Consider the following 72,089-nt stretch of genomic DNA (forward strand, 5'->3'; position numbering starts at 1 on the left):
CAAAAGTTTTCAAAAAGTTTATTAGCTCAGGTACTACTAAGCCATTTTGTTACTGTAAAATTTTGTTAAATAACATTCTACAGGGTTGTTTAACTTATTAAACATATTTAAACCAGACATAGGTTGACTAATACAATCATTGTTTGCATTATAAATAGGCATTATAGGCAAAGTGGGGGGTATCTGGCAGTAGGGCTGTGGATATTGTTGGTGGTCGTACAGAAATAGGACCTATTTGTTCTTTCACTGCCTGTTCCATAGCCTCATCTTGTTCTAATGATTCATTTAAATTGGCTTCTAACACTTTAAGCTGTTCTAGGTTCACTGTAGGTAGCAAGTTTTTAGCTAAACTGTTGTTCAACATTTCTACTAGCCTACACTTTAAAGCTGATAAAGTTTCCACTATGTACAGAAACTTAGTTCTAGCTGGTTGTCTAAAAAATAAACGGTTTTATTAAATGTTTACACTTTTCTTGGAATTTGGTGATTTCTAAAGGTGAACTAGCCACTGTTCAATTCACTGCACCCATGTTCTAATAATATCACTTTTTCACTGAGAAGTTTTACTTCCTGATTGTAGTCCTATTTTTAATAGGCTACTAGCAGTAGGTAAAATATTGTTTTCTCAAAACACTGTCTTAAGGACTTTCTGAGTTTCATTTACTGTACTGTCACTATTTAATTTAATACCTCTAGATATCAGTTCAAATACCAACTCATCTTTAGACAAAATATTCTATTTTAATGGCAGGCATTGTGGCGTTTTCACTCAGTTTCACCCAGTTGATGGCAGAGTAGGTACATCAATAGCAGGAGTGGCGCAATAAAAATTGTGTACCGTATGACGATTACCACATGGGGGTGGTGACTTCTGAGGTCGTAGTAAATAAATACTACAAATACAAAGTTTACTTATAAGTTCAGTTTTAATTACGAAAACTTAAAAGCACCACTTTTAGATGGTAAAGGAAAAGTTATGTAATGCCAAGTTGCTGCCAATTATAATATAATAACTAAAAAGTATATCTTCTAGGTGGGCCTAAAATATCCAATGTTCTAATTGAAATTATGCGTACGACGTTTTACTTTACAAAACAATAATATTTCACTTCCCTTCGCAATAGGTAGACTCACAACCCGGGGTGTCGGCGTCTTGGCACGAGACATTGAAAGCTGTATCTAAGAAAACGGTTATTTCTAGAAGAAGAGTAGAAGTTGGGAAGTGGTAGCCATCTATTCAAACAACACGTGAGATACATCAGCTACGTAAACTCGCCTAAAACAAATTCGCGACGGTATTAGCCATTTAATGATACAAATTACTATTTATAAACAAACGTGCTCGTCGCCATAAGGACGACGCCACAACCTTTATCTATCTCAATCAAGCAAATAAAAGATCTTCAAGGGTAAGTTACTTTACTATTCACATCTTTACTTTACGTTACATTCATTTTATACGTTTGGCATCAAAGGGCTAATTTAATAATACGAAAAGATAAATTTTACTTACGGACAAAGCGCGCGAGGTCTTATCGGTTACGTAGTTGGGCTGCTACAAAGGGTTAGAAGAAAAAAAATTCATACGCGTGCCAATTAGGTAGTTACTCCGCCCAATAATTTAGTTCCGGAACATTGGATGTAAAAATAATATTATATTATACTGGCTGATTTGGTTGCGAAATTTACATTGTATGAAAATTTAATTAACTAATTTACGGTACACTGTTTTAACATCCCTTTCTGACATCTTGACTCTCAGTTTTATCATCCTTATCTGACATTGATTCTCAGTTTTACCATCCCTTAATCTGACATTGATTCTCAGTTTTACCATCCTTATCTAACATTGATTCTCAGTTTTACCATCCTTATCTAACATTGATTCTTAGGTTTACCATCCTTATCTGATACATTGATTCTCAGTTTTACCGCCCCTATCAAACTTCTAGACTAAGGTCTGTCCCTATCTGACTCTATCTCAACCCTCAGATCTTCTCTAAACACATAATTTACATCTTCTAAACACCTCAGATTACTGCTGCTCAGAGCCATAAAAATAACTTGTAAAGGTAAAAAGCAGTTTTTGTCATAAGTGTATCAGATATATATATATATATATAAATATATATATATATATATATATATATATATACAGTATATATATATATATATATATATATATATATATATATATATATATATATATATATATATATATATACTGAAATTGAGAATTTTATATTATATTAAATGATTATGTGCCGCAGTCATTATATTAGTGTCATTTGATCAATCTGTTGGCAACTCTGATTCTGTAGAATTAAACAGCTGATTCAATGTTTTTATTTTCAGCTGTTTTTTTATATTTGTTTAAATAATTTTAATTTATTTTTTATTGGTACTACAATGCTGTTACAAATGTAGATTTTTAACTAAAAGATTTTATATAGAGACATTATTAATAAATAGTATTGGTGCTATGATGAATAATGTTATGTATTAAACATGAACATTTAGTTTTTGCCTCTAGAAGTAGATGTCTATAGGAACAGTTAGTGACTCATTCTAGAGTTTTACTTTTTAAATAGCAGCTCATGCGTTATTATCATCGAAATTAGAGGTTGTGCTCAATAGAATAGTAACAAGTTCACGTATTGACCCTTTTAAAACCCCGATGTCTGAATTATACGGACATTGTAAAAATGGCATCAACTCTTGACGCTCGTATGTGATTGTCAGTTAGTGATCGAGAAATCATTAAGGGAGGCTATCTGGACATGAGAGACATCGTCAGGATGGCTGTGTTGGTCTAAGGCACTACTCTTGGACGCTGGAGTTAGCCTTGAGTTCGATCCACGCGCCTGCCATAAAAATAGATTTTTGTGGTCTGGTGTACACTTGTGAGAGTCACCGATCTGTAGTAAAGCCGGTGGGAAAGCCCAGCTTAAATTAACGGTGGGTGGAAGTCAACGGGATCAGTGATTTTCTTATATAAGTTTGCCAGACCTAAAACACCCCTTTTTCATTTTTTGTCCTCACTATTAACACAAAACCACTTGATTTATGTTTATTTTTTGCTCTAAGATAAATTTATTATTGAATCATGACCATAATAAAAGCTTTTAAGAGTCAAAACTGTACATACATATTGTCGAAAATGACTTGGAATTTTCAGCACATTACTTTTTATAATGGCTGGGGTTAAAAGGGTAATGCAAAATTTAATTATGTGACGGAAGAGGTATTAACTCTGAGCCTTTGTATCTTATGCCTTTAGTATAAAAAATTATTGTGTGGTGCTTACAACTTAATCCTTTCAGTGTCAAGATCAATTCTCATGTTACAATTAATCTCTAAATGGCAGCCAGCCACTTTTGATTAAGATTTTGAGCTAGGAAAAAGTATAAAAATTGTTATTATTGAACATTTTTGGAGAAGAGCCTTTATCAAATCATTAAGAAAGAGAAGTTTGATTGCATGAGGTACAGCTGTGAGTATTGCAGTTCAGTTCTCTCAAGAGCAACAAAGAATTTTCCAACGCTGATACACATTCAGTTTTTTGACCATCTAAAATTTTAATGAAAGAGACCTTTCAGAATTACCAATTGTGGTAAAAACATGAATTGTAACATCAAGCTCATGAACGTTTGAACAGTTAATATTGTTGTTTACTTATAGTAGTAGAACGCGGTTTTAATTTGTTCCATATTAAGTTATGTGCTTTATGAAATACAAAACGTTACGTAAAGCGACTGGCATTTTAATCACAAGTCTCACATAATGGCACTAAAAGGGTTAAATCGTAAGACGTGATGTCACGCAAATTCTTATCATGGTGGAGTAAAACGAGAATTACTCCATCTTCCTTACTACTCTGATTGGCACAACCTCTACTGGTTAACATAAAACTATGTTTATAGTAAAATAGGTAATTGCTCAAATAGTCTATGTATTTGGTCATTGCTGTGCAATATTATTTTCCTTTCTGCCTTACTGGCATTATTGTGATGTAAAATGTTAAGACTGTTTTAATACAATATTTATACACTATACACTATAGCAGCTGAATGGGATGCCTTACACTAATGTGTTATATACATGTAACAATCAAGTGTATTTTGTATATAAAAATCACGGTTAAATTGTTCGAATGCATTTTTTTCAGTATAGTTTAAAGCAGTGCTGAATGAGTTATTTAAGTTTACCGTATAGAATATAAAAAATAGGCATATTTTGGGTGTGGTACATATAACCGCACTTACTACTATAGTCTGCAGACTGAAACTTTGTTCCTTTTATAATATGGAACTACCAGAATTGTGATTATTTTATTTTATTCAAACTTTCAATTCGACATCAACTATTTCATTTTTCAAGTTTTGTGAAGTTTAACACGTTCACGACGACGTGTACCCGATAGGGTACACACCAGGCTTTCATAAAGCGCTTCGTGTGGCCGGTAGGCTACACTTTGCTATGCATTTACTTATTGTGTTTTTATTGTTTGCGTCTTAGGCGTTTGTTACATTTGATCCCGCGTTTAAATAAATACCTCAGACTATATTGTGTACCCCGTCGGGCACACGATTACTTAATTTTTTAGGTACCCCTTGGGCTACCCGGAAAAGCATTGAAAAAGAAACATATTGAAATAATTTGTTTGAACGAAATTGCGAAACCTACATACTTTTCTTGTTAAACTTAGACGTTTAACGTAAAATACTGATTACAGTTTTTAGCCATTATTATTGAAAACTTTGACAGCGTATAAAGAAGTGCAGAGATTAGTCGTCATCGTGAATGTGTTAATACCCTTTTGGGGTTTTTAACCTCATAATTTTTTTAATTACCAAACTATTGTAACATTCAATAAACTATTTCCCGATTCCACAAATTCAGTTCTCTAAAATCGTATTCCAGTTTGAACTTGAACATTATTTCTCGTTACCTTTCAGTTAGGATTATGTGTAGGAATAATTTACCTAAAATAAGTTCAATAAGTAGTTTGCATCATTTCTGACAAACATGCAACGAACCGCTTGACTCATTTGACATCTCAAAAGGTCAAATAATGTCACATTAACTTCGCACCTACTCACAAATGTTCTCTGTCATTTTTAAATGTTTGAATTGACTGTTTCCTTAGTGCACTTAGTATTGTCTTGATTAGCATTTACATCAATATTTTTTCTCCATTTTTTTCACAAATTTGATTTAAAATTTGATATCGGTCAGCGATGATATCAATTTGTTCATCAATGAACAGAAACAATAAGCAGAATAAAAACAATTACGATTCAACATTCCACACGACTTATGCGCTTAAGGTTACCTGGGATCCAAAGAGCATGTTATACAATGAGTGGATATCCAATGTTGTATAATTAGTGTCGTTATTGGACATATCTTGTAACTTTATTTTGAACAACAAATAACAAAACTATTGTTATGATATGAGTTCCAATTTGGTGTTGTAATGTAGAAATTAATTATATTACAAAGAAGTAAAATTAAAAGAATAGCAACACTTTAAAATTAATCGATGGAAGATTTTGTTGAGTCTTATTACACTCAATCAATGTTATAACAGTTTTCGTGTTTAAAGCATTCCAGATTTTCCAGTAGTTCCTCTCTCTCCAATCCAATCATAACTTACAAATGTTCTTTGGAGATTTTTAAGTGTACCACTTATAGTTGTTATGGTGGTTTTCAAAAATACACCTTCCTTCTCCCTAAAGAAGTGGGAACAACTTAAATTGGAAATAGCATTGCATAACACAACAATATATAAAGTCTTGATAAGTTAAAACTACGCAGTACCAAAAAAAACCCATTTTCCTTAATCTGTCCAGTATGAAAGTGATTACATTTTCTTAAGTAATCAAATTGTTTGCTACTGGATGGACATATGGTTGCCATTTTCGTAGAATGATTGAAAAATAAGGATTTTTATAGTTTTGTATCTATATAATCGTTTTCCATCAGGACCCTTTTTTTACACCAGTAATTTCGTGTCTTTAACCCAAAATTTTTCTCTGGAAAAGAACATAGCTACCATTTTTTATAAATTGGTAGAAATTCATGCTGTTTAACACTTTGGGTAACAGACCAAAATTGTGTCTTAAGAATGCCAGTAACTTTACTCAGGGATTACTATAAAGTAGCAGACTTTTTATATTATCTTACATTTTTGTTTTTAACTTCCTTAGTTTTTTGTAAAAATTTGTGATTTTTCGGAAAACTTGTACATAAATAAATTCTATAACGGGAAGTATGGCCTTTTTTATAAAACAAATGTAAACATCAAAATTGATATTAAGATGAAATGGGTTTTTTTGCACTATATACTATAGATAAAACTGTTCACTATCACAAATTTTTATTGGTGTCATATTTTTTTATTACACTTTGCAAAAAAATGTGGGTGTTTGAATTTTTTACACATTTTGAAGTTGATAATTTTTAGTGTATTTACAATAACAAAATGTCAGTGGAAACCCATATTTCAAAGTTAGAGTACATATCTATAGTAGATATATAGTAAATACAATTAATTTAATTGAAAAGTAAAAAAATACTAAAATAAAATTCTGATCGTCCTGGTATTCAAACATTTGTAGTTTTCAAAAGTTAAAGACATGTCCCTATGTTAGTATTTTCCTACGTCTTCACACGTCTGAATATCTGGACATTTGTACCCAAAGGGGTAATTAAATCTATTCATCACTTTTGAAGTGAAACCCAATTAGTCAATTTTTTAGTTGGTCCCCATACCCTCCCCCATTTTGGCAAAGATTAGATAAATTTCAAATCCAATAATAATAAATTAAAGAAGCTTGGAACACATTTGATAAAAATACGTATATTATGTACGTGTTTGGGAAGAGAGGAGGAATCTTTTGTATAGGTCAACTTCTATCAGTAATCAATATTCTTCTACCACAGAAAAATGTTTAAAATATGTATTTACCATGATTACTAATTTTTATAACTTGAATGGAATTCAATTCCATCAATTTCTGTGATAAATGCACCAAATGTGATTTTTCTATACCATACTGTTCTAATGAATATTATCATAAAATGATAAAAAGCATGATAAACAATCTTTTTGGTCTTGAAATTGTATACCCGTACTTGTATGTTTTATACACATATTATGAAATGTACATTTTTGTCATGTAGAAACCAATAAAGGAATTAAAATTAACTTTGTTATTGTTATTGTGACTATTACCTTACCCCAATCTGAGCTGTTTGAGTATTTATAATAGCCTCGTTTAGCTGTAACAGAGGTATGTATTTATATGTCAAAAGAAACTCTTATATAATTGTTGTCTTGCAAGCATGAGATTACTTGAAAATGTATGCATGATTACGTAGAATTTGTTTCAGTATTTTAAGTAATTTGAGGAGTTTTTAGCTTTAAAATCCAATATGGGGGGGGGGGAAAGGTTTCAAAATGAATTAATACACATATTTGTAAAATTTTGTTGTATTTGTTTTTGTATTGAGTGTGAAATTTCAATAGTTTGTGTAACCTTATGACCAGTAGTATGACACGGTGAAGTCAACGAGTACTCCTGTGGAGTTTCTTGGTAAGCAATTATTACGTTAAATAAACTATGTAGAATTCTTTTGTTTTTCGTATAATAGTTTGTTAGATTCCATAAAAAAACTTGAACATTTTCAGAGCAGATCCTTACAGAATGGCCCAACTCCCAAAGAATGTGGCTCCTGTAGTTTTACGTGATGGACGTTTTCGCCTGAATTATACGATGGTCATTGTTTAAGTAAGAACAAGGTAATTGTTATGTAATGGAACTAGGGAAACTTTATGTATCAACTTAAATTGTATCACAAACTAAATTATGAACATTTATTCACTTCTCTACGTAACCACCATGAACATTTTAACATTTTCCAAGTCGTGCCAAGTCGTGGCACCAGCTTTTGGATCCCATCATCAAAGAACTCTTCAGCCTGACCATTAAACCAGTAAGTAACTATTTCTTTCATCACTTTTGAAACAGCAAAACAGGATTTTTAGGTTAGGTCTTATTATATAATATATTTATATTATCTTTTTTAATTTTTGTATTGACAAAACGTTTCAGGGTGGATTGAAATATCAAAGAGGTTTAAAAAAGGGCCATCCCTGGAAAATTTAAACATTTTACTGCTTGAATAAATCATACAGCCAAAGATGTGAAAGAAAAACTACCAAGTTGTGAACATTTTTATGATTTTTTTTCTAATTTTACAAAAATTATTCTTAGGATCTCTAAAATGAGTAAAAACAACATCAACGAATTTACTTAAAGAATATCTTTTGTATTTTAAATATCAATTAATATAATTGGTATTAATGTAACTTTTTAGATTCAGTTAATTGCTGTTAACACCAAGTTTGATCAAATGTAGGCAGTTAAAAATAACTGAATCATTTGGAATGACTGGTAGCCTGTTGAATTTATTCAATAGTTTCCATATACTACAGAAAAAATTGGCCAGTCGCAGTCGATCAATTTAAGCCGATTCTTGAAATGTCGACTCCTAAGCAAAAATCATAGCATATGACCACGTTTTTTTAATTCTATCATGTAAATTTAGGCAATTACCACATACCTTTTTAGGTGTCTAATTTACTTTAATAGATTTACCCTTGAACACCCTAGAAACAAAGTCAGGATGATGTGCTGGGAATTCATTTCATGTTAGAGATGAAATTATTTCTGGCTAGTTTGGGTTACAGGTCATTGTTAAATAAATAACTCACGATTATCCTAAACTTTTCGACAATTTCCTAGACATTTTGATATTTTTGAACCATGTTCCGTTACAAATGAAGATGGTAGCACAACAATTCTACCTACCATGGTATTATCTAGTTCAACTTCTGTGGCCCCTTGTGATGGTTAACACGTAGTTTTGTTTGATTGATGTTCTCTTGATTTCCGTATAGTTTCTTATGCAATTTAACTGCTTACCTTCGATTCGAATGTATATGTCTACAATAAACCACTGAGACAGTTTTTTGAGTGATGAACCGAGAGATGCAAATTGAACCACTGTGAGCCATTTTCGTTTCCTTGTCTTCTTTGGTCATTGTGAGTTAATTTTGGATCCCATCCAAGTTCTCCATGAGGAAGCGGAAGAGGATATACCATTGTGTCGCAGTTAGGGCCTATATATAGGTGATGAAAGTTTGTCATCTTTTCTATGGTAAACCACCTATGTGACGGTTTTGTAGCAGCTTCCAGCCGTGGAATTAAAACCGCAACGATTTTATCAGAGTTTTATATTTATAGAAATGTTTTCGATAACACAAATTTGTAAGTTGTAGTTTTGCTCCTTGTGCTCAATTACATTGCTGATTTTTTGTAAGATTGTGCATATTATTTAGTAGGTCTGTTAACTTGATCTGTTGTAGTGCCATATTATTTGCAACCGAAATATAACTGCCTATATAAGGGTAACTCGCCATTTAGGGGTAATAAATCAGATATATACTGATGAACTTGTACTTCAACTTGAGGTCCATTTTCTGAAATCTCTTTCTGTGTAATAGAAAGTTACATGTAATCCATTGCACTGTTGTATTGCCTTATATTCTTCAAATTTTAATTATACATAATTAGTACTTTTTGTTTACTGTTTAAAAAACGGTACAAAACTCTGGATGAGTAAACATCATTAGGTACTAACAACACGGTCTAGTGGTGAGCATTGCCAGAAGGGCTTTCCTCATTTAGTATTATTTATTTAATAAAATATCGTTTAATGTGTGTTAAGCAATGGCTTAACTTTACAACAGTAGAACAAAAATGGCAATGTAGGTCACATAATAATAGCTTGTTAAGACAAATCTTAGAATCAAGTCTTAAGAAATAGTGAATATTAGGTATTTTAATAATGAAAACTATTTTTTTATCTAACGGTTTGGAATTTTGATTTTACTAGTTAATACTATCAACGAGCGTATTAAGTCACAAATGCGCTATTGCGCACAATGCTTCAGAAATGCTTCTTTAGTTAAAAGTTGTGTAGTAGAGCATGCAATGAACAAGAGTTATAACTATTGTATCAGAATCAAGAACTGTTATTGTCATTAAACACAGAATGCAATAGACAAAGTCAAATTATCCTTCATAATAATATTTGAAGATAATTTTCATATCCAGTTTTAGATATAATAATAAAATAACTGCCATTAGTTAAATAAATATGAATAAATAATGAGACAGTTAAAACAACCTCAGTTTAGACATGATGATTTAAAAGTTACCAAATAAATTAAAATACAAATAATTAACAAATATAACAAGATAAGCATAACAACAAATATAGGTATTGTAATTTTTTAAACTTAATGAGCTAATACCATAGGCTAAGTTATCTGTAATAGAACAAAAAGCTTTGTCTTAAAACCATTTTTCTAAAACTAACTTAAATTAATTAAATCTCACTTTCCATGCTTCTTCTGAAAGCTTATTACAAAATTTAACTTTAAAATACGGGTATTTTTTAATTTAATAGGCATTAAGTCAAGTAAGTGTGTTTTTTCGAGTAAAATTATGACAAATTTTTTACTTATACCGTATTAAATCTTTACAACATTTCTTTAATATCAATTAAACAATAGTACACATATAGACAAAGCATACTTATAACTTTAAGCTCTTTACATATTGCCTAACAAGGCTCTCTTTCAGGTACATATTTAACGATTCCTATGTTTTTTCTCAAATAAAAATATTTTCAGCATTGGCACTATATTCCACAGTCACGCAATACCCCAAATAAGATTGGAAAAATGTGTAATGCGTAATATGCAGTAATCAACATATCATTTGAGACAATCCCTTAACTTCCTAAGACGATACAAAACTCTATAGTTTTGTACATAGATGTTGTATATGGTTATTCCAACTTAATTTAGTGTTTTGATGTATTCCTAACAATTTTACTGATTCATTGTCGAAGCGAATGTCTTGGCTTTAATGAAAAGTTACTTATTCTGTCGTACTATTATTTATCTTTAAACCATTAACCTCAAACCACTCCATAGCTACTTTCAGAGCTTGCTCTGTGTCTTCCCTAATATGACTTATGTCTTTATAACAACTTAGAAGGGTAGTGTCGTCTGCATTTAGAACAGATGTACAGGGAGTATTACAAGTTACGTCGTTAACAGCAACAAGAAATAAGAAAGGTACTAGAATCAACCCTTGTGGAATTCCTACTTGTGTTCTTTTTTTAATCTGATTTGTCCTGCCCTTGAATAATTATTTGTTTTCAGTTATATAAATAAGAAAATAATATTTTAGCTCAGTATTTTTTACCTCATAACAACTTAATTTATTCAGCATTTATGATTAATGCAGTCAAATGCTTTACTAACACCAATTAAAATTGCTGATGATGTTAAATTGCTTCTAAAACTCGGATTATATTTTCTACTATTGTTTTAATTGTATTCGTACCGGGCAAGAAACCAAACTGTTCTTTACACAAGTAATTATTTTGAGCAAAGTAAATGTAAAGCTGGTCTTGTAATCAACTTCATAGCCAGCTTGGTATGAAAAGATCAACAAAATCAATGGCAGGATAAATACTTCATTGATTATGCAATCATTCATATCACACGCCAGATCAACAAAATTCTGTTCTGATACTGTGAATCTGGAGTATGATTAAGTTTTTATTATATTCCAGGCTGCTTTACTTTCTTTATTATGTACAAATGGCTGATACATTGACTTTCATATGAACTCTTGACAACTTTAATTGATCAGGAGTGGACTTGATGTTCCACAAATTTTTATGTATGTAAATTTACACTGTATTGTCATTAAAAGAGTGTTACTTGTGAAAAATAGTTTTTATTGCCTATAAATTCATAGCTACTGTTTGGAATATACTCCAAGACTACAAACCATCAGCATGTCTGATGAAGGTGTGCAGGGATGTTCTGAAATCTTCTTTTGTTGAATGAGGCAAAACTTCAGCAACCAATCAGTTTCTCGATGACTTGTAGTTCTTAAATCTTACATTCTTGGAACTGGTTGCACTGTAGATGTACACTGACAAAGGACACTGTTGCAGATTCCTGGATGATCAGTTCAAGAGGGAAAGGTCCAGGATCTGGTCGACCTCTTGATGACTTTTAGTTTTACAATTGTAGTCTTGGAGCTGGTTGCACTGTAAATATACATTGACAAAGGACACTGTTGCAGATTCTTGGGTTCCTGGATGATCGGTTCAAGAGGGAAAAGTCCACGAACCTGTCGGTCTCTTGATGACTTGTAGTTCTTGAATTTTACAGTCTTGGGACTGGTTGCACTGTAGATGTACACTGACAAAGGACACTGTTGCAGATTCCTGGAAGATCGGTTCAAGAGGGAAAAGTCTATGAACTGGTCGACATATTTATCACTTTTAGTTCTAGAATTGCAGTCTTGTAGCTGGTTGCACTGACAAAGGACACTGTTGCAGATTCCTGGAAGATCGGTTTAAGAGGGAAAGGTCCAGGATCTGGTCGACCTCTTGATGACTTTTATTTTTAGAACTGTAATCTTGGAACTGGTTCCACTGTAGATATACACTGACAAAGGACACTGTTGCAGATTCCTGGGTTCCTGGAAGATCGGTTCAAGAGGGAAAAGTCGAGCAATCGGTCGGCCTCTTGATGACTCTTATAGTTCCCGTATCTTACATAGATTATCTGAGCCAGTGAGAGCCAACTGTACCAGTGATATACGGATTCTCGTCCATCGTTGTGATTGGTCCAAGGACTTTAAACTGACTTTCTTGTCTGCAAGTTGGTACATATTATTTATATGAGAGCGTTAGGTTTTATTCATGTTTTGTAGATTTGTTTTTTTGAAAATTGTTTGATCATATCAATTTTGTACGATTTTATTCTTGTGAACATTTAGATTCAAGTTTTATTGTTTTTATGAACTCAATAAAGTATTTCAAATTACACTGAATCTCTGAATACCAAAAAATCGTGCATTGACAATTTTTTTATGTTTTATTAGTTTTGACGTGATGAATTATAAAAATATTTTAATGAAGTCTTTTTGAACATTTAGTACTGAATCATAATCAAGAAAAGGTTTTAGCGTTTTTTTTTTTTCGGTTTTCTTTCTCCGAGAATTGAAAAATAGATTTGACTGAAATACACGTTTATCATGTAATGCAGAAAATATTGTTGTATCATTTAAATTTCACCAAATAACTTTTGCAATGAAATAAAATATCGGATAAATTCAAGGACTGAATTTAAATTTACAAATTTGTGAACAATATCAGTATAATTATTTGCTAGTTATTACATTTACTTAATTCTTCTAGATTTTAGTTTTCATTACATTCCTCAAGATTTTGAGACATGGAATTCCTTGTGTTTTGATATGTTAATTCTAACAGATATTCAATACATTTATATGGAACTAAAACACACATTGTGTGAATTGCTAAATAATCCGATTTCATCATTTATTTTTAAATACAATAAAAAAACTTTCGGTATAACCGAATAATTTGTACCTTACATATGACTAAGCACACTAAAAATATTTTTGTCAAAATTCAAGATTCAAGCCAGTGTTCGTTGCAATATTTTAAATGAATTTAAATCATTTGACTGAATAGCTATTGAACCTTTCTAACCTTGTTACAAGAGGAAAAGTTTCTTATAATTTTGTAATGTCAAAAAAGTCAATGCACGATGATATTTACCACTCGTAAAAGCAATTATTTGTTCTTAGAGTATGAATTCATAGTCACCGATGTGACATGATGCAGTGTGACGCAAAATTATCAAATACAGTTTATATGGAATAAAGTATACATCGTATTCTGTGTATTTTATTCCATATGTTAACTCTCTCCCGTACGCAGGAAGTAGTGCCAATGCGCTTGTACCAAGACCTATTTATCCAGCCGCTCAAACAAAAAACTTAGTGGTTAACATTTACTTCATAAAAAAGTTGTCTTTTAAGCTAAAATTATGATTGTAGTGCTGTTTTTAAAGCTTAGAAATGTGCCTTTAAAACTAACACTGAATAAAGTAACACAATGCAATTTAAAGGTATTTAATAAGATGATAAATAAAATATTTTTAGTTTATTCGTCTCCATTTGTGAAACTGTATTATTTTTAATGTTTAAGTTGCAAAAATAATTTTAAAACAGAATACTTATAACATTGGCTTGTGTCGAAGCTGTCTATAATTCATGATCTATTTTCGCTGTTACTAATGTTACAACTAACTCAACATCTTCACTGTGATACTAAAATGTAACGGCAAATGACATGCAGAAACGTAAACAAGCAAGGAAAAATTGTTTTTAACAGACCAACATTCAGCAACTACCAACTACTCAAAATAGTTTCCAGTATCTCATCTAGAGTGCAGCACGTGTCAAGGAATTAACATATTGCGTATTGATGAATTGTACCACTACGCATACCAATATGGACCACTTGTACGGGAGGCGGCGTTTGGCCAGTGAGTCAACTTAGGCCTCTTGTATGGTAGGATTAACATCTGTTTGATAATTGTACGCCATTTTGCATCACATCGTATTGCGTCACGTCACTGTCTGTGCATTCATAACCTTACATGGTAATTTTATTTGAATGTGATATTAGATTTGAATGTATTAAAGGTACTTCTTGGTTAGATTAATGTGCAATTTAGTTTGTTAGGTTATGCATAGTTTAATCTTGTTGGTGAATAGTATTTAATACACAATTCCTCTTCTTTTCTCTGATTCGGTGAGATTAAAGTGTTAGTTTGTTATAGTTTGTAATTCTACTAATGTTGTTGTTTTACTTGATTAATGGTTCTAGGAAAAGAACACATTTAAATTTTCAAATTATACTAAAATTGTTTTTATTTTTTATTATTTTATTGTCTGTACTTGAATGACTTTGTTCTGTACACTTAGGAATATTACTAATCATAAATGTCTAACGTAATGTGATCATATGAATCTTTCACACCAATGGCTTTCACCCTCCAATACCACGGACTGAATCCCAGTGCGGCTGTCTCTAGTTACAAGGATGATCAATAATCCTCTAAGCGGATGATCAAAATTCTCAAAGCATATTGTCCACAATCCTCATAGCAGGTGATCAACAATCATCAAAGCGAATGATCATAAATTTTCAAAGCAGGTGATCAACAATCCTCAAAGCTGATTATCCACAATCCTCAAAGCTGATTATCCACAATCCTCAAAGCTGATTATTTACAATCCACAAAGCACGTGATCAACAATCCTCAAATTATGAATATATATAATACAAAGAAATACATTTACCACCCACACACATCTGTATAAGGGAACAGGTCATTTTTGGCCAAGGTCATCAGGAGGAAGCTTTCATGCTATTTTTTTTCTGACATTTCTACACATAAGAAAATTAGCAATTTTCACTAATGGCAGACGTGTACTTGAGACAGCCATTGTTCTAATTAAATAACAGTCCTGGCTAAAGCTTGTATTACCTTTTGTGAAATATTTTGGTTCAGGAATTCTTTTACATCTCTTCTGCTGTCAATAATTAATTTGTAAAGGAAGCGTATAATTTTCTATTATTTGTATCTCAGCAACTAAATTAGTGCAAATTTTAAACTTGAAACAAGTTTTATATAAAATCTAAATCGCTCATTCAAACGTTTTGTAGTGTAATATTTGTTACAAACTGATATTTGCAAACTAAAATTTTAGAACTATTTTTTACTGTGACTTACGTTTGAAATCATATTTTAAAACAGTAATGAACAAAAGAATTGCATCGTAAAAGCAGGGATGTCGTTTAAGTAAAGCAAAATCAGTTTTTGTACCAAACAACATCAGTTTTTGTGTCAAGCAATCTCAGATTTAATCAGACAAATAGTTAGCATTACTAGATCCAAGTTTATGAAAAAAATGTATTTCAATACTAAATTTAAATCAACATGCAGAAAAAAATTGTATTTGTGTATAGCTTTATGAGTGATTTACGATAAAGTAATATTTAAAAATCATATTTGTTAAATATATAATATCGCTACATGTTAGGGAGGAAATTTGATAAACTATTTGCAATAGTGAAATAATTACTTACTAAAATCAGGCAAAGTGCTAAAAAAGCCCAAATATATTAAAACGAGCTTAGATATTGAGGCCCTCGAATGAAAAACTTATTTTATTTTTTCACAACCATTTTATTATTATGTTTTTACAGCTGTTAACACAGATTTATCTGTTCTTCATTTAATTAATTTTTGAAGTAAACACCAACAGGTTTAGAGAAGTATTGATTTACAATAATGCAACCAATTAAGGTATTGAATAAGAAAACCTGACCCTAGTTCTTTCATCCATTGCCTTGTACATTATATTGATACAGATTGTGTATACAAATTGTGATATGATATGTTCTGTAATTAGTATTTTAATAATATTTAATATAAACTTTACTAAATGATTTATCTAATCTTTCTTCAGCATCTATGTATTTTGCTATTGCCGTTTAAATGCAGCTCATTTATATTGTCTTGATTAACGGTAAAGCATTTCTCAACATTTTAATTATATACTGTACATATAAATGTAATATTTTTGGGTTAAGTAAACTTTTATGTTTATGTACGAGTGTTTTTATTTCCTCCCCAATCAAATTTAGTTGTAAGATTAAAATAAACAAGAAATAGTTATAATCATGAGAACTGTTCAAGAAAAATTACAAAATAAAAAATCAAATTGTATTGGGTAAAAGGTAAACTATCATTATACTGTGGCTTAAGTTTTTCAGTATGTCTGTATAAATCTGCAACAACACTCAGAATCCATCTAGCACAAATTTTGTGGTAACTAAGCTTTTCCTCCATAAAATTTTGGGGGAAATGTTTCAAAGGCTAAAATTTTCAAATAGGCTAGATCTACCATTTCATTCCTTTGTTTAAAGATTGTTGTTAATATGGAAGGTTTGGCAGGATTTCAGACATTTGCCATCGTTATATGTTATAACAAAAGGTATAACACAATATTTCGAGGATTGTAATCTATTCTCTTCGTCAGGTGGAGGAGATATTAGTGCATACAAAAACAAAGATTAGAAAGAAGAAAAGAAGGGAAAGAAAAAGGTTCAAACATACCCAAAAGCTGCTTGGATTCTAAGTATACTAAGGATTCCAATCCTCGAAATATTGTGTTATGCCTTTTGTAATCATAACGATGGCAAATGTCCGAAATCCTGCTACCACTGTAGTTGTAAATATTTTTATGACCATTTTTGAAATGAATTCAATTTTGCTTTCCTCGGATTTCACTGAATATTCCTTTCCCATTACACATCACATCACAATAACTGAACAATTTCAATAAATTGGTTTGTGATGTTCTCCATCAAAACCCTAGCGACTAGAATGTATCTCACAAATCATGGAATTTTCTATTGCAGCTCACATTTTAACACATCACAGATAGCAAAGTAAGAGGGGCACAGTCTGCATGTTATCACAGCAGGATGCGTACTGAATGTATATATGTGTTTACATATTTTTTTTTAAACAATGAGAAAATCCACTTTACGTATACTGAAGTTACTCTTGCCCCTACAGTAGTGTGGACTCCACTCAGAGATTCAATATATATATATATATATATATATACACACATATACTTGGTTGGTAAAGAGGCAAAATCAGCGATGGAACAAAAATACTAAGATCAGAGTAAATTACAATGACCATAAATACACATTTTAAACATTTTCTTGATTCTGGGAAGAAGGCAAACTCAACAACATTGGTGTCGGATATACAGGGTGACAATTAAGTCTGGAACCTCTTTTTTAATTTTTTGAACCACAATAGAAAGAAATACCAAAGTTCACACGTGCTTACTGGTGATATTAACGCACCATCTGCCCAATTACCGACCGGATAATCCCTTTGGGGGACGGTCCATAAGGAGTCAGACAAAATTCTTAAATAGCAGCATAGGTCAAGTTTGGCATCCACATTAAAGGTCTTACTTAGCAGAGTACAATGCCGCAAACCGGACTTCAAAAGGTGGATTCATTCAGTAGTTATAGCTATTTGAATTTTAAAACAATTGAACAATGTAAATTATTAAGTATTACAAGTAAAACACAAGTTTTTAAGTACCTGTGATCAAAGTAAGTGTTCAAAATGTTCCCCTCCCATCATCTGACAATGTAGTAATCAAAGCCAGGAATCAATAATTATTATATGTAGCCAGTTCAAGTGGTGTTTATTTTAGTGCTTAAACAATGTTAATTTTAAAGCAGTTATACTAAATTATCAGTGATGGAATTTTACTATATTTTACTGAGTGAAGTGTACTTTACCTGGAGCACAGTTAAATATAACTTATTTTACTGCAGACTACATAATATTTTGATTATTTAAAACACTCATTATTTTTCTCTACTATAGCACATGTTTTTCAACCACTCATAAATAGCCTTTTTTAAGTGTAAATAGCACATAACAAATCACTTTCATGATATAACAGTTATTTTATATATGTGGGATTTAAGACTTTGACAGTTTGGAATATTATAGAACAAAAGAAAAATTAATTAAAATTGTAAATAACTGGTGCATTTGTCTGACTGGAGCAGTTATTTCCTGTTCAGTACTGCCAACCCCCCACCATTTACCTGCACTACTCAGCTGTACTCTGCCAGCTGCTTGTCCACTTATCAGTTGCCTAATTTGATAGCAGCAGTTTGTTTACATTATCAGCTGTCAAGTCCATCTGCTGTACAACTTGTCTGCTTACAGTGTAAACAGTTGATGGTTAAACTCCCACAACTGACATAATATCTTTTTGCATGAATTAATAATTTGTGAACAATTATACAATGACTTATTAAATTGAATTTATATTTTTTGACAATCCAATATAAATTCTAATTTTACACATACACAAAGTATTTATCTCTCATTTATTCTAGTGTAATCTTAATGTGATTTATCTTAAGAATGATTTCTCTTGAAATGGCAACTGGCTTCTGAGGAAGTTGAACACTTAGCAATTGAGCTTTATGGAGAATTTAACAAGATTACAGAGGAATGCGCTCCACTCATGTTCAACAATGTATTTAAATTATTGACAAATATGCTTCAAAGCTTTGACAAAAGCGTTATTGAAAATAAATCACTTCAAGAAACACTGTCATTATTGGATTTAGAAAAGGAAGACATTCTTTCAAGTTTAAATGAAACCAAGAAAAATTGCAGCAAAAAAGATGAAAAAATTTGGAAATTACAGGAAGAAGTTTGACATATTAAGGCTGGACTCTAAAGAGAAAATTTGGAAGAACGAAATAGAACGGCTATCTAAACAAAGAGCAAATGCAGAAGAACAACTTATACAAGAAAAGAAGAAACTTGAAAATATATTAGAAGAAAATAAATTAAAAAATAAATTAAAAAGAAATGAAATGCCAAAATCTTGAACACCTTTATTCAGAATTAATGCTAGATCATAGGAATCTAAATTGAAGTAACCAAACTACTTGAAGAGGACTTAAAAACCCTCTCTAATACCCATAAAGAAAATCATCTGGACGAATCAGGGAAAACATTCTGTGAAGTAATCAGAAAAGGTAAACATATTAATACAAAGTCTTTGAATGAGTGGCCAACCCTCCCAAAATACTTCTATCACACTTTCAAACAAGTATGACATTTTATCAGGGCTGATAACAGATGAACCTTTGCAAAAACCGGACTGAAATCAACACACTAAACAGTAGCTACAAGAATGAAAGTAAATTAAAGCAGAAAAGGCCTATTATTAAATCTAAAAACATACACAAAACAAGAAACAATTAAAAACAGTTTTATACCCAAAAAAATCCAAATTTTTGCTGACAGTCATGGTAAAAATCTGTATGACGCAGTGCAACCACTAGTACCAGATTCTGAGGTTTTTGTCAATGCCTGTCCTGGAGCCCCAATAACCCACATACTGCAGAACACTAACGCAATGTGTACAGACCTCACAGACCAGGACGTGGTTGTAATAATCGGAGGGGCTAATGATATGAGCCGTGTTTACCTACAGAAACCGTCGAGCTGCACAAGTAATTCCAGGTCAAATACATCGGTTTTGTCAGCAAAATAACCATACCAACTTTTATTTTTGTACCATTGTTTCAAAGACACGACCTGGAGAAAAAAACATTTCATTAACAAAGAAATTGCAATTTTTGAACGGTAAACTGGAGGAAATGGAGAGCTTCAATGTTATTGATGGGACTGAACTGAGAGGACAGCATTTTTACTCGCCATGGAATGCATCTGAACAAGATGGGGAAAAAAAATTGCTTGGCAGGAAGAATAGTTCAGGCTATTGGTAGAACTTCAGCGACATCAAATACTGATCCTGACCTCTGCGGAGAAATACCTACTCAAGAGCAAACCACCAGCCCATCTGTGATAGAGGTCAGCCCAAGGATAAGCTTGGAGTCAACTCTGGAGGAGCAGTCCATCTCAGCAGTATTTCAACAGACATCACCAGTGAAGCTGACTACTGACCCTACCGTGACTGAGTCCCTACAGACACCACCACCTGGACACTCCACCAGCCCTCACCTGTCGGGAGACAATGGACTTGTCTACAGTCTCCAACTCTAGTGAAGCATAGCTCTTTTTCTATTTCTTCACCTTTCAGGGTTTTGAAACGCCCAAAACAGACAAAAGAGTGGTGTCTCAACAATTAGTGGATGAATGTAAAAGAAATATTACAGTAGAACCCCAAGGTAGAAACAGTTATTTTTTAAGAAAAAAAGTACAAAATGTAAAAAACCTTAGTTGAAAATAATGGAAAAAACCCCTTGTCTGTTTTCAAAATTTTAACAACCTTTAACAATGAATCTAGTTCACTCATTGAATCAAACTTGCACATCGGTCTTAACATTTTACAAATTAATATCCAATGTCTCCGTAATAAATTATTAGAATTTAGAACACTTGTCTAAACTTAAGCATATAGATATTATAAGCATTTGTGAGCACTGGTTACTAGAAGAGCAGATATCTTTATTTACACCTCAGGGCTACAAAGCTGCAAGTATGGTGTGTCGCAAAGCCTCAAAAAATGGGGGTGCTGGTATTTTTATAAGAGATTCGCTTGAATATAGTGAACTAGACCTAAGCAAATTTAATCTAGAGCAAAATTTAGAAATTTCAGGAATAAAATTGGCCAATTTAGAAGTAGCAATAGTTTTCTCTGTATAGATCACCTTGTGGTAATATGGACTTATTTTTTGATAACTTTGAACAAGCTATTAAAAAGATTTTGCAACATACCTCTAAGTTAGTCACATTGGAGGTGACTTCAACATACCATTCCATAAAACCACTGACACAGTGACAACCAACCTTTGTAAACATCTTACGCTCTCTTAACTTGGTAGCTATAAATAAGGCTCCTACAAGAAATGATTCGTGTCTCGATAACATCCTCGTAAATTTTTCAAGGGATTGTTATGAATTAAAAGTTTTGAATGACTGCATTTCCGATCATAATCCTCTTCTATTAAATCTAAAACTTGATAGATCATGTAGACCAAATGAGACAGTCACATCCTCAAAAAAATGTATGCGTAAGCAAAATGAGACACAAATTAAATTGTTTGCAGAAAGTTTGGAGAGTGAAAGGTGGGAAATAATTGATACTATAAAAGAAAAGAGATTGACATTGAAACTTTATTTAACAGTTTTCTAAAAACATATAACAATATTTGGTATCTATCATCTCCATTAGTTAAAATTGGTGTTAAAAGCAAGCAGACAAAGAAACTTTTGTGGTACAATGAAGATTTAAAAAAGAGGTAGAGAAATAATGCTAGGTTATTTTGATGTTTTTAAGAATCTTAGAAAAACTGGGTCTCAGCATATGGAAGCCGCATATAACCTTTATAAATTCTTCAAAAAAGAGTATAGAAAAAAGCTCAACCTAGCAAAAAGGGCTTGTTTTGAAAATCATATAGAGGGAGCTAGTAATAAATGTAACGGCTGCCTGGGAGGTAATTTCCTCAGAAACACAAAACAACACAGGTGTGACACCAACAACACTTGATCCACACCTAACTAACCAGTATTTCAATACAGTCGGTGGCAGACATTCAAACTAACATTGATAACACTGACATATTGGCAACCAACCTACTGGCTAACACTTTAACTAACTGTGTACCTCAATTTACTTGGTCATTAATCACCCCAACTGATGTAACTAAGGTAGCTGCTAAATTGTCAAACTCTAAAACTTCCGACTTTTATGGTATATCTAATTATATTGTCAAGAACACAATAAAACACATCAGTTCACCATTAGCTTTCATCTTCAATCAATGCTTATTACATGGATATTATTTCCTGATCTTCTAAAAATTTCCAAGGTATTGCCAGTCTACAAAAAAGGGGACAGATCTCTGCCCCAAAGCTATCGCCCAATTTCTATAGTCCCCATCTTATCAAAAGTTTTTGAATCTATAATGTATCATCAAACTTAATCAACATTTTGAGTCCAATAATATAATCAGTAATAACCAACATGGCTTTCGTACCAATAAATCTACAACTTCTGCCGTTACAGAAATAGTCGTTAAAGCACTTCATGCTTTTGAACAAAAGGAGTCAGTTGCTTTGACACTCATTGATTTAAGTAAGGCGTTCGATTGCGTGAATCATGGCATCCTCCTTGACAAACTTAAGATCTATGGTATATCAGAAAATTCCATTAATATTTTGCAGTCATATCTATCGAATAGAGTACAATATTTTCTGTTCAAGCTCAGCAGTCTACCACCACTCTTTCTGTGGCCACAGGTGTACCACAGGGTTTCAGTTTTAGGACCATTCTTATTCATCATTTTTATAAATGATCTGCCCTCTAATGTGTTGTCTAACATTGTTATTTATGCTGATGACACCACTCTTTTTTCATCTAATAAGCAGTTGAATACTCTGAAAGAAAACATGGATGCATCTCACAGCTTGGCTTTAAATTGGTTCACTTCTAATAGACTGATATGTAATCAGGAGAAAACGCAAAAATCTGCTTCTCAGCTTGTCTGAAAATTATGAAGATCAATCTGTAAAATTGTTGGGTTTTCATCTTGACAGCAAGCTTAATTGGAAATCACACATTGACCATGTATGTAGAAAAAATATCTAGAGTCTTGTATCTAATGTGGAAACTGAGGGATTTTGTTAGCTGTGAATATTGAGAGTGGCATATTTTGCCTTTTTTTCAATCACACATTTCCTATGGCATTGTTTTGTGGGGTCACTCCAATGCTGTGAATGATATTCTTTCTCATTCAAAAAAAAAGTAGTTAGAACCATCAGTGGAAGCAGCTCTCTAGAACATTGCAAACCACTTTTATCAATCTCAAATTCATGACAGTTATTAACCTTTACATTTTTTCATATACTAGTCTATACAAAATTACAAATTACAGATTTCAATACCAGACAAGATTTTCATCAACACAATACCAGGGGTAAAAACAAATTAGATCTCCCTCAGCCACAGGCTAGTCAAAACCGGCAACTCTTTTAAATTCAATTGCATAACTTTTTATAATAAGCTGCCTGCATCTGCTACAATGACTCCTTTCAATATTTTTAAACTAAAGATAAGTAACTGGCTCATATGCAATCCATTCTACTCTTTAAAAGAATTTTTAGATTCTGACATAAATATCATTTTTTGATTAGTTTGATTTGTAGATTTCTGATTTTTCTATACTGTATTAGCTATAACGTAATTAACAAACCATGTGCACACTCTTCATAGATTATATTAAACCTGTTACTTGGTCATAAAATTAGTATAATTATAGTACAATATTGTAATAACTAATTTTGTTGTTGTAAATATCAGTGCTGTATATTTTGACGATGCCTATTTCATATTGTTGTGACCAATGGCTAATAAACTTCTTGATTCTTCTTGATTCTTGATTACCAATAACACAACTACTGTTAGAATGTGAAAGTGGCAGATTGAGTCATACACAGCATCCACAGAAACTTAACGTTTGGGCAGGTATTATAGGAAATCAAATTATGGGCCCATTATTTATCAATGGTTAATTTAAATGGTGACTCGTGTCTAGCAATGCTCCAAAATGAGATAATTCCTACACTACAAGCTGCTCTTGGTCGACAATTTCAAAGAATTTATTTTCCAGCAAAGATGGCGCGCCACCACACTTTGCTCTCCTTGTTAGAGAATACTTGGATACAATATTCCTTCTCAGATGGATTGGAAGATGTGGTGCAGTAGAGTGGCCTGCTCGTTCCCCCTGATTTATCTCCGATGGATTTTTTTTTTTCTTTGGGGATACCTCAAAGATAAAGTTTATCGTACTAAGCTTCGAGATTTGGCGCACCTAAGAAATCTCATAGTCCAAGAAGCTCAAGATATTCCTCGTGACTACCTTCAAAATGCAGTGGATGGCTTTACAACCCCCTAGGACATTGCCAGACGATGGGAGGGGAACATTTTGAACACTTACTTTGATCACAGGTACTTAAAAATTGGTGTTTACTTTGTAATACTTAATAATTTTACATTGTTCAATTGTTTTTAAAATTCAAATAGCTATAACTACTGAATGAATACACCTTTTGAAGTCCGGTTTGCGGCATTGTATTCTGCTAAGTAAGACCTTTAATGTGATGCCAAAACTTGACCTAAGCTGCTATTTAAGAATTTTGTCTGACTCCTTGTGGACCGTCCCCCAAAAGGAGTATCCGGTCGGTAATTGGGCAGATTTGTGCGTTACTATCACCAGTAAGCATGTGTGAAACTTTGGTATTTTCTTTCTATTGTGGTTCAAAAATTAAAAAAGAGGTTCCAGACTTAATTGTCACCCTGTATAATTCATTCAAACCAGAATTGCTCATACAGGTGCAAAACCTACGATTGCGTGCGAAGCCGCGGGCAACTGCTAGTAATTGTGATATTTGATAGTATGACAAACTGTTGTCATGAATCCCTATTTTTACGTGACTGAGTTGAACACCCACATCTGGTACAAGTGTGGTGATACCTATTAGACAAATCGGTCTGTCTCATCTATGAAAATAAATTCCCACAAGCTGTGTTCGTAAGTATCAATTTTGTGTCTGATAATAGTTATAATGCTGAGAAGTTCCTTTTTATTTTGATGATTAAAGCCAGTAGTGCAGTTGCACTTAGCCCTTCTGGCGAAGCAGGTTTTATTTGGGTTCGTGGTCAAAATATGTGGGAGCATCTATTTCATGGTCAACATTTTGAGGTTACCAGCTAGCTCAATCACCAATATACTGTGGAGTAAAGTTAAATGAAGTATTTTAGCAAGATATTTATTAAGGAACTTTGCGTTTACATAAAAGAAATTTTCAGGGCTATACGACAAAGTTATGTTTTTAAAAATTGTGTCATTATTGTCATTCGGTGATTAGTTCCAGACAAGCTTCAGTTCATACCACATCAGTCTTACAACAAATGATTGTCAGCTCTGTAGGCTGAGTTATTTATTTGTTTAGTCCCTGCGTACTTTGGTATAATCCAAACTGCAATGTCTTAAACCTTGCAGCAACCAGTTCTTCCAAAGTGTATTTTAAAGTTTTGATTTAGCAGTCAACTAGTTGGAAAAAATATTTTAGGCTGTAATAATAATTGTAATTATTATAGTTAGATAATCTCTTTTTTTATAATTATTTCATTTTTTAGTCTATAATATCCTACCTCGGGCTTTACTTGATTTAAAAGTTATGGGAAAATCGACATTCTGGCGAGGAATCAACTTTCTGTAACCGTTGATAACAAATTTACTGATTAGTCACATATTAAATAGTGTATCTTATCCTTTGTTATTCTTCTATATAAATTGAAATGTTTGGTTTTATCAACGAAACAGCCAATGAGATTGTATGAAAGTGTCTTTGTTTGAATATAACTGCACCATTATTTAATGATAAATCCATATGGTATTGATGATACATGTGAGTCAGCTTCATTGGCGTAACGATGCATTGTATTCATTAATTAATGACTGTTACTAATGCTTGACAAATAGAAGAGTGGTAGAATAGCAATAGAGGGTCAGCAGTCAAGGTATTAACAAACTACTGTTAATAGAAAGGCACTAACCTCTTGTATATCAACTTTGATAGCAAATGAGTTAATCTCTGTTATCTTAAGCTATGCAGTTAATTCGTTTTGGAGTGTTGAAGTAACTTATCTATTTCAATGGTTTGTAAATCCTCTAATGTCGTCATTAATAATAATTACAAAGCACTTTAATTCATTGTTCGCATCGTGTAAAGTGAACAATTGCCATGAGCAGAGAAAGCAGTAGTTTTAAAATAGTATTTGCTCGTCACGGCGAGAGTGAGTGGACGAAGAAAAATTGGTTTTGTGGTTGGTACGATGCTCCTCTGAGTGAAAAGGGCGTGGAAGAAGCTCACGCGTCCGCAAGAGTTCTGAAGGAAGGTGGGTACACTTTTGATATTGCCTTCACGTCGGTGCTCACTCGAGCACGTCACACGTTGGACATCATCTTGGGTGATATCGGCCAACCCGACTTACCTGTGGTAGCTGACTGGAGACTCAATGAACGACACTACGGAGAATTGACCGGTTACAACAAAGAGGAGATGGCGGCAAAGTACGGCTTGGATCAGCTTCAGATATGGCGTAGGAAGTTCAACGTTTTACCACCTCCGATGGATGAAAAACCACAAATATTACAGCACCATCGTCAACGACCCAGTGCTGAAAAGTCAACCTGGAATAGAATTTCCGAGCGTGGAATCCCTTGAGACAACAATGGCCCGGTCTATACCTTTCTGGAACGAGAGAGTCGTACCCGAAATACTGAGTGGAAAACGGGTTCTGTTGGTCACCCACGGGACTACCCTCCGAGGACTCGTGAAACATTTGGATGGTCTGAGTGAAGAAGCTATCATGAAGCTCAATGTACCGACAGGGATGCCGTTTTACTACTTGCTGGACGATACGCTGAAACCTATTGTTTCGATGCAGTTCTTTTCGGACAGAGAGACTGTGGAAAAGGCGACTGCTCTGGTGGCTTCAATATCGCACAAAGTTCCTGACTGACCGGTTGGTTTTGAGATATGGTTTATTAATAAGATAAGAACTTGAATGATGCAGTGACTTTTTTCTTCCCTTCTGTCTACCTTATTTTGTAATCATTGATGAGATAGAGAATTTTTGCACTACAATTTTTTAGGATCAACAGTATCATTGGTAAATCAACAAGTTATGTTGTAGTTGTTACAATCATTATCATCACTTACAATTTAAAGCATATAAATCAATGTAAAATGTTACAAAAGAAATGTTAACATAAAACCTTATGATGTAACATTCCAATGTCAACTTTGTCTGAACATCTGTTAATTTACAATCACAATAACCTCTTCTCTTTAGTAACTTTACTCTTTCAATTTGATTTAAAAGTATGTTAGAAATGTATTTTTTATTTATACTGAACAGTACGTTACACCTCTGGTATTGGTTACAAAGATTCATGTAAATAAAAATTTAAAGAACTCCATATCACAACAGTCAGTTGTTTAATTGTATATGAATCGTTGCTTTATATGGCTATGTTAAAAAATTTAACATTTCAAAACATCCACCAAAAGGACAAGGGGTGCAAACAATATAATTTCCAAACAATACTTATTGGCAACATTATCTCTCGGTCCAAAATTGTGGAATACCCTTGCGACAAAGATCACTGTCTTATAATAAATTCAAAAGACAAATTGATTTTTCCCCTGAATCATCCATTGTATGAAATAGATAACTTGTTTTAATTGTTAATAGATTAAACAATCATTGTCCATTTTAATAAATTCTTTTGTCCGCAATCTTAAAAATATTTAGATTTTTTATATTTAACTTACTTCTTCTTTTAGAAAGCTTGGACAAACTGGATAGAGTGGACTGTAGTTAAATGTTTTACAAATTTATAATCTTTCCCCGTAATAAACAAGTATCATCATACCAGGAGATTAGTCTACGTTAGTAATGATGCAGTCCGTCCAGATTGATTGGTCAGGACGCAGTATCCAAGTATAGTCCAATGTAGGAGTCCATATTGTATGAAAATTCAAACAATTGCAAACGAAAACACCTGCAGAATATTGGTATAAAAAAAAACTATAAACCAAAGTCATATGAATAACTAGTTTTAGAAGAATTTTCTGGTAGTAATATTAGAAATTTGCACCACATATGGTAGGTGCCAGGGATTCGGACCTCCCATTTCCGGTGAGATTTGGTTTATTCCTTGCTCCGTGTGGCTGCTTTCTGTGCTATTTTCAAATATAGAAAATCACAACTTTAGGTAGAGTTTGTATATTGCAAATTTTAATGAGTTAATATTGCAATTGTCCTCATGATAGAACTTACCAAAGATTTTCGCACAACTTCACTGAAAATAACTCCCATTGTTTTAAAGCTATATTTGACAGATACATTATAGTCGAGTGAAGGTTGTTTTCAAAATTATTTCAAAATGGCGGACTAAAACATAACAAAATTTGGGGTTTATGTCAAACCCGGCATTTTCTACAAATTAGAAAACTAAATGATGATGGATGGTTTGGAAGAATATTAGGATATCAGACATTTGCCATTGTTACACAGTATGTTACAAAATGTATAAACTATGTTTCGAGGATTGAAATCTACCCTCCCCCTCAGGAGTTAAAAACTTAAAACATCGTGTGGCAGTGGCACTCAAAATATTGTGTACAAACTCAATGTCGGCATTTCTTGTGGTATTGTGTAGCTGGAAGGAAATTTGCATCTCAATTGGAAAAATTTCTTGGCCAAACTGTTAAGAAGGTATATTTTTACCTCTAGTTGTGTTGGTAGTTTGCTGCACTTATTAGTACAGTAACACGCATAAAGTAAGCTATTGTCTAGTAATATGAAAAGATATAATGAATGAATAACGTTTATTCCAGCAGTTTATATATATACATGTATACAATCTTTCTTAGATGAAATAGCTATTATTTTATATATACAGCAACTTATATATAGAAGAAGAAATGAAAGATAAGTATAACGAATAGAACAATAAATATAACAATACTGGAAAGCCTACATGGGCAATCTGCCTGTGCGTAGGCCTAGTTAACAATAATATTGTTGTTTGGCAGTGAAATAATTGAGTCACTTATAACGTTAAATGAATACTTAATTTTGAAATCCTGTGTTGTAATTTACAGTGTGATAAAAAACTGTTCATTTACTTGTGCAAAGTTTTTATCTAATCTCAGATTGAATTTATATAAAATACGGCAAAAAGCCACTTTTACTAAATAGACTTGCTTAGTTCTCAGGTTTGTAGTGCCAAGTTTCAAATTCACACTGCGTTAAAATAATTGTCGTAACACATTTACATACTTGATATATTTTGGCCTCATTTCGGAGAGCCCTACTGGAATATGACAAAGAGATTGGAAAAACAAAAGGAAAAGTGAAATGAAAAATGGAAAAACAAAAGCAAATACGTCTTTATTATAGAAGAGAAATTAGGAGTTAAAAGTCCTAGTCAATAGTAATAGTCTATTCAATTATGAATATATATTAGACTAAACCTTTTCTCTCATGCTAGAAGTAGTCAACTAATAACTAATCAATCCCTATCACCTTTCAGTTCATTGTCTTGCCCTTGATATCATTCTCCAAGTGAGATAAGGAATACCTGGCCTGATTAGAGCTGTTCATGTAAAATTTTAGTACAATCGGTTGAGTAGTTTATGTGTGAAAGCAAAACAAACAAACAAACAAAGACACTTTTGTATTTAAAATATTACTAGCTGTTTCCCACAGCTTTGCATGCTTTTCAAAAGTTTTGCCCGTGTATGAGCACATCTGGTTCAAGTGAACTATATTTCCAATGCCGATATAGCTTGTCAAATCTGGCAAAAGAGTATGTTTATAGCCATTGTACATGTACATGTACTTTATTATAAAGTGGTCTAACACTCAAGCTTTAAGTTGAAACAGAAATTTATTATAAAGGCAAATATACATCATAACTTAGCGCCTTCAAATAGTGTTTGGCTATTTAATATATGTAAATGTCTTGTAATTGCAGTTTATAATGTGCAGGCACTTTGAAAACTTGTATCTTTTTCAGTGCCACCTGGTGGCGAGTTACATCAATGGGCATAGCATATAAATATTCTCCGTGGAAAAATACATACACATTTCACATTTTCATAATGATCAGTCAAATAGTTTCTGAGTCTATCAGTGCCATATATACAAACATTCTCTTATATATATATAGAAAAAGATTAGGATGTTTAAACACTAAAAATTATGGTTAAATAAATTAAACATATGGTTGTGAAGTCATAACATAATGTTTACACAAAGCAATTCGATCAAATTTTAACAACCTGTTTCAATTAATAACGTATATTTGCTGTTAATTTGCATTTCTTATAGGTATTTTCAGAACTTTAGATGGCAGCCCTAAGGTCAGAGAGAAAAATCATTCCTTATTGTCGCGGACAATATCATGTCCCTATCTTTCAGGGTTTTCTGGGTGTTGAAGAATCAGTATATATTTATTAATATATATTTATAATATATTGAGGACATTTTTTTACACCTTTTAACACTTTACTTCGCAATAATTCTGTGAAATTAACACCTTTTTTCAAGTAATAATATAAGTAAAAACACCTTTTTTTCAAGTAATAATATAAGTAAAAACACCTTTTTTCAAGTAATAATATAAGTAAATACATCTCTTTTCACGTAATAATAAAGTAAAAAAAATTAACCATCAAAAGTTACAAAACATAAAAATAACAGTGAGATCACATTTAATAAAAATTTCCTTAGAAGTATACACTCTCTATGACATAATATTTTATAGTGTAAGTACAAAATATTTCAGTTTAGTATATTGATACAAAACAAACTATTTACTGTTAAAACAACAAAAAATCCAACTGCACGGTCATTAACATAATTTGTTTTAATGTTCTATTAGCCACCAGGAGCAACATCTTTGGTTCTTTTGTCTTCTTCCTTGGAGAAGACAAACTGGATATTTTCCAGGCCTAATGACCCGTGTCAGAATATCCTGTACAGGAAATCTGATTTCCCCCTAGATTTTGGTTTTTGGTTTGTCCATAAATGACTCCAACCACAGTTTCTCCACCCAGTGTTGTTCCTTTTTCAGTTTCTTCTGAAAAAATCAGTATAATTAAATAATGGTTATTATTGTATGTGCAAAAGCCAAACACAAATTTTGACCATATCATTAAATGCCTGTTGTTGAGAAATGAGCCTGAGTTTTACCCATAAGAACAATGATGACCACTTTTGGGACCTTATACAGTTTATTAGAATTATGGAAGATGTCTCCCATCCATATTATATAAAAAAAATTAACAAAGCGTTTTTTAAAGCTACAATACTGTATGTACTATTACTTATTTGTACTGTATTTATTTCTCCTTCAACAGGTTTTTTATGGTCCCGATATAATCCACTACAACTATAGTTATCGAATCAGCATTTACAAATTTTATTTTCAATTTAACTGACAAATGTTAAGTAAGAAAAAATGTACTACACAAGACTTAATGGTCTAGCTTGATAACAACCGAATAGAAATACAATACTTGGTAGTATGTGTGGCAAGGTCCGGGCAACCGACCCACACATGGCTCATGTGTAGCCAAACTACACAGTTTGTGAAAAAATGTAAAGATATATAAAGAATATAAATGTAATTTTCAAATTCAGGTATTTTCCAACAACTTACAAAAATCATCTGACCAAAAGAGAAAAGTCCTGTCAGAAAGAATTTTGATGTGTCGTAGTTACTAACACGTTCATGTTGATCCCATCGCATACACATGATCTTGTATAACTGCCGTTGTGTACCAATCGCGTACACATCGGGCATTTGTAAAGCACGTTGTGCGTCTGATGGAGTACACGTTATGCATTTCCTTATTGCGTTTTTAAGAGTCCTCTCTTGGCGGTTTGTTAAATGTGATCCCGTGCTTAAATAAATACCTTTAAGGAGCATAACTGTTTAATTTATTAAGGTAAATTAATTTTATATGTGCCTCTTGTGGCAACGGCCAAAAAACAGCCTACCAATAGTACCAATCAGTCTATTATAAAATTCTAGAAGGCTGATCACTAATGCTCGAGAGCTAAAAATATTACAAACTCATCTAGAATCATACTAATCTAAGTAGCAAAGAAATGGCTGACAATAGACGCTATAGTAGAAGTAAACAATAATTAAAATTTCCATAAAATAACGACATAGCAACGTAATAATGAGTAACAGCTGAGCAATGTACAAATGATAAGATAAGGAATATAGGTGTTCTAGAAATACAAGAAAGGCCTTTAGAACATTTATGGAATAGCTTCGCAAGCGATAAATATCTATTGAGTGGATGTGAATTATCAGAAAAATTTCAAAATTCGTTTAAAAGTAAAGTAAAGTAAAGAATGTCTTATTTTACCAGGCGAAGTTAGGGCTAAGAAGCCCTCTCTAACACTTAACCTGGGGACCAACGCCTTAAAGGTGACTTCCGAACCACCACCAATGGCCGGGCAGGCGGGCTGCTTGCAAGGACAGGATCGCTCAGCGGTCACCTTTCCAAGCAGCGGCCACACACTGTGAGCCGATTTTTACTAAGTGATGTTTGAAAAATATGATCACCATGAATCAGATTTCCAGCCAAACGGTGACGAAATCACTCTTACTAAATGAATAATTTTAGTTGACTAGGGGTTATTTTTATGGATAAATCTTATAACATAAAATATCACTAGTAATTAATAAAGTAAATGAAATTAACTCAACTGACCGGCTTGCGTACATCTTGGCCAATTCTTCCTTCATGCGCTGCGCTTTCTTTCTACGCTTCTTTCCCACAAACCGAAGCTCGTGGATCTCAATCAGAGGTATTCCCATCCGCACCTTCTCATCAGAAATGGATCTCATATATTGTTGCCTTCTGGTCTTTTTTTTTCTGGCCTTCCTGCCTGTATACTTCTCATGTATGTCTTTTATACGTTCCAAACACTGTCTCTTTTCCTCTTCTGTTGGGCCGGGGACTGCAGGACAGACAGTTAATTGTACAAAAAGAAAAATAAGCTATCAATCATTGTTCATTACTAATTACTATACAAAAAACAACGCCTTATACACTATGCTCTCTGGGTTTTGGGAATATACCATTCACCTCTAGAAGTTCTCTGAAATGTTTATTATTTCTCCGATTTTAAATACCCTGTGTCTTAACATTTTCATATTTTACAATCTACGTGAGCCTGTAGGCGCATTTTGGATTTCGGGTGTGAACATTTTTGGATTACTTATTCAAACAGATATGTTTCACCAAATAAAAATAAAATTTGTTTGAATATGTACTATTATAATGACCTTCAAACACTTCGTATTTCACAATTTTTAAATTTGAAATTCAAATAGGACTGTAAGCAAAATTTTATTTTCAGAGGCCAAGTTTAAAAAATTTTTTCCAATAAATAAGTTCCACTTCCCCCCTTTGGGAGTGGATTTAATATTTTTTATTGGTAATTATCAGATATGCTTAGTAAAATTAAAATCATGTTTTTGGTAACACACACTACTCTTTATAGTATACCTACATCTTGTGCCTCAGGGTTTCATATTAAATTATTATTCTCGTAAGAGTTCATAGCTTTTTTTATGTGTTAGGGGAATTTTTAAAATTATTCAAACCACTGCAAGGTTACACTTATATGAATGAAAATCATATTTCTGGCAATGGCATTTAATCTTTTATTTCATAAACCATATGTTAAATTTATCATTTTTTTTAACTGCATAGGTTTGTTTTAGGAGGCATTCTTTTATTACTTTTTACATGAATATTCTTCCTTCATTTCGTACCTTATTCTCACCATTTTTACTGTTACCTTTTCATAAAGTGGTCTAAAACTAAAAATAAATCTATACAATTTCTTAAAAAAAAACTGGCCTAGGAACTGAATAGAGGTTGGTATGCCTAAGCTGCAGCGTGTATGTATTTTTTTAGGGGAAGACTTCCTCTTTTGTCATTAAACAATTTCAAAACTTTGAATAAGAGATACTTAAAACATTTTTTTTGGTAATAAAAATAATGCGAATGAGAGTTCAAACTTACTTTTAAATGAAATCAATCTTAGAAAATGTTTTTTTTCAAAATATATAGGATTTGAGGAGATTTCATATGTATTACGCCATAAAGTGATTCCATATTCAATGCTACTTTTTACCATGGCAAAGTACAACATTCTCAAGATCTTTATACTACTTGTGTTTTGCGCGAAATAGAAATATCTATATCCACTACTCAGTTATTTTTTGACATAGAGAAAAAAGGAATTTTTGATAGCGATGACAAGAGCCACCCACATCTGCATAAAACTTGTCTCTAGAAAATTAGAAGTTTCCCCTTCCTCACTACAATTTATGTGACGCGTTTTTAACTTAGTCCTGTCAAGTCCACAGGAATCATATTCTTGTATGATTTCTTTGACTTCTGGGATGTTTTTAAATGAGCCAGGATCCATATCTAGTGGCTTGAATTAGTCTGGTACGGCCTACGGTTCCATAACTCTGTCAAGAGCCAACATTGCAGGTTATTCAATAAGTAATTCTCTTCGAAAAAAAAATGTATGGGTTCTAAAAAATTGTAATTGACAAAATTTTGATTGTAAAAGTGTTCTACTCTTTACCTTTTTTATTCTGTTGAACTCCAGATTTTTCAAGGACATTCGGTTGAGGCACTGCCGAAACTGGTTGTTGCAACAGTGGGTTTAGACCCTTCCCAGACCTGAAAGATTATCTCTTTATATTTTGGCCAAGAAAAATCCGATTACAACTAGTACAGTGTTTAATATTACTAATTTTCTAAAACTTTCTTGCAACTCCAAAAATGTCCATTGTAAACTTGGCTTGTAGTAACTTTACTTTTTATCACTATTAAAAATAAAATAACTCTACAGATGTATGGAAGAGTCAGAAGGAAGAACAATTCACAAACCTTTACTGGAAATACTACATTATACATAACTTTGATAATGGTTTCCAAAACAACTTTTTCATCAGTTCTAAGAGTTATAAACAAAAATTGTTTGAAGACAGCGTTTCCTGGGCAGTCTGGCGGTTAGTGCATTCAAACAAGCAGATACCATCCACAATAAATAAACAAGACATGCTTAACTAAATCTGTGTTAAATATTAAATAGTGAATGGTTAACAAAATAAAATGTCTTGGATAACGATTTTAAGAGGTCCATACCGTGACCAATGGCGACTTTTTCAGACAGGCTGCGCTTGTTCAAGAATTAAAGTTAAGATGATAATTTAATTTGAATGTTGAGTTTAGCACCAGTTCACCTTCCTTTTATTACAGCATCTGGTAAATTACGTTGTCTCAACTTGACTTCTGGAATCTCAGTCGTGTTTGTCTGAAGAGATCTAAAGAAAGTCAGCAATGAAGAAGCTCAAAGCGACCCTTTACATCATTTTTACATCAGAGACATCAATAAATAGGTGAAGTGGCAGTCTCAATGTCTCATCAGGTACACAATTGAGTGCACTACGATGTTTCTGACATGATCTCTAAGCACAGTGGAGCAACCGAGTTTTCTATACTCAACATAGCTATAGTAGGAAGGTGTGATTCAAATTGAATGTTGTGTTTAGCTCTGTTTGAATAAAAGGAAGGTGAACTGTGTTCCACTACGTTGTTACGAAGTTTGTCTTTTATTTCTATTTTTGAAGTTATATTGCTGAGTTAGAGAATGATGATGATTTTGGTACTGATGAAAATATGCAAAGTGATGGGGAAGTTCTTCCAATGAAATCAGAAATCAGAAATTCTTTATTGATAATCTTTAAGATTACAAGTAGCGCCAATTAACAAAAAGTTTACATAGTTATAAAATATAAAAGTTCATGTTTGTCTCTGTCAAGTTGTCAGTCTCCATAAGTAAAATTCCTCCACTGTGTAGATGGTTCTTTGCAAGAGCCAGTTCTTTATTGCAGTCTTCATGTTAATGTGATTGTTTCCATTTTTCTTAATTTCTTCTGGCAGAGCATTAAAAAGTTTTTTCCCGGCATAGGTTGGTTTTTTCTCAAATACAGCTGTTCTGTGAAGAGGTAGTGGAAAGTCTTGACCATGTCTTGTGTTATGTTCATGAAGATTACTATTTCGAGGAAAGTCTTTTAATAAGCAGTACAATATCGTTTCCAGAATATATAGAGAAGTCACTGTCAGTATATTCAATTCTTTAAAAGTAGCTCTGCAGCTTTCTCTAGGTCCTAGCTTCCCCATTAACCGGATTGCTTTCTTCTGAATTTTGAGGACTTTTAGTAGGTTAAATTGAGTTGTGCCCCCCCATGCTGCTATCCCATACCTGAGATGACTTTCAAATAGGGCATAGTACGCTATTTTGGTAGATTCAAGAGTGCTTGTTGCATGGGTCCTTCGCAAAGCATAGAGTGATGAATTTAGCTTCAGGCATAAGTTGTCAATGTGATTTGTCCATGTCAATGTATTATTTAGCGTTATTCCTAAATAATTCATGTCATCTGTTTCTTGAATACCAGGGATTTCGGACACATAGTTTTTATTAGTTCCTAGAGTGAGTTGTTTAGTTTTCAAGCTGTTTAAGACCAGATCATTGTATTTGCAATATTGTTGGGCCATATTGAATGAGATGTAGGAGTTTATTTCTAGCTGTTCAACATCCTTCTGGGCTGAGAGTAGTACGGTATCGTCTGCGTACATGATGGAATTTGTGTAGTTTTCCAAGAATATTGGCAGGTCATTGGTGAATAAAATATATAACACTGGTCCTAAGACGGAGCCTTGGGGAACCCCTCGAGTCATAGGTAGTTTTTCAGATTTAACAGTACAGGTCTCTCCCATTCTTCTCTGTTTAACCTCTACAACTTGGTATCTTTCGTTCAAATAACTCTCAAACCATTTTAAGGCTGACTATTGGACGCCAAGAGTTTTTAGTTTGGCTAGGATGAGCTTATGGCCAAGACAGTCGAAAGCTTTGCTCAAGTCTAAAAAGATACTAGTGATGGTGTTGCCCTCTTCCAGGTTGTCTGTAATATATTCAACAAGGTCTATTATTGCAGTTGATGTAGATCTTTCTTTTCTGAAGCCATGTTGATTATTGGATAGGAGGTTATTGTCTTGTAGGTGAGTGAGTAGTCTAGAAAGAGTGATCTTCTCTATTATTTTTGATACAGTTGGTAGTAGTGAAATGGGACAGTAGTTTGTTGCTTCATCTTTGTTTCCTTGTTTATATTTAGGGTATACTTTGGCCTGTTTTAAGTTTTTTGGAAATATGCTCTGTATAAAGGATATGTTAGTGATGTGAAGGATTGGTTTCAGAAGTTCAGCTTCGCAAAATTTTATGATTTTTGATGAAATCTCGTCCAAACCCGAGGAGGTTTTACTTTTCAATGAACGGATTGTTTGTTTAATTTCTTTGGCTGTGGTTGGGGTCATTTCTGTCATTGTGGTATCTATATTGTAGCATGGACTATACAGTAAGTTGTCATTCGATATTTGGTGTTGCTTTAGCGTGTTTTCTGCTATATTTACAAAGAAGGTGTTAAGGTGGTCAGCGATTTTCTTTGGGTCCGTTTCTTTTATTCAGTCGATTGTTAAATGATTCAAGTCTGATGTTGATTGGTTCTTAGCAGCTCTTTCTCTATTTATGAGTTCCCAGACTGCTTTTGTTTTGTTATTAGCGTGATATATGTGGTCTGCATTAGCTTCCTTCCTAAGTCGCCTGAGTTTCAGATCATAGGCCTTCTTCTTCTGGTTTGCCTCAGATTTATCTTCAGTTCTTCCTGTGACATTAAACTTATCCTGCGCATTGATAAATTCCTTTCGTAATCTTAAGGTTTCTTCATCATAGACTGTGTTCTTTCTAGAGTGGCTTTGTTTCTTGGTCTTGAGTGGGCAGGCAAGATCTAGTGCCCTTGTAAAGGTATTAAGGAAGTTATCGTAAGCGTCATCAATGTTGTTCGATTGCGTCACATTCTCCCAGGTTTCTGTGGCTAGGATGGATTTTAGGTAATTTAGGTTCCTCACGCATGTGTTTCTGTATGTTGAGAATGGTATATTTTCAAATATTTTAGGAAAGTCAGCTGTGCAATATTGGCCAGTATGATCTTATAAGCCAGTGTTACAGATTTCGACATTTAGTTTACTGTGTGGGAGGTCAGTGCATATAAAGTCAATAGAGGAGTTAGAGGTGGCTGTGACTCTCGTCGGTGGCAGGGCAAGTCTCTTTGCTGGAAAATGTAACAGTGACAGTGATGATAGCCTAGACCTAGGACGGTGATGAAATTCTTCCACTACTGGAAAATTTAACAGTGACAGTGATGATAGCCTAGACCTAGGACGATGATGAAGTTCTTCCAATGCTGGAAAATGTAACAGTGACAGTGATGATAGCCTAGACCTAGGACAGTGATGAAGTTCTTCCAATGCTGGAAAATGTAACAGTGACAGTGATGATAGCCTAGACCTAGGACAGTGATGAAGTTCTTCCAATGCTGGAAAATGTAACAGTGACAGTGATGATAGCCTAGACCTAGGACAGTGATGAAGTTCTTCCAATGCTGGAAAATGTAACAGTGACAGTGATGATAGCCTAGACCTAGGACAGTGATGAAATTCTTCCAATGCTGGAAAATGTAACAGTGACAGTGATGATAACCTAGACCTAGGACGGTGATGAAGTTCTTCCAATGCTGGAAAATGTAACAGTGACAGTGATGATAGCCTAGACCTAGGACGGTGATGAAGTTCTTCCAATGCTGGAAAATGTAACAGTGACAGTGATGATAACCTAGACCTAGGACGGTGATGAAGTTCTTCCAATGCTGGAAAATGTAACAGTGACAGTGATGATAGCCTAGACCTAGGACGATGATGAAGTTCTTCCAATGCTGGAAAATGTAACAGTGACAGTGATGATAGCCTAGACCTAGGACAGTGATGAAGTTCTTCCAATGCTGGAAAATGTAACAGTGACAGTGATGATAGCCTAGACCTAGGACAGTGATGAAGTTCTTCCAATGCTTGAAAATGTAACAGTGACAGTGATGATAGCCTAGACCTAGGACAGTGATGAAGTTCTTCCAATGCTGGAAAATGTAACAGTGACAGTGATGATAGCCTAGACCTAGGACGGTGATGAAATTCTTCCACTACTGGAAAATGTAACTGTGACAGTGATGATAGCCTAGACCTAGGACAGTGATGAAGTTCTTCCAATGCTGGAAAATGTAACAGTGACAGTGATGATAGCCTAGACCTAGGACGGTGATGAAGTTCTTCCAATGCTGGAAAATGTAACAGTGACAGTGATGATAACCTAGACCTAGGACGGTGATGAAGTTCTTCCAATGCTGGAAAATGTAACAGTGACAGTGATGATAGCCTAGACCTAGGCCCAATACTAAATAGTGAGTCATAAGAGCTAAAATTCTACAATTACATACTCAAAAACAGTATACTTTTTCTATCTTGTATCAAGATTTGGTTTTAATTCAATCAAAGTTTCCAAGTTATGAATTTTCAATGTTGCAGTTTGGTTGAAAAGTACAATAATCTATTAGTCAAGTTAAAACATCTTTATCCATATTGCATGTTCCATACAATAAATACTGTCACAATGCATTATGAAGTAATTCTAAACTATTAAAGAATTAATGTAATAAAAAAATAAAAGAATATTAATGAGCTTAGTTAATATTTTACTAAATTTATCATTTTATATAATTTAGTTCTAGTTTTTGACGATTTTAAAACTCAGAGAATGCTTTTTGTGTCAAAAATTCTTTTAACATTGATCTAAATTTTCTAGTCTCGTGAACAGCCTAAATTTCTTTAGGAATCAATATTCTATACTGTATTGTATATAGGAAGCCCTCTTGTTAAAAAAAGATAAATTATTTTGAGACAAAACTATGTCATTTTTATTTTGCGTATTATAATCATGTATGTTATTGTAGGCTTCAAAATTACATTTGTTAGTTCTGACATACATTACACACTCCAGTACGTACATACTGTACTGTTACATTTTGTAAGGCAGTAAAATGGGGTTTAACAGATTCTTTGTTTTTCAAATGTAAAACTGCCCTTAAACCTTTCTTTTGACATATTACAATTCTGTTTAATTTTTAAATGGATGTACTGCCATATATTGAAATTCCGTGATATATCCTCTCGTACCGAGCAGGATTACTATTACAACAACTTGTCATTGGTAGGATCTGTCTCACAATGGACGATCTAATCTTTGCCAAGCCAGACTGCATTACAGAACTAACCGTTGCATTATTACGCTACTTACAATGTTGTGGTAGGCCTTCAGACCACCAATAGTCGTCCTCTGTGAAACTGAAACTCGAATGTAAAAATGGTTCTGATAATGAAAATCCAGAAGATTACTTATTCTGATACCATAGTGCAGATAGAACACCTGATATTGTTGAAATTATCTTTATTTAGAAACAGAGGACAGGGTCAGGCTTAGCTTGAATTATTATCAAGAATAACAGAGACAAAATAAATCAGATGAATAACTTCCATAATAAATTTTGGATGATTGTAAATAAATTTCTACATCATTTAGAAAATGCATGACTTACGATTGTGAAGTTGGAGGGTGGATGAAGTACTTATGATTGTACATCTTCCCACTGGCTAAAATCTTGTCCCTCCAGTATTGAGGAGTGCGTCGCATGAACACTGTCATGTGGTGTACGTCATCGCAGATATGGTCCAGTCCTTTGGATGTCACGTACCTATACGTAACATTTTACTATTACAAAATTTCTTTACTCAAAACTGTAAATCAGGCTAAAACCACAATGTATCAATTTGCTGAGCTTTAGCGAAGCCTATCACTTAAGGGGCTGAAAACATTTCATTTCTGTCTGTCTGGCCACAGAATATAGTGAAACAAACTGACCTATAGACCTGAAATTGTGCATGAAGCTAGAATTCTATATGAGGAACACGGAGTTCGATCGTGCATGTCACCATGACATTTGGCTGAGCGTTAGCGAATACTTTTAGATTATTCTTATGATGGTTATGAGGCATTAGCATAATAAATACATTTTAAAACCAACTCAATATACCTATGCGAGATTCAAACATGTAACAACACATGTAGCCTAACTATCCCAATACATACAACTTTTATTATTTAAAAACTGTCATGAACCCCAATTTAATGAACAAAAATTCGAATGTGCCATTTGGCAAGATATGTTTAGAAAGATTACACATGTAGACTTTAAATTTTGTACGAAACTTGATTTCTGCAAGAAAGAGTTCTATGATAAATAATATTTCTGTCAACTTCTTTTTTGTATGATTTTCTGCATTTCTATTTGTCAGTAGGATATCATGAGAATGAAATGAGCTATAGACTTGAAATTTTGCATGCAAACTCAACATGTTATGTTGTTACTTATACCTTGTAAAAATATGGCCTGAATAAGGGGTGAGCTGCAAGCCTAAACCTTTAAGTAAAAAAGAAGGTATGACAATATTGTACCTATAGGAGTTATCTAATATGGTAACATAATAAAATTAGGTAAATTTTATTTGGTGTTTTAATTTAATTGATTTATTTGTAATCTTTTCATAAAATAATTGCCCATGATATTTTCTGAACATCAGTTCTTTCAATCACACACAAAGTATGGATGAAAGTATTTTGACTGGTAGGAAACTGAATTTCAGATTTGTATGGATATATTTTTACAAAAAGGAGAGAAAATCTCCTTTTACGCGATTTCATTTAATCCATTTTGTGAAAAAAATGGATCTTTTGAAAAACATTATATAAATGTGTGCCCTTCTTAATCACCACTAGAATGGACAGTTTACTTTATGAAATTTGACATATAAATGGTGAATATTATCGCAGCATTTTGTTAGTTTTTTTAAGTCTGTATAAATTTACACCCAAAATTATAATAGTTGAATTTTTATAGAATTTTTACATAGAAAAAATTATTTTATGTTTAACAAAATAGAAAAGCTAATTTTTAATTTTCATTCAGAACCACTAGTGATTACATTTCTATGTTGCCAACAGAATAACATGACACTAATATAGATCACATAACTTTGTAACAAGTAGTAATTTTGCCTATATAGGATGTTACAATAGTACTAAACGCTATTTTACCTTCTAATTTGAGTTCATTATGTTAACGTTGACATGTTTCATGGCACACAGATCTTCCTTGAGGAAGTCCAAAAAGACATTTGGTGTCAAAATTTAGGTATTTTAAAACTAACACTAATCTACATAATATGCTCTCCACGAGTTTCAATAGGATAAAAATAATAAAGACAAAATAAGCATTTGCAAGAAACTAAAGTTAAATTTCAATTTAAATTAAATTTCAGTAGAACCTCGAAATTATAGAAATTCTTCAAGCAGTAAATTAATCTTTGTAACAAACAACCCAGATGAGCAGCTGGTGAAAGTTTATTAAACAGACTAATACCAATGTCTTTTACATGATGAATTGCACATTATAGGGTTATCTTTGCAATTAGCACGAAATAAGCGAACTAAAACCTTCTTAAACATTTATTAAATAAAAATTACACGTATTTCGGCATTAAGCAATACTTGGTTGTTCCTGTCATGTCACGGTTTCATGGTGACATGTGCAATCGACTAAATCCACTAACAAAAAATATTATTAGTCAATTATATTTTGTTCTAATAAAACAAGACTTGTGTGAAGCAGTCAATAAGTTACTGTGCACATTCAAGTCCCAATATTAATGATAACCTCATCATTATTCATTCTTTATTCATTACTTTAATTTTAGCCCATGCACAGTGAGCCTACATTGATCAAATCCTGAAATAAATTTTCTAATGAATATACTTAAAAAAAATACTTGTTCCAAAGGTAGGTAAAAAAGTAGTACATATAGCAAATACATAACTCCAACCGGGGTTTAGTACTTGTTATTGTACAAAAACTCACAATACTATTTGAGCATTAGTCGGGGAAAATTGTTTTTCCCGGTACTTCAGAAGATTGGAGACGCAGAAATGAAATATACTTTTTACTTTGTGTAAACAGGTACCGAATTATATTTGAAGATTTATAACAGAGCCCCAACTTTTGGCTTTCCACAACTGCTTTCAACATTAAAAACTAACAAAATCTCTCTACTTACTCTTTTATAGCTTCGAAGTCTATGATTGTGAAATCCTCTAGGCGTGAGAATACCAGTTCACAGTCAGTGTCCACTTTGAAAAATTTGTCAATGTATGAGACAGCGTCTTTAGCTGTTGGAGCGTCTTTCCTTGTGACAATTCTATATGTGAAAAGGTTATCAAGTTACAAACAAATTTAAAATTACCAACAATACAACATTTATTATGTAAAACTTTGAAAAATAGAAAATTATCAGGTTTTTTGTATTTTAAAGAACACAACTTGCCAAATCAGTAATTTTTAAAATGTATACTTTCTTTTACTGTAGAAACAAAATTTTAATCTAAATGAACCAGCTTCTGGGATTTAAGTGGAGTAATAGAAAGAATTTAACCTAGATGAAGTTGCAATAACTCATTTATCATTCACGTAATCGGTTAATATTTTAATAAAATAAACATGTGCCTTTAATAACTAGCTGTTACCCACGGCTTCATAAACAATTTCAAAATCGAAGTCAGCCTAATTTGTAAAAGCACTAATGAAGTAATACAGTACTAGCCGTAATAAACAGTACTAAAACTGAATAAGCGGTAGTTGCCTTCTCGATCAGCGGATTCAATTGTCGATCGTTGCCACGGCTTCGTGTTCATTACTTTTTTATTATTTGAGGTTAGTTTTTGCTAACAACGGTAGAGAAAGTTTTTATCGTAGAGCATTATTTTCGTCATACGGAATTGGACGTGCGGGTGGGCCAAGCTTGTCATACACTGCATTACGTTTTCAGCAACATTTCCACAAAAACCCGCCTGGTAATGCTGTGATTGGAAAAATTTCAAAGAACAGGTAGTGTTTTGACACAGCAAAAGGGCTTTTTAGGTCGCTTAAGTACTGTCTGTACAAATGAAAACCGCGGAAGAGTGTTGCAACAAGTGTTACAGTCACCAAAAAGAAGCCTAATGCGAGCTTCTATTAAACGGAATACTAGCAATATGTCAATGCGAAGAATGTTCAAAAACATTGGTGGTTTCCCCTCTAGGATACAAACTGGACAACCTTTGAACTATAGAAACAAACTAGCCCGAGTTCAGTACTGTGCTTCAATGTTAGTAATATGCTATGAAGAACCTGAGTTTCTGAGTGATGTATGGTTTACAGATGAATGTCATGTGCACCTTAATGGTTTCATAAACAAGCAGACATCACGTTTCCTTGAATTTGAACGTCCTGACATTGCTGTAGAGAGGCTACAACATAGTAAGCAAGTAACCATTTGGTGCTCTGTGTTTGGGAGGGGTATTGTGGGACCATACTTTTTTGAAGGCAACAATGGAGAGACTTGTACTGTAAATCAGTATCAATATAGGACCACAGGAGATTCTATCGTGCACGAAACATGCTGTTAAATTCACAGTGGGTCCAGCAAGATGGCACAGCCAGCCACACTGCCATTAACAACATTGCTTTCCTCCAACAAACCTTTGGCAACCGTCTCATCTCCCTTACAACACCGGATGCCTACGCCTTGGCAATGTTGAAAGAAAACATTTTCCACGAGGACCCACCATCTACCATCGTTTAACTCAAAGAAAAAATAACCATGTGCATTACGAGAATGGAACAACCCCTATTCATAAAAATTATGCAAAACCTACAAGAACGGTATGAGTGTTGCCTCAAACTGAACAGGGGTCGTATTGAACATGTTAATAACCGAGTTTAACCGATTTTGCTTCCTTTGACTTGTATTTATTGGTAAAATCTATATGTAATGTTACTGTGTTTACCATAATAAAATATTACCATTTCAGTACTGTTTATTTTGGCTAATACAGTATGATGGAACCCTATGAAATTTATTAAACGCAAGTAGGCATTTATTTCTGCAATCATTGTTATCAGGTAGTTTTCATAATAGTTTGCTCTCAGGAAGTCATCTTTCATCATCATCATCACTTTTCTCATTCCTAATCTTAAACTTAGATTTATGTTTTGTTCTGCTTTTTTTTCTTTGGGTAAGCATAATCCAGATCATCGTTTTAGTTTGAAATGATTTGTACGCTTCTTGCCACGGTGGCTTCTACTGAATCATCTATGTGAATGATGAGTTCACCTTCCTCTTAGTGCAGCGTCTGGAATCTGACACAGCCACAGACAGAGGCGACGAAGGAGCTCAAAATGAATTCCTTACGTCGTTTCAACATCAAAGACTCCTAAACTACAAAATTAGTGTACTCTAAGTGGAGAGGTATTGTCAATTGTACACTAGATTGCTCTAGCAAATGTAGAAAATTGAAAAGTTCAATAAACTATTAGGCCTAGATATGATCTGCATATCTAGGACCTTGCACCTTGGGATACAACCTCCTGAACTTACAGGAGAATTCTCTTAGTTCTTAGGATTATGTAGAGGGTGTCCTTACTATCATCTAGGTTTTCCAGTTCACACAGTGTTGAAACAGTGCTTACAACATTACATTCTTAAAATATATCAGTCTCACTGCGTTGAGCCATCTTCGGCCAACAAATGTTAACTGAAAACAATGTTATGCTTTATAATATTAATAGAAAATTCCATCTAGAACTTATCACTTTATAGATTCAATTTCTATGAATACCGGGAGAACACAAAGGAAAAAATTCATAAAAATAACAAAACATTCTTAATTGTCCAAAACAACCTTACCTGTACAATCCAGGAATTTCCTTTTTGCACATTTTCATGTCCAAAACCGTGCAGGCCGAAAAAATTAAAATTTGGCTGAAAAAAAACCAATTTTTAAAATAGACTGTGGGTAAAAAACGTACTAAATCATATCAAATCTATTGCTATCTATTATTATTACGGCACTTTTTATTTATTGATAAAGTTCTGTACCATTCAACTCTACATAGTTATAAGTATTTATTTTAAGAAGGAGAATCTGAAATAAATATAAAATTTTTCTCAAACCCTGGAATTAATTATAATTATAAGTAATGTTACGATTTGGTGACTTGTTTGTCTGAAAGATTGTTCTCTCATCACCTGCACTGGTCAATTGTACATGAGCTATGCAAATGGATTATTAGGCTGCATCAGTTGCAAAAGGAGAGTCTTACGCAAAGTATTGAAGAGGAATTGCACATGACTATACGTAAGTGAGAGAATTAAAACTGTTTTAACCGTTAAGTGCAAACATTTCAGGCAATTGCAATAGGATTATATTTTATGTTATTTTTTCAGGGTTTTTCTGAACACTCAACATATCTTCTAAATACAACTAGTTTCTGATTTTACTAATATTTTTATCAAACTGATATTTTTCACATATCACCATGAAGATTACAGAATACCTACAGGTTAAAACTAAGATTTTAACTGCAGAGAATCACTTTATTTAAACTTTACTTTGGGAGATTGAATATGTTCAAGTGCAATTTATTTTTATGTTGTGATTATTTAGTTCTATTTTAACAGTGATTTTGGAGAGAAAAATTGAATTTTAAATACTGTTCATTAAATAAATATTTATTTCCAGTTTAGATTTCAATTTAAAAAAAGTAAACACTGAACATTCAAAGACAAACTTGGTTTATTTTTGCTGTTTATAAACTTACAATCCCCTTCCTGAGTAATAATACCCAGACGGAACTCTTGAAAAATTAAGAATCTAAACAGCCTTTAACACCTTCACTGCGACTCTATACTGAGTGCAAGGATCATCCTTCTTGTACATCCTACTCTACCCACTCTTACTGTCTTCAAAGCTATAGGGAAAATGCCTTGGGCGAACGAAAGGTTCATCAATTTAGTAAGTGGAGTCAAGATGTGCTTGAGGCAATGCTTAATCAGCCACACTGAAATTCCGTTGACGTCACTGGACTTCTTCGGATTTAGGTCTCTTAAACCACTGTCGTCTCCACCTCCCCCACAGGAGACAGAAAATCAAAAAGACCGGTCTCACTAGTAAATTTTCGATATGTTTGTCACTTCTGAAAGATAGGTTTGGTACAGCCACTGTCGAGAAAAAATTATTGAATTCACTAGCCACTTGAAAGGTATTGTCTGTTAATTTACCATAAATTTTGAGTTTCAGATTTGATTTTTTAGTACTTTTTGTGATGTAACGTGTTTTATTACTTCCCAAGCACTTTTTGAAAAGTTAAAATTTAACTATAGTTTAACACAACTATTTACAACAAAATCATTGATTTACATACAAAAATAAATATATTGTTTATTTTATTTATAATAACAAACATAAAAAATAAGCCTTTAATATCATAAATATATATTATTACTGATTATTTATTCTTATTTAAAATAATTTACATTCTTACAAAATTTTAGTTATCTACACTTTTTTACTGAAAACATATTAACTGGTCTTGGTTTTTTTATTGGAGAAAAACAAAGTTCTATTGGTACTCCTGAAAAAAGCAATGTAACTTCCAGCACCAGAATTAAAGGCCCACAATGCAACTCATCACAGCTATCAATGTAATGCTGAAGTACAAGTATTAATGCCACTGACCGGACAACTAACGTATACGGAAAGTGTGTACATAACGTCTTTTACTTTCCAAATAACCCCAATATTCTCACTAAATAATTATGAATTGAAAACAAACCACCAAGTGCACATTTCATGCCTACCTTTATGGAGTAGCAGCACATGAGGAGTCTGTTAATTAACAATTTCAGAGTTTTGTCCAGGAGACTCTCTCTATTGCCTTTTACCTTGAGCACCAGATTATCTTTCCAGAACACCAAACAGAATCTGTAAAAATTCAGGTTTGTCTGATTGATTACATTGATTCAAATTATGAAGCTAACAGATAGATCTCTATTATAGAAATACGTTTCACCCAAAAATAAACTTTTTTAATATTTTGAAAAAGAGAACAATATTGCCACAATGTTCACTATTGGGTCCTTTGCTCTTTACTTGCTTATTACATTTATTTATACAACTGTCACTTACAAGCACACACCAATACACCAAAAATTGTACAATTGTTTCCTTCATTTTTTGTTATTACAAGTTGGATACCGCAAAGTCCTGACGGAGAAGCAAAGTACTCAGCTACACTGTAGAAACAGTGAGAAATTAGAAAGTATTTTGAGAGCATTTTGAAGAGATTCTTTCCTTTATTAAAAGCGGCATATGACTTTTATCCATGTATAAAGTGGAGACCTTTCCGGAAAAGCTTGTATTGTGAATAGGATACTGGAGCAATTGAGAGTTTCTTGTGAAATGAGAGTGGTGGTGAAAAACTTTTCTTAGTTCACTTTGATGTAAAGAAGATTTTTAAGAATAAAAAGAGAAGGTGGACAAAATGCTTCCGTCACGGGTCATGAAAAGGAGCAGAATTATCAGTCCTATCATTTTCTTTAGTTAAAAAACACTTTTTTTAGAGGCAGGGGAATTTCCCCTATCGTTTCATATGATAGATGAGAATGAGCATAGGCAAAGTAAACCTGTTTGAGAGTGTGTTTGTCAATAACTTGTGAAAGAGTGAGAAGGGCAAAATACGCTTTACTAAGTTTTTTCAGCAACTCATTTATGTGGTGGTGCCAAGTTAGACATGGGTCTATTTTGATTCCAAGAAATTTTTTTGCTGCTACCAAGGAAAAAAGAGGAATCTCTATGGGAAGAATTTCAGTAGTTAATATGGAAATGGAAAAATTGAGTTTTTTTTTTATTAAGCTTTAACCCATTCGTTGAAAACCATTCCTTCAATAAATTAAAGTTCTCTACCAATTGATCTTTGTTTTTATCTGAGGCAACTACTCTGTATAATCAGCATAGAGAACCATTTTTATGTTATTGATAACATCAGGCAAATCATTACAATAGATTAGCATAGCATGGCACTACAAATAATAATTTACTATTTCCTAAGATCTTAAGTATAATCACCGTCTAATGATAATTATAATTTTTTTAAACTACGATACTGCAATAATCTCTTTGCAGTGAAATGGTTATTACTGGACTATACTACATGGGTTTAAATTTCAAATACAATAAGGAAGTTTTGTTAGTTCACAACTGCATAAAACCAAAGATCAAAATATTATTTATGGTGATGCCATGATTTATACATATTAAGAAATAATATTATATCTTTTTAATTGTACATTTATATTACCCGAATACTGCAAGTAAATGTAAATTTCTGAATGAAATGCTGAGTTGGACCAATCATTCATGTTTGAGTTAAAAATTATATGTGTTCAATTTATTTGTTAACCCAGCAGGGATCACTTTTGGTTGGTTTATACCTTCCAGTTAAACCTACCACTGGGCACAGATAAAACCGACGTGTCCTAATGGATGTCCAGGAGCGGCACATGACTAACCGCAAATGTTGAGCTTCTGGGGTGCAAGACATAAAGACATCTGGTTTGTATTCAATAGTTCTAGTCTACTGTGGGAGATCACATCACTGGGAGTTGGTGGGGTTAGAGGCTGGTTCAGAGCTGACCTCCCCTTCTTTCGAGGAGAAATTACTTGAGATTAGTGCCCTAAATTCTTCCTTATGAACTTTCTTACAAGTGGCCCCTACCTCCAACCTTACCCATACAGAATATCCTGTCACTCCGGAAGCATCGCTAAGGTCCTTATAGGACAATGTGCAATTTATAAGCTTCTTGTCCTAAGAGAACAGAACATAACAAAATTTATTTGGTTTTTTAAGTGTTTCGATAACCTTGGCTTAGTGAGAATTATTGATCTTATTAAAAACCTGATAATTGCATTCTAATTCCAAAACCAGCCCAACTTGGTTTTTACTCACTATGAGAAAACACCACTTTGAATCTTGGCATGCATTCTCGTTTCAGGGCAGGGGTCGCAGAAATGATGAGTGAGTCACCAGTGTCATATTTCAGGGCTATATGTGTGTGAATCATTATAATGGATGAATTATTAATTTATTACCCATTCCTAAATCAGTAGTTTGTAAAGTTACTTTAATTTATGATTATGATTTATTTTACATTACTATATATAATGATATTACATTCAATATTATTATTTTACATTGAGTTGTGAATAAGCTAGATTTATATTATTTTCCAGTTATCATGTTGTTCTCAGGAGATTTCATAGTCTTAACTTTGGCAAGTTTAATTTCATTTTACGAGTACTTGGTGGAGTTATGCATTTTAAAGCTAAAGTTATTCATACAGAAACCCAGAGCTTCCACTTTGAGAAGATTGCTTCAAAAGTTAAATTTGAAATGTATGCTTTGACATAGTAAATATTTAAACATTAAGGCTTTATATTACGAGTAAACGCACATCTACACATGCATACACACGTTCATCAATTTTGAAACTAAACAAACAGATTGACTGGACAAACAGTGTTATTAAACTGAACAACTAAAAGATTAAACTTCTACAAAATACTTAATTGCTGAAATAAATTATCAAATAAATGAGTTGTGTGGTTGAATCTTCTTGAAAACTTTCATTTAACCCTCCAAAAGTACTATCACGCAATGAAATAATTATGTTAATTTTCATAATATTACAGACAAAAAAGTTTTATTTCATAAATTTGTACAGTAGAACCCCTCATATCCGGCCACCACGGGACCGAGCCCCTGGCCGGATAACGATTCGGCCGGATAAACCAACCTACAGTACACAACATTTGACAATACAAAACAATTGTACTGTACTGTACTAACCGCACTGGAAATAATCAACGAACTGTTTACAGGTTAAACCTACTAGCTCAACCGAGGACAACACAGGAAAATGTAAACAAATAGATACACCAAAATAATATTTATACCATAATAATATACGAGTCGTGGGAGACTAGTGCGTACAACTGCGCGTCTGCAAGCCATGGTAAATAAATTTCGATATTGGCTTCCGGGAAGTGGCCGGATAAACCGAGGCCGGATATGAGGGGTTCTACTGTAGTTTGTATGCAAATACAAACAGACAGTATTTTCCTCTTCCGTGACAAAACTGAAAGTGCTATTTCAACAGTTTCTAAAAGTTGTTTTGTAGCAACAACAAAGAGCTGATCTAAGTTAGATGTACGAAATTTGCTCGTTTTGGCTAATGGGACATCACGGTTATTATTTTTGCCACTCTTCAGATTAGTTTTCGTTCAAAATGTGTGAAATATTTTTATTCAAAATTAGCCTAAACGAACAATTTCTGTATTTTCAATTTTAATTAAATCTAAGTACTAAACATCTCAAGTACTGTAAAAAAAGTTAAGTTATGTGTATATATATATATATATATATATACATTAATAAAATTTGTATAAATGGCAATAGCCTTATTTAATATCTAAATAAACATTGAATTACAAAAAGTACTTGCTCCACCGGGACTCGAACCTGGATCTCTCACTTGCCGGGTGAATGTGCTACCATTACACCATAGAGCCCTTACTTTCTACGATTCAATTACATTGTATTTGGCCGTATCTGTCATATATGCGTTTAAATAACTAAACTAACATATGATCGGAAGACCAAATACCTGTAAAACGACTTTTGTTTACATTGATCAAATTTGTATAAATGGTAATAGCCTTATTTAATTTTTCAATAACATTGAACCACATAAAGTAATATAGAAAACTATCCTCCAAACAGGCTAAGCCTGGAAGGTGTATAAATCTTTAATTATCTTTTTATCTATTATGTAAATGTCTAGTTTTTATATATGCAAGTGTAAAAGAATGCTTAAGTCTTGTCAGAAAGTAAATAATGATAAAATTATATAATTAGTCAAATTTTTGCACCATTATAGTTAATGCTATATGCATACTTATTTGACAATGTATTGATATGTTATATTGTGAGAAATAAAGTTCTTTCTTTCTTTTGTTTATATACCATATTATTAGACAACTACAAATTACACTAATGTTTTGTAGATTAAAGCAGTTTGATTTTGCAATTATATTGATTATCATCTTAAATAGTTACTTACGTTGTTTGGTCGGAGGTGCCAAACTGAAAATCCAGCTTGGAGACGTTCGACCTCTTGAAAGATTCATTAATAATTTTAAAACTGTCTTTCTTATCCATAGGGACACCTTTTTCTGAGAAAAAATAGCAAATTACCAGTTCCTTTAACAAATGCGTGAGGTTTTCTGTAGGTACCGTACCTTCAGTGTTAAATATCTGTACCAACTGCTCTGGTCTGTATTTATCTTCCTCAGTTTGTTTTAACTCAAGTTGATTCACAGAATTGTTTGAGTCACTTTTTGTCTGTAAATCATTTTCTGAGTCATGAGGGAAAAATCTTTGTGCTTGTGGGTCAGTCTCACTGGGCAACTTGGTATTTGTGTAATCATCAATAGGAACTGATGGGGTTATGTTTTGTAGATTCTTTTTTAGTTCGGAAGATTGTCCCCGTTGTTCTTCTTCATCATGTCTACTGATCTCTCCAAACTGATCTTTTACTCGTACTTCATCTCTGTCTTGCAGATCAAAAAGATCTCTGAAATCTCTATAAGATTGGTCAGACTTAGACCGCCAAATGTTTGGAGATTCTCGACTAATACTGGACTCAAACTCATATCTTGGCATTTTTGAAGTTATATATTTCTCTTCTTGATACCCAGTGTCTATCTGCCTCTTGTCGTTATATGTGTCTCTTCTCATACTTGAAACGTCTATTTGGTCAGATTTTGCCAAGAATGAAAGTGATGTTTGAGTTTCTAATGGGTTTTGGCTGTGTTCGAAAACTAGACATATCCTGTTTATTCACAGGATTGTTATTGAACACATTCCTTGAACTGTCAAAAAATTGGTCCATTGAATCATTATATGATTTGCGATCTGAATCCTGAAAATGCCTTAAAGTGTCAATACTATGATTTGGATTGTCAGAAAACTTGTGATCTAGCCTGCTAGAAGGTTGATTATCGTGAATGCCAAAAGACTTATACTCAGCATTATATAAATGTTCATACCTCGAATATTCAGAAGGTTGATGCTCTGAATTGTCATAAGACATAAAACCTGAATCTCTATGAAATTGATATCTGGAATTTCCATAACGCTTTAGCTCTGAATATGCATCAGGCTCTTGCCTTTCGTTGCCGTAAGATTTATTCTGTGAATATCTGTAAGGTTGGTATCTTGAATTGTGATCTGAATCCTTAAAACGCTTTGAAGTGTCAAAACTTCGATTGTCAGTTATCTTGCGATCTACAGTGCTTGAAAGTCTATGATGGGGACTGCCGTAAGACTTATACTCTGCATTATCTGATACTTTATACCTTGAATATTCAGAAGATTGATGCTCAGAACTGTCACAAGACAAATATCCTGAATTTCCACGTGAAAGATTCTCTGAATTGCCGTAAAACTTATGACCTACATCTCTATAAAATTCATGTCTTGAACTATCATGAGAATCAAACACAGGGACAGTGTTACGGCCTGCATAAGATGCTTGTCTATGACGGTCCATCTATGATGATTTGGATTAATATCTGAAACAATATAAAACAGAAGTTAATCATCAAGTTACAACTTGAGCTGTAACTTTTAATAAAGCTAAGTCAAGCTTATGAACCAAAATGGCTATTTCATACTTGGTGAACACTTGAGGAAATAATTTTGCAATTTAATAAAATGTACCGTCCCCAATCATTTTTTAAACTATGCAAGGCTACTGAAACTTATGAAAAGATATGTTATACAATAGTAAATGATATACAAAACTGAATAAAGCAAAATCTATATATTTTGTCATATCTAAATATTTTTCTAGAATACCTTTGAAATACCTGCAATATTGGAAGTACCTTGGTAATTGTAACAAAATATGTAAATTAACAAGAACAACAATTGAAAGAGCTTATATCTCATAATACTTTTGAAAATTTGTGTTTTTGGTAGATTTTATAGAAATCATTTAGGAGATCATTTTGCATTTTCACTGACCATGGCCTCCAGAACCAAAACTCCCATAAAACAAAAATTGATATATGTATGTGTGGGCTTAAATGCAACATAATGTGAGCTTGTGAATACCTTAACTGCCATAGTGTTTTTAACGATTTAGTGTATCAAGACTAAACTTGTGATAGTTCTTGCTCATAGCTTGGATCTTTTTTAACCAGTCTCAACTAATAAAAAGTTTCAAATTAGTCCCCATTAGCATTTGTATACAAACTTTAACTATTTTCTGCCATAGCTCCAAAATATTACTTAATATTAAACAGCTTTTATTTTAGTATATTCTGCTATATTCCTTAACATTCATATGGCGACTGGTCAAACTTTGGAAAGACATCTAGTCGCATCTGAATTATTAATAGTTTTCAAAGTAACAAACATACAAAAATTTTGGAGGTATAGAATAATACTGAATTGTTTTAGGAGTATACAATAAGTGGATATGTTTACAAACAATATTTTGTCTTGTAAGGTTTCAAGATGATAGAGTTCCTAAATATTTGAAAATTTTATGGATATAATTAATATTACAACCTTGAAAGTAATAAATTGTACTGTAAGTGTTGTACAAATTTACCATCTAAACTAATAGGGCCTAATTTACCTTAATTTTACAGTTTAACATACCAAGATGACAGCCAAATATGAAACCTTCCAACAAAGCTGGAATTTGTTTTTTAATCAAGCCAACAGATGTGTATATCAAAGCAAAAGTGTTCTTCAATGAGATCCAAGCCTGAAAAAAGACTATATTGGTAAGGTTCAAAACTAGGGGCTTGACTCAGAATATAATTTTTTGTCCAACATATAAAAATTATTTTTGCATGAAGATTGTACCCACTGTTTTAAAAAATATGAAAACAGAACATAAAAAGGTGAGGAGTGTAATTTAAATCATCAAGATTGTAATTTTGTTACCCTTGAGATGGTAGTATACCTCAATTCTATATTGTGCTAGGGCTCAAGAATAATTAACTTTCAAATTGCCATGGTGTGTCCCATAAGTACCAACTGTCCCACTGGTAAACCCAATATCACTGTAAGCTTTGTCATCTAATTAATCCAAGGATTGATAATTAATTTAACATTGGGTTAAACTGCCCAAGAATACTAACCACTTGTTCAAAGGAGCATAATTAATTACAAATACAAAATAAATCATACAGTTTGTTATCTCCTGCCAAGATCTGCTAATAACTAATAAATTATGTTAATTAATTAACAATCCAAATAATTTAACTAATTCTACACAGAAACAGTAAATACAGATGTAAGCAAAATGTATAGTTGGTAAAGGCATATAACATTTTCTCTGGTGGATTAAAATTTAATAAAATAACACCCATTTCTAGGAAAGAGAAGAGACTGATGTGATGACTGATGATAAACTAGAGGCCTTTAAATTTATCATAAATTAAAATGTACTGATAAGCTAAAGCAAATCAATTAACAAACCTAGAAAACAATTTATTTAACTTTGGGTTGACAACATGGTTTAGAAAGGAGAAAATTTAATTCATAAATATTGATATATTTATGGAAATAAGTAAAATTTTCAATATTTGTCACGAAAAAACACTATATATTTTGTACTTATTGGGTAATAAAAGGAATATATGTTAAAATTTGTTTAAGTATTTTTTATGGGACCAAACATGAGAAATCAACTTAACACTAATAACAAAAATATTAAGAATCACTTTGAGTTAAATATTATCTTAATACAATATGGTGTGTCCTAAGAGTGAATTTTGGGCCCATTGATCTTTTTGTCTACATAAAAGGAATGCCTGAAGGTAAAAAATTATGCCCCTTTGCAAATTATGCATGATTTACTTTCTATAAAATAAATTACTGAAAAATATCTTTTAAAGTATTATCTAAATTGGATCTGCTTTTTAACATTCAATTTTATCAATCAGTTCATTTTTATTGTGAAATAACCAAGATAAAAATTTTGCCTTATGAGCTATAATAAACATGTAAGAACATTACTGAAAATTAACGGAGAATTCTAAACCACGTCTATTATCTTCTAACAGCAATAAGTTCAAATAACTAATTATTGTTTGGTGGCTTTATATTTTTGAGTATCACATAATTTACGATTAGAATTTCAATACATTACCAACATGTAATCTACTATCTACAAGGGTTTTTTTCCATTAGTCACCATCAGTGATGCCTGGAGGGACTATTATCAGATTGTTCAACTCTAAGTAGTTCGGCTGCAACATAATAAGTAATGTAATTCGGGTTAACGTTTAGAGTTTTTATTGCTTAATAGATAATCAAAAATATTGATGATTCGATTGTCGCAGTGACCGCTTATTACAATGCAGCCACTATTTCCCTTAAAAGAATTATTTTTAGGGTTTTCCACATTGTTTTATGTTGCTTTCTTATTTACTTTCTAAGAATTTGAAAAAGAACAACAATAATGTGAAGTGTGTAAAGCAAATAATTACAGAAAAGGTTTAAAGACAATTTTTAAATCCTAGAAACTTAACACGTTCATTGCGGCATAACTCAATTGTGACTTATTTTCCTTATACAGTTATTTCTGGTGTGCAATATGAATCACCCATAACTCAGACATGCACAGTTTTGTCCCTTATTCACACTGATTCAGCTGATGTCATTGTCTGCTATGTTTTTGTATGTCTTCAAGCTACAGGGTAGATTAAGACTCTCAATATGACTTGTTTAGATTTTAAGGTTGTCACAATAGATCCCCAGGGTGTTTTCTTGCCTTTTCAACCCTACACTATCTGGGTAGATCTTTAAAATTTAGAGCTTTATTCGATTACTCAATCTTGGGCTAACTGAAGAAAAATAGTGCGCATGAACATGCTAAATTATTACAATAAATAGTTACCATCGTAGGCCTACACAGTGGCACTCGTGAACAAGACACAATCTGGTAATTCTCCAATTACACCTAGAGCGTCACTGACCTAGACTAAATTATCTACCACTAAAGTCTGCCACTATTCAGTTACTGGTGAACTATATCGCACTACAATAATGCATCTTTATGAGTCCAGTTTATGATTAAACAAATTATTATTACCAAAATTAGGAAAACTGAAGACGACCATATTTACTCCTCTCACAGTTACAGTTGTTTCTTTCCTACAAATTTCACATAATGGGTGTTTTGTTCCAACCTGTCCAACATGTTGAAGTCACGAAAACATGTCTTATCACCTTTTAAAGCAATGTCATGTAGTTTCCTAAAATTGATAGCCATTTTTAATAATCAAATGTTACTTGTATAAAATTGAAATATTATATTACGAGTATTATTTGAAATTGTTTACAGCTGTTGATATAGATTATTTAAGTTAATTGTTGTAATAATTAATTGGTATCAATTGATTATATCAATGGTTATGATTAAGTAATATTGTTTACCAATTTCAATATAAAAAAACCGGGTCCGCTTATCATACTACCCTACCTGATTGTTCCAATACAAGTAAAGTAGCCTATCAATACTCTTTCACTACTTACTTTGTATCCAATTATATAAGTAATATTGCCTGTTGCTAATATTGTTTAAAATGTTTCGCACTTGCAACTAGAATATTTATTGCTGTAGATTGACATATTTGAGTTGTTTGCCAAGAATGGTTACACAAAAATCTTTGGCATGGAAGTATTTTTTTCAAAAGAGAGACACAAAAACTGCCAGCTAGAACATTTGTTTGAAGGTTATAAAGGCATACAGAACACGTTAAACTTATAAAAACAATTGCGTTCACAATGTTTTGATGGAGAAATAAAAAAAATCATAACTGTGCGATTCTTATTGTCATTAGTTTCAAACGTTTTCATGATAAAATTGGTTTCAATGTTATTTATCGCCAATTAGATTGCGATTCTCCAGATTTGTCTGCGTTTGTATGCATAAGATCACTTACCTGATACAAATTGATTTATTTGCCTTTTGGATTAAACATCTTGCTTAACCTATCTGTCAATGCACCGTTGTTGTTGTATGTCGTCTGCTTGTCAAGCTGTTTTTCGTCTCACCAAATTATTTGAAAATAAACACATGGCCGAAAAACCCGCAGCCTTTTAGATTTCTTTCCCCGTAACTCTAGCATGCTATATCAAACGATTGTTAATTTTGCATTTATACTTTAATCCGTCAAAAAAACCAAAGCTATGCTAGACAGCTGTTCAATCACGATAATAACCAGCAATCTATTATAATGGCATCCTACATTGATAACAAGAAGGTGTGTATAATATGTTGCAAAAAAGTAATTGACAAGGGTGTTGAATGATAAGAGCTTTGTAAGTGTTCATTTCATCCTGACTGCACCAAGTAGCTAACAACACAGTTATAAGCTGGACTTGTGGTATTGTTATAAATTGCTTAAATTATTATCAAAATATCTTATTAAAATATCTTAAAGGTGGCACTGGCGCTGCAACATGCCAACTAGAAGATTTTCGCGCTGAGATTGCAGATCGATTTACTAGACAGACTAAAAATATATTGTACAACTTACCCGAAAGGAACTCTGTTGATAATGAGAAAAAAACGTCCATGACTGATTGCATGGACTGTGGAGCATCCCAACCTAATACCAACTCTAATGTGTTGCAGGCTATTGTTAATAAAATTTATTCGCTCACCACTAAAGAGGGCCTCAAAACTATATCAGATGACATTATATAATCTTAAGCCGAGAAATGTCCGAAATAACACGAATCACCAATAGGCTTGAGCCCAGATTGAAATCAGCTGAAACCAAAATTCAGGGCCGAACTCAGGTGTGTTGGACCCCAGTAAAGCTATTTGGTCGGACCCCGTGATGTCCCGCCATACGCCGTTCGTCGACACGGTCCCTTCAAAAAGACATGCGGGTTCCCTAAGGACCCGGGCATTGGTTAAATTGTCAAAAAACCGGTCTGAGGACGGGCTGCCCAAGTTTGCTTCAATTACCGTAAACCGGGGGTTACATAGGCCACCAGGGTAACTTAGGCCATTTTGCAGAATATTTTTCCCGCGCTAATATTGGCAACACTAATTGAGGTTGAGAGACGTTTATGACATCAACTAGTTCAGTTCGTTAGTCTGTTTTTAATGGTATAGCTGACTACATTGTGATTATTATATGTAAGTGTATACAAATTATTGATACTTAACCTAATTTTACCCTAACATTTATCAGCTTCGTCACTTTGGTTACCAACTATGTACAGTATCTGCAATTTTTTTTAAAATATTAACCTCTTAAACATAACCTAAAACATTCCTATTTATTAATGTTTCCATTTCACAGACTGTTTCTGAAAAGTTTTTTAAAAAACTTTTGTTCATTTCCAGCTTCTCCGTGTCTGGGGTAACAAAGACCACCAAAGAGTAAGTGGCTGTTGTTACCCCAAACATAAACCACCATACTATATACGATACCTGTATTTTAAAATCTTTCAATTATTTTCTTTTTACATTTTTCCAGTTAAAAGATGACTAGAAACTATCAGAGACGTGTTGGAGCAAGAAAATATATAAAGATTATTCAGACGACCAGTTAAAAGTTGCAGTAGAAGATATTAAAAGGCCTATCCTTACGGCAAGCTGCAGAAAAATATGGAATATCCAGGTGTGCTATTACAGCTGCATTAAAAGTTAAAAAAATAAAGTAGGGAAGCCATGTGTTCTAAGTTCTGAAGAGGAAAGGAGATTAGTGGAGTGCAAAACCATGGTTGGGAATTCAGGGTTTCCCTTGACAAGCCTAGACATAAGATCGATAGTTAAGGGTTATCTGGATCGAAGTGATAGTAATGAATCGAAGTTCAAAAACAATATGCCAGGAGTGGATTTCATTGACTCCTTTCTAAAAAGGAACTGTGCTGAATGATCTAAAAGACTGTGCCAAAACATCAAAAGAAATAGGGCAGCTGTGAATATGGGTACTGTCAACAGCTATTTCTACGAGCTAACTGAGACATTAAAGGATGCTGAACCTTCAATGATTGTCAATTACGACGAGACCAACATCACAGACGACCCAGGTCGTAAAAAAACGTGATTGTAAGGAGAGGTACACGACACCCCGAACGTGTTATAGATTTTTCAAAATCTAGTACGTCGGTCATGTTCGCCGGAAGTGTCATTGGGACTCTACTCCCTCCGTATATATGTTACAAGGCTATAAAATTTTATGATTCTTGGACTGAAAACGGCCCTAAAGGGGAAATCTACAACAGATCTAAAAAGTGTCCTTTACATTTTTGAGGACTGGTTCACAAAGGTAGCTTTACCTTATTTTCAAAAGTTTGACAAGGAGGCTAAGAAAGTGTTGGTTGGAGACAATATTTCAAGCCATATCTCGCCACATATTATCAAAGAATGTAACAATTACAACATCAGTTTTGTACTTTTGCCTCCCAATAGTACCCACTATACCAAGCCCCTAGACGTAGCATTTTTCAGGCCGCTTAAAATTAAGTAGCGTGAAACTCTGACTGAATGGAAAGAAAAAACCCGTGGTACCATCCCAAAGGACAGATTTCCTAGACTCTTGAAGGAATGTTTAGAACCATTAGGTGAAGACAATATCAACCAGAATTTGAAAAGTGGCTTCAAAGCCGCAGGGTTTCGCCTTTGAATCGAAATGAAGTTTTGAAAAGACTCCCGAATGAAGGCAAAAATACCAGTACTGCCCATACTGGCACCGGTACCGGTCCTGAAGATTCTAATATCACCCAAAATTTGATCAACTCATTCCAAAGCTATCTAGAAGAGAATAGGAAAAAAGAAACTGAGCCAATACGAAAGAATAAGAAAAGAAAGTTGAATGTTCCAGCTGGAAAAGGTATTTTGTGAACAGATATAGATGATTAACTACAACCAAGCAAAGTAACCTAAAACAGATCACTAAAAAAAATAAATAAAATAAACCCGAGAACTTCACCTAAACAGTACCGGTAGATTGCCTTTACGACCAAATAGCGTCCTAATTTTGAAGAGTTAAATAATTTATGACCAATAGAAAGAATGAAATTTTTAAAAATTTGTAACTACAATTTCTCGATTTTTTACTAATTTTGAATTGTAATACTGCAGTTGTGTTCTGGAATCTTAAACAAATTGTTGTTATTCAAAACAACATCAATGCAAATGATAAATTATTAATGGGAGCGTCAATGTTATCTGACGGAAAATATTCTCTGAAACTCTCTGGCGGTCCGAGACCCCAGACGATCAGCAAGTCAACAGAATTACCATATTTCTACTTAGACTCAAATATTGTACCTTAAGCCACCTGGAGTCTCGTAGTCGACAAAGTCCAAAGCCTTAATTATATGGACTTCGCACGCTTTGTATGTGCACTTCTAGTTCAAGTGAATTATATTTCCAACGCTGATGTAGAGTTTTCCTTGTTGCCACGGTCAATGTGTATGCTTATAGCAATTGTATACGTACATGTACTTTATTATAAAGTGTTCTAACACTCAAGCTTTAAGTTCAACCAGAAATTTAACTTAAAGACAATTATACATAATAACTTAGCGCCTTCAAATAGTTTTTGGCTATTTAATATACGTACCTGTCTCGTAATTGCAGTTTATAGTGTGCAGGCGCTTTGAAAATTTTATGTTTTGCAGCGCCGGCTGGTGGCGATTTACATTAATGGCCGTAGCATATAAATCTTCTACTGGATAAAATACATATCATACATAAAAATTTTCATAATGATCGGTCAAAATAATACTTTACGATTGTATAAAGGACTGAATACTTGTCTGTATGTCTTTTATTTGTTTAGAATGTATTTGAATGTTTAGAACCACTTGGAGGATAAGAGGGTGTTTACGGACATTTGACATTGCTAAAGGAAACAAAATTCAGCAGCGCTACGTTTCGAGATTTTCCATTTGATCTCTTCTCAGGCTAATATTAAATCTAACACATAGACGGAAAAACCGTGCCAAAGAGAAAAATCATACCTATGCATTATAGTGATATGCAAAAGTCAGAAAATGTGTCAAACTACATGCAAAATATCTATAAAACATCGTATTGCAGGGCATGAATAAAGTAGACCTTCGGTATGTTGTGACAAGTGTATTAATTTTCCCAATACTCAAAATGTATTAAAAAACCCTTTACTATAGGATAAAATAGCCTTAAAACATTTTAGAGTAGCCATAACAAAAAAAATAATTTTTATTTAGCATTCGAAATTGTATAGCAAGCTATAATTAAAGTCACGTAAAACAGAACATAAAACAGTAAGAGTAATAACTTTTTATTACAGTGGTTTTATTCCTCCATCATAAGAAGAAACACCGTTCAAAATATTCTCCAAGTATGCAAGACGTTATTTTAGCGATCCCATAAAAACAGTAAAACTGTTAATCTACGAAGTTCGTTACATATTTCTTGTTTTCATTGCACGAAGCGAGTTTTTGCTGGAATTATTTCTCCCGCGAGGTTTTATTATCGCCTGCTTTACGACCCATTGTCCGTTAGTGATGCTGCTAAATTTGTTAAACACGTTTGCAATTTATTTTAACTTAGATTATGTAATTTATGTCCATACAAATTGTCACAGGGAGATGAACTATAAAGCGGTACATTAAATATACCTTTCATAATAGATACAGTAGCAAGACCAGACCGTTTGTTTTTAGTTTTGGTCAACTTTGTTTGTTTAATGGAAACCGCCACTATCTTAGATTTATATCACATACTGTACATATCTACAATCTATATAATCTTTTTTGAATATATGTATGTGAACGTGTTTTAAATATGAATTGACATGTGTTTTGTTGTGTTTTTTTGAACAATTTAGTGATTTAGACTATTAGTTTTGATTTAGTCATGAATCAATCAACTAAAAATCAATATTCTAGAAAACAAAATTAGTAAGAAAAACTTGAAGTATAAAATATTCCGTCAGCAAGTTAGTTAAATTGAAAAAAAGATGAAAAAGGAAGAGAAAAGAAATTAAAAAAAGAAGGTGTTACCTATGGGGCTGGACTCTTTTAAGTGTAAAATACATTTACACTAAACACAAAAACAATGATTATGTAAATAGTCTTACTTTTCATATATAATAAACATATGAAGTTTTTTGCCTTTTCCCGTAAGTTTGTTTTTTCCGTGTTTTCCAACACGTTTTACAACGTAACTTCTTTATTTATTGACCTAGAGACCTCATATTTTGTACATGTGTTCATCAATATATAGTGCACAAAGTGTAGTATGGGATCAAGTATATTTTAAATTATACTCTTAATATAATTTTTTTCCATTTATAGAAAATTATAATTTTTTGAAAAAAAAAAAAGTAAAATAAAAATGTTACTAACCTATTTTAATAACTACACAAACTTCCATACTACACTTTGTAAGGCTATTTATTAGCTTTAAAACACATCTAAACATTTGGAATAGGTGCAATACAAAAAGCAGCTATGGTGTAAAACAAGAATTTCTTGAAAAACCCCCTCCCTTTCCTCTGAAAAGGGGTGGGAGGGGTGTTAATAATATATTTTCTTTTAAAACCCTGTCCTAGTGAGACACTTTAATGAACAAAAAGATTAATTAGTGGCAGAAATTAAAAAAAACATGTTTTGGGTACATTGCCCTCTTCATGCATAATTTCTACAGGCATGTTTTCTTTTACAAATATCGTGTGACAGACGATCAGACAGTCAGAAATAAATATTTTTCAACCCTTCGATCGATAGGTTTCGCTAATACTCAGCCAATAAATGAACAAATAAAAGAATAAAAATGGTTAAAAGCACATTAAAGATACCAATAAGGTATTGAATAAAAGTTGGTAAATAAAACATGCATCTTTTCTAAACCCAGGTAAAGAAACGTATTATTCATTACCTATTCTTAAGAGTGATTTTTGTTTGAAGAGCTAATATGTTGGATTTGTTCGTACCTTTTCAACAACGATTTGATATTATATTTATTTTATAATTTTAAAAATTTATTGATGCCAGTTAGAGAAATACATTTCAAAAGTTTTAAAGTATTGTACAACATGTGCAGACACAGACCTAAGTAAATTTTGATGTCGAACATCGACACGACGATTTATTCTTGGCCTGAATGATGTTGATGTTTCTCCAGTAGGGCAAGTTCACATTAGTTTGTAACCCACATTTTCGCTTTCATGAGTAATTTGTTCTGTAATAGGATATTTTTCTGGGTAGTGTGCAATAGCTTACTGCTTATATAAAAGTTTGTTGATTTCGTCATGTCCCCAGTGTAGTTTTTAGGGGCATCCAAAGCTATCGTCGAATTTTTGTGTTGGGACTAGTTTAAAATACAATTTTAAAATCATGAGAATTCTAATTTATGATGTCCAACATTTACATTGTAATGGTGCTAACAGAAAGTCAAAATACAAATATAGCTTCGAAATTAAGCACAACAAAATATGTATTCATGATTTCAATATGACTCATAGTATTATTTATTCTCTACCTGTGCTCATAATTAACTAGAATTTATGTTTACGTTTTTAAGGGACTCATATGGAACCTCAAAAGGATTGGGGAGATTACAAAAAGTCAAACTTATATTCGATGGAAAAGGAGACTGAACTTCTCAAAATTATGTTCTACATACTCTTCCGGACTATAAACATGTATAATTATTCAGAAAAAATGAGAATTGATGCAAAGGACATAAAGTACTTCAGCCATCAAACATTTAAAAAAGGGGAGTCTAAATTGAAAAAAATTATTTTTTTTTTCAATTTTGGGTTTTTTATTGAATATTACAGTTTGAAATTTCCTCTTTCCAATGATATATAACACTTTGTAATACATAAATCGTAAAGCTATGAAAAAAATCAATAAAATAAGGCCTGCAACTCAGTTTTAGTAAAAAAGCTCCTTGGTCGTGCAACTGTATCAATCTGAATCCCTACCTTATGGACCTGATGTAGTAATTAGAAAACTAGAATGCGTAGGTCATGTACAGAAGCGTATGGGGACTCGCCTACGCACTCTAAAAGATAAATGTAAAAAAGAAAAATTGTCAGATAGGAAACCTTTGTCTGGGAAAAACCGACTAACGACTGCTGCGGTTCAAAAGCTTCAGACGTTTTATGGATTATCAATTAGGAGGAACACCCATAGTGTAGTTGAGATGAAGAAAGCTGTTTGGGCAACATATTTTCATGTCCAATCTACAAATGAAACGCCAACACATCAATTGTATCCGAATGATGAAGTGACGTAAATATAAAAAAGCAGAACTCAAAAATAAATCCTATGACCATGGCAAACATTTCCATCTTCCTGAAGCCATTATGTTGAAATTAAAACCAATTTTCAAGAGCCTGTCTGATCCAGAGTTATTAGCAAAGTGCCTCAAAGGGAAGTCCAGAACCCAAATGAGTCACTAAACAACCTCATATGGTCTCGTATTCCTAAAAGAACTTTTGTACGATTGCACACCTTGTCATTTGGCGCACATGATGCTGTGCTATCATTTAATGAAGGGTTTTCCAGCAAGTGTAAAATATTAGAGGGGTTAGGGTTGGAAGTAGGATCTAACATGCTTGCCGCTATGAAGAAGATGGACTTGGACCGACTCCGAAAAGCAGAAAAGGCCATGACTGACCTTGAAAAAAAAAATCCGACAAAGCAGGACATTAGGCAAAAGAAGTCTGGAAGACATTTACTAGGGATCAGAAGACCCAGAGAACTCATCTTATGGTGCAGGATTATACTAAAGGTAATATAACTTAAATTTTGGTGTTAATTTTTAAATTTTTGCAGTTTTCCGCAAAATAGCATTTTTGTACATTTGATGTGATATATCTCAAGAACGGTTATAGGTAGGATAGCCAAATTGTTACTGTAGCTGCATTACTATAAACACTAGTTCCTCCTAAAGTTTCAAAATATTCCAATTATAAATAAAAATTTAGCAAATGGAAAAATATAAAAAATAATTTCCAAAAATCATATTTTTAAAAAAATATCACAAATTTTTTTATTTTTTACCAATAATAACAATAATTTACGCGGAAACTAACTAAAGAGCTGTTCTTTCAAACAAACAATAATGTAGGTTTCTAGGTTACTTACTTCCAGAGATATGTAACATAAAGTTAACATTATCGTTAAATGGAATTTAGACTCCCCTTGTGAAAGTGTCTTTGTTTCTTTATTTTGCTTTCACGCATAAACTATTCCGATTGATCTGAGATTTTAAATGGGGACATTCTTATAGTCCTGGTATGAATATAGGCCTATTAAAATTCCTCTGGGCTACGCCCCACTGGACTAAAAAGTACCGAAATCCCATCTTTGTCTCTAGAGTTGCTAAATATTTTCTTGAAGAACTCTGTTAAATGTAATCAACTGTTCTATGTAAACATTGTTTTATGGTAGCAAAACCATATGTTTACATTAATTTACTACTATTTTCAATTTGTTTATATTATTTATAGTGTGAAAGCATAGAGTAAGCTAGATAGTTGTTGCAATACTTCTCATTTCTGCAATCGCTGTTGATCACAGATAAGAAAAATCCATATAAAAAAATAAAATATTTTATAAAAACTATGATTTTACCACATATTTTAGCAGATATTAAATATACAGTGCTTGGGCATTACTGTAATGCAGATATAAATGACAAAAGTACTATCTAGTTACTATATACAATATATTTATTTGTTTTTTGTTTTTTTTTTTTTCTTAATCATAGAAACAACACAAACTGAACATTGGCGTCGAAAATATAATTCACTCGAACCAGAATTCTCATGCACTTTCAAATCCTACGAAATTGCTTGTGAAGCCGCGGGTTACTGCTAGCCTATACAATACACGACTGCATAAATCATTCGGAAGCTGCAACCGTGGCTATGAGGAAAACCTCTACAATTCTAACAGGAAGGATAAAACTCTCCGGCTTACCAAGTAGGCTACTTGTTAGTATGAACCATATGGATGCAATATATTTCTGATGTTATAAGAGTTTATGTACACTGTTTAATTTTTATTTACCTCTACAGAATATAATTACGTAAATGAGTATGGATGTAATGGTCAGCAATGGAATAATTTATTAAAAGAATTGAGGAAATTATGACTGACTTGCATACTATCCAAGATAATAAAAATGTAACAATGCGATAAAGAACATTTAATAACTTGCATTTATTATATTCCAGCAGGTATAAACGTGACCTGAATTCGCCAAACTGCATTTTCATGATCTGTCAAAGCTGTAAAATTGCTAATCTGTAAAGTTTTGTTACACCTTTCTTGCTTTATTGCACGATAAAAAGAGTTTTGTTTAAGTTATTTCTCCGGGGAGAGAAAAATTAATTAAGTGAAAGGAGGTGCTTTATTACAGCATTCTTTATGTCTCATCCTCCGCTTGAGGCAAAAGTAAATTTGATAAATACGGTTGAATTTCTTTCGCTGAAACAATAGTGCTTAAATAACGTACAAATAATTTAAAGTGTTTTTTCATACTTTATAGTCTATATATTGAACAGCGTACCACAAATTTGTAATTTAATTGATTGAACATCAAGTTTAATGTTTGTCCTGCTTGCCACAGAAATAGACGTAACTGGCTGAGCATTAGCGAAGTCACTCAAAAGACTGGCAAAATTTAATTTCTGTCTGTCCTTCTGTCTGCATGATATCTCGAAAAGCTAAAGTACAGAAATGACAATTTGTCTTCATACGTAAATGATGATTCGTATCCGCCAATGGAATTTGGCTGAGCGTCAGCGAAGCCAATCATTCAGGTATACATTGAAGTATATGGGATTTTACACTAATAAATCAATTGTAACCTTTCAGGGCCGACAATAACAATTATTATTACAGGCGTTACAGGCATTGGTAAGTTTCGAGGCTGTGAGTTATATCCCTACAACATCTGGTTCGGTATAATTTAGCCCATCGTGCGAAAAGCTACCTAGTACAAACTAGTAATGCCGTCTTGCAATGCACTATGATCAAGCTCGATCTTGCCTGCGCAGAAATGAAGCTTCGTGCAAATTCTTTGTTTGAAGGTTTATTTTTTGGCCGATGGAAGGATTGTGAAGGAAACAGGATTTTCCGGACATTTGCCATCGTTCAGTCAAACATGAAATCGTTGTTTCACTGAACGATGGCAAATGTCCGGAAAAATCCTGTTTCCTTCGTGCAAAATTTCAACTTTTCAGCACACTTTATTCTAGAGATAGCCTAACCTGTGAAAGACAGACATAAGAAGAACTAAGACCCAGCCCACTGAGTTATACAAAGTTATACAAACATGTGAGAAATTCCAAGGTTATAAGTCAATAAGTTTTCGCGATATCATGAGTATAATTAAGCTTCTCTAACGCTCAGCCAAACCATGTCATGGAGGGGAATGCGCCATCGTCAATCTTGATGTTGCCTATTAAATAAATCTTAACGCAATATTGTCTTCATACTCGTATTATTTGGTGTCATATTATATGACAGATTTAAAGTCTAACTCAAGTAGTTATTTATATATCGTGAGACAGGAAGAAGTGATTTTAAGAGCTAAACGTGTCTTCCAGGTTGAAAATATCATTAGTATGTTACTGTTACACTCATGGCCATTATTCTGAAGAAGGAATTTTACCTCAGCATAACCCTTCAAATTGCAAAGTCCACAAAAATCATTTAGACCATGTATTCCAGGAGTCATCAGGATTATCAGGAGATTTTACGCTTGCTATTGGGCCAGAACTGGCTTACTTCCTAGGTAAAGCGTATTAGTCGGTTGGGTGGATTAGGTTTACTACCATTAACCATCATTATCTCAGGCATCTCTACTCTGCGCAATCTAACAAAATTCTGTTCCCCAGAAGTTTTAACAATGGCCTACTATGGCCTAATCCATCCTCGTTTTGAATATGGAATAAGACTTAGGGGAAGTTGTGCGAAAACCAAAATGGAGCAGCCTTTAGACTCCAAAAAAAGGTGTTAGAATCATTGGAAATCTGAATTACAGAGAGTAGTATAGGGAATCTTTCGTGGAGTTGGGATTGCTGACTTTGCCCTGCCTCTATATTTTTGAGGCCATGTACTGCAGATCAAGGTGCGTGGCAGAGACGTTCATCAATATAAAACTAGAGGCAGGGAAAACTTTCGAACTCATCAACGCAGAATGACAGTAGCGCAACAGCCATAGAAGTTGGTGTCAGATAAAGCAACAAGTTCCCTGAAGAAATAAAAATATCCAATAATCAAAATAAATTTAAAACGCGTATAAAACTCCTTTTCGTGTCCAAGGCTTTCTACTCTGTGGATGGATTCATGATAAGCCGCTAGGATATTTGAGAGCGCTTGTGTCTTGAATGTTTGTATGAATTGTGAGTATGTTGGTGTGTGAATGTGTGGATGAAACAATGTAAATGGATTAATTATCGATGATTGCGATATGATGTAAAAATAGCTAAACTAATGCAATAAAGAGATTATTATTCAGCACATGTTCCTCTGTAATCGTCAGGACAATCAGGAGAGCTTTTTCTTTTCAATGGAAATATTGTGGGTTCCTTATGAAGCATGGTTGCAACTTCCATACTCTCAAGCATCATCTGGGACTGACTGAGAGGGAACACACAGTTCCCCGCTTAATGAGACCTGGAGACATAGTGTTTGCAAGGTTAGAACCTGGCTATCATGTTGAGAAAATCATTTGCCCTCATGTTACAGTGCGATGCCTAGTGATCATATCGACTACTGTTGTCTTAAAACCAAACAGTATTTTCTGTTGCCACTTACAGTTTAATTGGCTGCTTTTTCCGTTTCTTTGTTTATTATCTGTTTTGCATTATCGCGTATTAAGTATAAACTGTATTGTTATGTGATGCATTCGTTGTTGAGTTGTTTTGTTGATTACTTTGACGGATTTGCTTAATGCCATAGTGTATGATGCACTTCACTACCGTGCCCTATGATATAAAGTTATTATTGATCTATTTTGCCGCCTCATACTTCATGGGTGGTTGTTTTTTCTTGTAGTTATTTTATACTTAGCTATCATTGTTGAGGGTGGTTGTTGATTTGTTGTCTTAATAGTTGAAAATATTTATTAAGTCACTGCTGATGGGTTTCCCTAGTTAATGATTGTTATAGTTTCACTTTTTATCCATATTGTAAGAATTATTTGATTCCATATGCAGCCACATGGTGATTGGTTTGTAAAATTGTGTATTGCCATAAATAAATAAATACCCCTTTAAACACTCAAATGCAGAATTTGTGATTCAATAATGGGATATAATATTTTGAAATTAATTCCAATTTACCGTGTAAACAGACAATTACCATCAACACATTTTTTAAATTGGAGTTATGTTTTTATAGTTGTAATATTATTGTGAACAGGCTATAATAATTCTGTATTTAGAATCTATTGAATTTGTTCAGGAAGGACCTGTTTAAAGGATAGTTGTTTTTCCCTATACTAATTAGGTAATTAACTAATTGGGCTAAGACTGTTCCAAGTAACCTCACAACAATAATCTGCGTATTAAAACTCGATTGAGAGAAACGCTTAATGAGCTCTGGGTAACAAGTTGTACCAGGAATGTAGGGCGGCACAGTTGCTTTCAAGTTTCTCTCCCAACTAAACACGTGTTGAACACTTTGGTTCGAATGAAATATATTTTCGATGCCAATGTTAAACGTGCCTTGGTTTCCACGAACAAGAAAATATGTCAGAAAGTGTATTTTTACAGCCATTGTACACGTAGATGTACTTTATTATAAAGTAGTCTATCACTCAAGCTTTAAGTTCAACCAGTAATATATTTAAAAGGAAAATAATATACATTATAACTGAGCGCCTTCAAATAGTGTTTGGCTATTTAATATACTTAACTGTCTCGTAATTGCAGTTTATAATGTGCAGGCACTTTGAAAACTCTTATTATTTACAGTGCTTCCTGGTGTCAAATGACATCAATGTGCACAGCGTATAAACCTTCTCCGTGAAAAAATACATATACATAGAAGTTTTCATGATTTACTCCAGTCTTAGTATTATTGTTCCATACTTGATTTTGCCTGGTTTCCCGATCAAGAAATATATATACATCTGAAAAACCTACTTAGGTCAAAAGACAAATAAGATGGGGTTTTTTAACAGACTTTAAATTTATAGTAAAAGTTAGATAGTAACTTTGTCTTTTACTTAATATTTGCTAAAACTGTACAGTTTAAATTATAAGCTATTTTTACTAAACCTTTTGATATTTTTACATTTCCTTACTCTGTGCTTAACTGAGGTTGCAGAAAATGTTGAAATAAGATGTGTTGTTCATATAAAGCTTACTCTATGCTTTCAGACCATAAATACAAACAAATTGGAAATAGTCATTAAATTAATTAAACACATGTTTGTGCTGTTATAAAACATGTTTACACAGAACAGTTTATTACAATTAACAGGCCCTTCATTTAATATTTCCCAACTTTACAGACTAAGTTGGGATTTCTGCTACTTCAAATACAAGTGGGGCTATCCCGGAGGGGTTTTAAGAATAAGAGTAGGACTATATTCATACCATGGACCCTAAGAATGTCCATGTAAAATTTCAGTATCATCAGTTAAATAGCTTACGCGTGAAAACAACGAAAAAAGGCGCTTTTATATTTATAATTTCACTAGCTGTTTCCCACGGCTTCGCACGATTTTAGTAACTTTTGCCCGTTTATAAGCACTTCTGGTTCAAATTAATATTATTTCGAACGACGGTGTGGATTTTACCTTGTTGCCACAAACAAGA

At 33.0% G+C, this 72,089-nt stretch overlaps 1 protein-coding gene and 1 pseudogene across 2 annotated transcripts; one reads left to right on the forward strand and one right to left on the reverse strand.

The window, feature by feature from the left end:
• Window positions 1-26,027: 26,027 nt before the first annotated feature.
• Window positions 26,028-27,220, forward strand: LOC124372326 (annotated as a pseudogene).
• A 3,456-nt stretch (window positions 27,221-30,676) lies between these two features.
• LOC124372327 lies at window positions 30,677-46,087 on the reverse strand. Of its 2 annotated transcripts, none has more exons than XM_046830708.1 (6): window positions 46,049-46,087; window positions 43,382-43,522; window positions 40,810-40,965; window positions 34,851-34,948; window positions 32,954-33,203; window positions 30,677-31,299 (listed from the first exon to the last, which is right to left on the reverse strand). In XM_046830708.1, exons 1-6 carry the CDS (start codon window positions 46,084-46,086, stop codon window positions 31,293-31,295), a joined length of 690 nt encoding a protein of 229 aa, XP_046686664.1. In that variant the 5' UTR covers window position 46,087; the 3' UTR covers window positions 30,677-31,292. The 2 variants fall into 2 exon arrangements, with proteins under 2 accessions (XP_046686664.1, XP_046686663.1); XM_046830707.1 differs by having other exon boundaries at window positions 30,677-31,302.
• Between the last annotated feature and the right edge of the window lie 26,002 nt (window positions 46,088-72,089).

This window comes from Homalodisca vitripennis, unplaced genomic scaffold, assembly GCF_021130785.1.
Source record: "Homalodisca vitripennis isolate AUS2020 unplaced genomic scaffold, UT_GWSS_2.1 ScUCBcl_2811;HRSCAF=7916, whole genome shotgun sequence".
Lineage (NCBI taxonomy): Eukaryota > Metazoa > Arthropoda > Insecta > Hemiptera > Cicadellidae > Homalodisca > Homalodisca vitripennis.

Bases quoted from the DNA above. Each gene is read 5' to 3' on its own strand.
- LOC124372327 (XM_046830707.1), bottom strand. From the start codon at position 46,086: ATGAAAATGTGCAAAAAGGAAATTCCTGGATTGTACAG. The intron at 40,966-43,381 runs GTAAGTAGAGAG...TGTTACGTATAG, and splicing joins GACTTCGAAGCTATAAAAGA to GTACGTGACATCCAAAGGAC. The intron at 34,949-40,809 runs GTAAGTCATGCA...ATAATCTTTCAG, and splicing joins CACCCTCCAACTTCACAATC to GTCTGGGAAGGGTCTAAACC.